This window comes from Lineus longissimus, chromosome 8 (genome assembly GCF_910592395.1).
Source record: "Lineus longissimus chromosome 8, tnLinLong1.2, whole genome shotgun sequence".
Lineage (NCBI taxonomy): Eukaryota > Metazoa > Nemertea > Pilidiophora > Heteronemertea > Lineidae > Lineus > Lineus longissimus.
Window position 1 is genome coordinate 1048670 of NC_088315.1, and position 60948 is coordinate 1109617.

The following is a 60948-nucleotide window of genomic DNA, read 5'->3' on the forward strand; positions in this document are numbered from 1 at the left end:
GCCCAGAACCTCTGATGTCGAGACAAAATAGTTTGAAACTTACAATGTAATTTAACAAATTATTTCATACACCTATTGTAAGTAAATACTCAATGTATGAAAAAAACAAGTTCAGAATTAGTTGAACTGTGAAATATTAACAGGGTTTCTGCTCGAGTGAACCTTCATGATTGTGCAATAGCCCCCCCCCCCCCCCCCCCAAATAAAAGAAATTTCACCTTAAAGCTGCCCTCAACCAACAAAGCACCAAAATTGTAGAATGATTTGCAGCAATTTATAATGAGCATGTGATCTCTTTGAATTAAAATCCAGCCTCTCCTGATTTTCACTGAGGTCAGTGAACATTTTCAAAAGCAGCGACAGCATTTTCAAACTAAGTAAAATGGCTGAAGGTCGATACATGATTCGAGGGCGAGCAAGGCATTTTTACATACGATTCCTACATGTATCAGTACATGTATCCATCAGCAAACAGATAGCAAAATGAAAATATCTCACACAAGGACAACTACAATGTACAATGTAAGAACGGCATATTGGATTGAATAGATGGCATTGAAACACACCTTGAATGAAAAATTGTTTAAAAAACAGCATCGGAGAAAATTTTATTTTTGACATTTCCTTTTTTGAAGCAGCAAGTTTCCCAACTATGCATAACGGTAATTGGTCTAGGGCTGAGAATGATAAACAGGATATAAGTTAAGTAGGCAGCCTTATATCGGTTTTACTTACATGTACATGTACTTTAGGTCACATCAAGCAGAAAATAGCTGAGAAATATAATGAACCACTGCCACCCAATATAAGATTAGAGCAGGAAGAAAATAAATATGAGAAGTACATGAAAACTGATCTACGCAAGGGTTTTTAGTATCTAGAGACAATAATGAACTGCTAAAAGAAATATCATTCAAGAATGACAGAGGGAGTCGCCAGTATCAACATCTAGTAGATTCAACGTCAAAATAATGAGAGGAAATGTGAAAAGTTTGGCATTCATTACAAATGCTCAAGTTCTGGTCTTCCAAAAAGCCCTCCATATCCCAAAATAGGCAAGAAAGATTCGCTCTAGATGCTGAAACCACAAAATCCGGATAGCATTTTTATAAGATATTTTGATAAAAAAATACAGCTGGAGTCTGTTCAAGTTTATCATATACAGAACAGAGTATACAGATAAGCGAGCTAGAGGATATATCACAAAATATGATAATGATCAGTTACATCCGCATGACAGAACAGATAATCCTTCCATCTGTCAAGCCCCACGCATATGATGTTACTGCCGAACACAAACGCTGGTTCTGTTCTTTACCAGATAAACAGTTCACAGTCGCAGTCATATTCTCCTGATAAGAATGTTATTTCTCATGGCCCAGTACATCTGTTGAAAAGTCGCCGATAATAAACATGCATTATGACAACATTTGCATATGAACACCCGAGATATTGAATACTTTACGTCACTGTAAACAAAGCAGTAGTGGGATTAAAATTCAAGTAGCAATATAATGTTGATATTATGGCTCTTAAGCAGCAAGCAAATGAGGGATTTCAATTGATGGACCTGCAACAAGAATTGGTGATCACAGCCCCCTGGGATCAATATCAAAGCCAGTGAATAGCAGACAAGAGATATTTTGTCACACATTGAGGCAACTATAATCACAAGTTACATCATTTTAAATCGCTCATTTGAATGGCACTTTATTGCGTTGGGTTTTATACTTTGCAAGCATGTCATCATACTTGTGAGGTAGGGAGTGGCCGAGAAGACTGGAGAAAACACAACTGTAATGTCTGTCACTTTTAATACAGTGCTTTTTATTGACCGAGTTGTGTCCAAAAGCACTTCACAACAACAACACTAGTCTAGGTCTCAACAGAGACACGCTACAGTTTCCAGTAGCTGTTCATACAGCCGTTACGCCGGAGCCTAACTTGTATGGACTGGGCATATTTGCCACCAGCTGGGGTTTGAGTCCCACAATTCAACCACTATGAAGTTTACATGTAAAGCAATTTTGGTCAGAAAATTTCTATGTCAAATCCACAGCATTCAGTAAAAACAGTCATTTCCAAACCAATGTGTTTTAAAAGTTTTGAAAACAAGTGCAGCCTGATCCTTCCCCATCTTTACACATTTTTCTTGTCTCTGAAAGTTTGGCACAGTCTCTCCTCAAACCATCGTGTCCGGATTATACATGAAATGCCGCCAGAATACAACCCTCACAGCAGTGCTGCCCTCTATAAGTGACTGGAGTAACTGGGGAGCATGTACAACACGGCGGGAAAAAGCATTTACGATATCACGGCCACGCCATGATTACTCTTGAATAGCATTACAGAATACATTACAGTAGTCCTGCATTGACTTGTTGTTTGTTTCCTTTCTACAGCAAATATCACCAGCGGTCGCAATCCAAGGTCAACAGATGTTCTTGGTCATCTCCTTCTGCAAAGGGAAAGAATAGTTTTCAGGAGGACCAATACTTGTCGGCCTACAATGTTTATCCTCTTGACATTTAAGACATTTAAGCTAAAAGTGGCCTTCCTTGATACATGTATAAAACGTTTATTCAAGAATTTTGTTGTGGCCCCTCAGGATCTCTGCCTTTGATATTGTTTAGTAATAAATAGTACAGTTACTACAAGTAACTTACCAGTGGTTCAAGTTCCTTCTTGTCGACTAAATCATGCTCCGTCACAAAGTAATAGAAATGTTTGTAGCAAGTGTTAATGTGGGCTTCCTGAAGGAAAGAAGACATATTTCAGTTGTCTCCCGACAGGATTTTTTCAGCAGGATATCATCTTGAATACAAAACAATGGAGGATGTCATGCCTTGTGGACAACACGTTTCAAGCAATCACATTCATACATCTCATATCATGCTCCAAGGTGTACATGCTAACTGCATCTCACCAGGGGGACCAGCTTTACTATAGACAGGACAAATTACGACAAATGACAGCAAACGTCACCCGAACAGGACTATCTATCGAAAATAGAAACTGTAGAAGAGGATCACTTGAAGTACAATGTAAACTTACCGCCCCTATGGCCCTTAATCTTTCAAAATGATGGATATATACATGAACAAAAACTCGAAACAATCGGGTCAGGATTTTTTTACACGTGGCTATATAGTTCCTTGGAAATGGCACTCCTGAAAACAAACAAAAGTTTTTAAACCACGAGGGTCAAAGTTAGCCAAAAGATAGAAAACAGACAGATTATAGGACAGTTTGGTGGTGATGCTGCTGCAACTTGCATTCCCAGGGAAGTGCTGCATTCGCAGACATTGTTTCAGTGGTGTAAGTGCAGAAGAGTTACGTCTAAAATATAGAATCATGTAACATCACCGCGAATTTATTAGCAGCAAACATCATACAATGTCTTTATTCATCGATCTGGTTGCAAGCCATGCTGGACTTGTCCTCAAACACCGAAATTACAATCCTCCGCATTTTGACCAACTTACCGACTCTGCACGGGAATATTTCTTCATTATTGATTTGAGCTTCGGCCCAGTCCATTAATAAGCTGATGTACTTATTGGCCGGTAGTGCCGTGGGTCGCTTATACCTGTCACCATCACACCAATGGTATTCATATCTAGATAGAGAAAATGGAACCTCATGGTCAATGATTAACGCGCTTACCAAGTTGCATAACATCGACATAGAAACTAAAACATCTCAAAACTTGCCCTGCTGCTAATTTCAAAACAGTCTCCATTATGTCAAACTCCCTGGGCATCAACATGACAGTGTTCTTGGGAATGGTTCCTGAACCTCCTATTCTAACCCACCAGAATATATGACCAAGTTCAGAGTCTTTGAGTTGACATAAAAAGGTAATAGTAAGGATTGATTTATACTTGGTATTACCCAGAGTACTTGCTCCATCATGACAGTTAAGGACAAAGTCACTTTCTTAGTAAATGGCTATCAATACCAGATTGGTATGGTAGTTAGGATTCCAAGGCAAGCTTTTACTTACTTAGGCCCACCAGTCATTTTTGGACACGACTCATCCGTGCAGTAATCACAAACAGTGCCATAGATTAAGTTGATTCGGTTGAAGAAGTCTACCACTGTAACAGAATAGATAGAAACATTCAAACTTTGTCAAATAAATGTAAATGTGTGAATCCCACTATGACTTAACCATTTGAACCCCGGCCAAGCCTGAAAACTTTCCGAAGAACTCAGACAACGAACTACAAAACAAATTCAGTACTGAGGATTCCCGGTACCCACCCATTTATTAACATAAGTGGAGTGAGGAAAGTTACTTAGTATGATTTAGCAGTTTGTAGGCAAAGAAACCAGGTTAAAGTCTCGCGTTGCATTTGAGCTAGATGCTGAAGCAATTAACAAAGGCTACATTAACCCTGTGGCTTTCTTACCATGTACAGCTATCCAGTCATTTATACTTTCATCAGGAGGCAGTTTGACCACACTTTTTAAATCAATCCCCGACTGTAATGACGCATTGGCGTGTTTATGGAGGTCATACTTTATGGTGCCAGGCTCAAAAGCCTTCTTCTTTACTGGTTTGAATGTCTGGAAATGATAAAAGTATGGCCTAAATAGTATCTAAATCATCATATCGGCAGTCCCAATTCAGTCTCATTAGCGACAGTCACAGTCACAGTGCAGTGATGTAATGTACAGAGCATGTGTCTTAATGCATGAGAATGACATCATCGCCGCACCATATACATCAGTGTACACTGGTTGTACAAAATGCACAGTCGCAGATTTTCGAAGCACAGATTTTGACTATGATTTACGAGCAATTTTCAAAGACAAATACAGTAACGATTGAAAAGACAACGACGTGGCAACAATATTTAGATTTAATGCTAGTAACCCATCACTTGGATTAGTTATCGTGATGAATGAATCGAGAGATATTCACCTTATCTTTGGCGAAGAAACTAGTAAACCCAGTGAATGCCATCTTTTCTTTTGATTGTTTCCGCACACGCGCAATTTGCATGTGGATTTTACTTCCGGGTTCTGGCAGAGTGCGTGCACAGGCATCTGGAGGAATACGAAAATACTGGGACGTTTATTGGTTTTAAGTAGGATTGAATAACTGTAGTACTAGTAACATTGACAGTGTGAAATAATTCTGCTGTTCGTCGATCAATCCCGAAAAATTGCTGACCAAATGCCGATAGTACTGGGAAATTGGCATCCAATGGCTCCACTCCAATTGCCTGTGATTAAAACTGGCCGGTCGGTCAGGAGTGACGTCAGAACCCAGAAAAGCCCGGATAACAGCAAAGTGAGAAAATGAGAAATTATTTGCTCTGAAACTGACAGATTGTACGTGAATCTGACCACTAATCCAAATTATTTCTTCTCTGGTGATTTGGATTTAGATGTATCTAGACTTCAAGCTCTGAAACGTGGGTGAGTAATACACGGTTTTGCTGAAAATACCTATTTTATCGAAACCGAAGAGGTGGTGGAGTCGTCCTCGTCGGCGAGTGGGCCGGGTGATGGGACAGCTGTCTAGTATTAAGTGCACTGCGCATCCATTCCAAGGCATGCCCTCACACTGTATGTTGACATCGATTGACTGAACGAATAATCTCTATGTCAACTTTGTAGTTTAACTTTCTTTAAGTGGATACCCCATTTCATACTATAGGCCTACTAGTACTTACTCCTCCTAGCTGTTAATGAACAAATTCTTCTCCCCCAGGCCCAGGGGCAGGACCAGGTAACAACATACAATTAAAGGGACAAGTGCTTGACTCGATGTCTCGCATGGCCTGGATAGCCTTTTGTCCAGGTAGGAAGTGAAGTTCAATCATGTCACGCGATGTACATGTCATTGTTAATTGTTATTAAGCTGACCTTTGATTTGCAGGAAAATGGCTGAGCCAATCAGCATACCACCACCAGAATCAGAAGTCATTGAAAAATTCCACGATGCGGTATTGTGTGAACCTGCTTCCAGAGAAACAGTAAAGCCATACAAGGATGATGAGGACTTTGATCCAAGGGAGGAAGGTTACGGTGATGATAGTTTTGATGAATACAACAGGCCGGCAGAACGGTGGGCCCCTCTTGGCGCTGCTGCTGCAGTGTCTCTGGCCGATACCAATGAAGATGCACTGAGGTAATCATCAAACATCATCTTTTGCTTCTTTTTTGATAGTTTTTTCATTGCTGTATGGATAAGTTTCTGCTTGTTTTCATGGAGAGAGTATACTCACACTGGTCTTACTGTTGGTACCCTTTTATCTCTGAAAACATGTTATTCATGCAGATAGGTACCTTTAACCCTTAAACAAGAGAGTCATGATTAATATTGTCATGATTGACATTGTTAGTCATATTATACCAGTAGGGTAGTCAGTATCAAAATTGTAGGAATTTCTCATGTCATTACTGTAAAAAAATTATAATAAAGGACAATTATCTGCTGATTTATTCAGTCTGCTCATTCTGGGTTGTTGTGTTCACTAACAACGTGTCTAATGTTGGTCTGAGGACAAAAAGTTCATGATGATTTGGCTGCGTGGTTAGTGTCTACATAAACCAGTGCAAACATTAGAAAACAACAACCAGCAATTTTGGCATTGACCTGAAAAATCGATATGTTAGAAAACAGTACGACCACTGGTTGCATACCATCTCTACTCTTTAGCTTAAATATTTCTGAATCTTTTGACATTTTCAGTTGTTTCTCCGAAGATGCACAGCTGAAGAAGCTGGAAGAAGAACAAGAACAGTTGAACTCCTCACTGCTTGCCCTGACCACGCATTTTGCCCAGGTTCAGTTCAGACTCAAACAGATCGTTGCTGCGCCAAATGACACAAAAGAGGTGTGTTGTACTTTTGTAATTATGTCTTCTGTTGTAGTTACGTTATCTGCTTCTAGAGTTGTTCTGGTGAAAATTTCTGGAATGTATTGATTTGGGTGTTGCTGGCTTGATCGGCTTGTTGACCCAAAAATCACATTGAATTACCTCGGCATTTAGGGTGTTTGTTATATATGCCATACTTTTCAAAACAAGATTGATATGGTCTGAGATGACCAGCATACATTCTACTGCGCTTGAAAACATTTCTGAGAAACTATGAAAAAGGGAATCACTGGATTTATGTTCTCTATGCATTTGCATGCAATGTATTGTATGTATTTCTGTACACTTGGACGGTGAAATCTGCTGTGCGGGGACTTTGGTAAGCTACCAAACCATTGGTGTTGCTTTTTTGAAAACAAACGAGTTGAACACACGAGACTCAGTGATGGTGTATAGTATGTTCATTGATTTTGGTAGAATTTGTGTCAGTTGTTCAAAGTTTGACCTGTCAGAAGTGGTATCAAGCGGCATGTCAACATCTAGATCAACATAAGATATTGATTGGTTAGTAATTGAAGATTATTCCAACAATCTTACTCTGCAATGTGCAACTGCAATCTTCAAATAAAAGTACATCCATTGATGTCATCTTTGCCTGTACTCAGCTGTACTTGTGAAGGTTTGGGATCCCGAGAATACAGGCTTTAAAATGAATACGCCTCGTGTAACAAATTCGTTATCAAATATAGGCAAAAAAACATTTAGACTATGTTTTATTTTTGATGACCACCACATCTTGGCTTTGGTCTTATCAAGTACATTTTTGCCAACCAGAAACCAATGGCAATGAACAATGATCTTAGCTGATCAATGGTTGTTTTTCTCCAAGGTGACATGGTACACATTGTAATGCCAGTAGACTTTCTCTTGCGCTGGATGGTCCACCTCTTGTCTATGTCGTCATGTGTGTCACCACAACAGCAGGCATCTTTGTTTATCAAACAGCTGTTCTAGAATCGAACCTATGGAGGTAGTTCATGGTTGAATATAATGAATAAGTTTTGAATGAAGAATTTGTCATTAAGCTATTATATGATTAATACTGTAAACCCTAATAAGTTTGCTGGTCCTTTAGGAATCAAGCAGTTTTGAGCAATCATAGAATTATGAGGGCTCACATTTTATATAGTGTTACAGCGAGTTAAGATAATAAGCAGAATTTTGGCAGCCTTGTTAAGTTACTGGTCATGAAATAGGGAGACTGAAAGTCGAAGTTATTAGGTATTAACAGTGTATGAAGACATATTTTCACGATTTACTAAAATAATAACAACCTTTGAATGAAATGTACATGTTTCTGTTCTATTTGCAGGATTTGCTAAAAGAATTAGAAGAGTTTGCCTTCCGTGGCATCCCTGATGTGAGAGGGTGCCATATAGAGGACGCGCTGGAGTTAGAAACTATGGTTAGTACAATGATAATACTAGGGCCTATTCACAATGATAATACTAGGGCCTATTCACAATGATAATACTAGGGCCTATTCGCCATTGAACAATCAGTCTTCTTTTGGTCGACATCGTAAAGCTTGACATTTTACCTGCTCAACACCATTTGATTTTTTTCAATGTAAAAGTTCATTGTCCAGCGAACATGTAAGTTCAAACCTTGTAGACTAGGGTGTATTTTTGCTTGGAAGATTGGCAACTACTATGAGAATTTGATGAAGTAGAAATTCAGAAAATGGCAGGATCTTGAAAGTCTTCTCCATTCTATCATCCTCAGAGTGACAAAGAACACACAGCCAAAATCAACGAACAGAGACAAAAACAGACAGAGTTGATAGAGCAGTTGAAGAACCAGCTGGAAGATCTAGAGATGTATGCCTATGAGGTACATGTTAGAGGTTTATTTGTAGATGAGGCAGATCCACAGGATTGGCCATTGCTCGGTATTAACTTATTGAGAAAGTAATCTGTAGTATCCCGTGGTATTGAAAGCTCCTTGTGGACACCTTGATATAGTTATGCTCATTTTAGCTGCCTGCCAGTGAGAACATGTCTCAATTGGTAATCTTTCTATCCTTGGCATTTTGAGTTGGTTAGCAGCAATGTCGAGACTTCCTGAAGAGATCAAGAGTGAGGTGATTTTCATTACACTGTCACTGGCACTTGCCTTCTAGATTGTAAGTAATCAAGATTGGCATTGCAGCCCAGCAACCAGCTCACGCCATACCCATGATGATTTATTCTATTTCCCCCCATAGACTGGAGGAGAGCAGCTGCCAACAAGCAAAGTGTTGGAGAAACAGAAAGTTGTGATAGACCGCCTGAGACACAAGCTCCACGTGGATCTTGAAGACATGGATCGTCTGACCACAGATGAACTCAAGTCTATTGTTGACAATGCAATAGGACAGGTAGGTTGTTCTAATCTGGAAACTTCTAAAAAGTACACATGTAGCTCTCTTTTCAACCCCCAAACTAGAACCTGATGTAAAATTTGTTGTGCCCTAAAACCAGAGCATGTTGTTTCATGCACTTACTATGACTGATAAAGATCTACGGTAGTACGGTTGTATGCATGATTGATAATGCGTGTAAATATATTTCTGAAATAGAAGATGATCTGCCATTTGTTTGTCTGTAAGTGTTTGTTTCTGCCTCAGGGCCATTTCTGTGAGCATACTGAAGGTAAGCTTGTCTCTCTTGTAGATAGTTAATCCTGCTCGGGTGAAGGAGAAGCTTGTTGATCAGCTGAAAACACAGATCACAGATCTTGAGAGATTTATAGAGTTCTTACAGGGTAAGCTACGAATACTCTCAACAGTATAACTTTGGCATGTCTTTACAGAGATAGTTAAACATATGGTGCTTGCTTTGAGCTTTGGTAGTCGAGTAAGCGGCTTTTCATCGCAATGTTGTTGGTTTTATTCATGTTTTCATATCATGTTTTTCAATGGACGCCTGACCAAAGTACGGACAGACAGACGTCAGTATCCCAGAGTCTTCCTAGAAAATGGCAGACTTGATTGGCAGCAAACTACATCAATTGATCTACAGTACTCTAAGGTTAAGGAACCAAATGGCTAAAGAAGTGATTTGAACCCATGACCTTTTGGTTCGGATTCTGGGTCTCTTTCTACATGTACACCACCTCATCTACACCTGGTTCTCAGTTTTATTGAAGTATTATAAAGAAGGCATGCAGCTTTGTCCATCTTTCTTAGGAATACTCAACATCTGTCTTTATTTGTAGTAGTTGTATAAATGATATCTATTCAGCTTAATTTTACCTTAACATTTTCAGGTGAGGCAACGTCTCCTGGTCCTTTGGGTGCCACTATGAAGGCATGTACATGTAGTTGTCCTATGCATGGCCAACAGGTGAGTGCTGAAGATCATATTTGATATGATGTCTTGTCCTGGGGGCAGGGATATACCTTTCGACTACTAAGAAATCATATAAGCAGCCTCCATTCTCTTCTTTGAGGGTTAGTTAAGCCTTTCTGTTTTGTATCATGCATGAAAGAGAGGGAGTGTAAAGATCTCAAAATTGAGATCCATTGAGCAGGTGATAATATCTGTTGGTATCTTTGTATTTCAACGCCATGGTGATATTATTCATTACAGCCAAGCATTGACATCACTAAGTTCAAAAAACCAATTGAAAAGCGTAACGTAGCTAATGTAAGTTGTTCAGTTTGTACATATGGTAACAAAATATAATACTTTACCAGTAATAATCTCATTTGCTTGCTCGTTGTGCATGCTCTTGCTTACACATTGATGATAACCCACTAACCCTGTAAATACATTGCACCTTAGGGGAAAGCATCTGGTAAAGACTGCACTGCTTGTGATTCTCCACAGAACAGGAAATCAAAGTTAAAAAATGTTCGAGAAACTAACAAGGTAAACTGTTTTAAATCATAAACCATCCATTGAGTTGTGGTTGATGTTTGTGTTGATTTGAAAATATATTGAAGAAAACAGGTGTTTAAGTCATCAGGTGCCAGTCTTGACTTAATGATTGTTTGTCAATATGAACTGAGGACTGCACTTCTACAACAGCTACATGTATAGTGCATGTTTTCTACACCGGGTCAATATGCTGACAATGGGTAAGACATGGGTGAAAACTTTCAACAAGGGACTTAGTTCACTAGAATGTGGGAAGTGGAACTCTGCATTGTCTATTACTCCTTAGTCTTTCCATTTGCTTATGTTTCAGTCACTTTTGATAATCACTGTTCTCTTCATTTCCCCACAGAAAGTACGTGATCAAACACTGACGATTATGAAGCGAGCTCTGACAATTCTCCAGATCTTTGCTATCAGTCAGTTTGGCTGCGGAGGACAGGAGTTCCAGAGAAATCTCATGAAGAGAACGACAAAGGGAAACCATTATGGGTAGGTATCATTCATCACTCTCCTGTCGTGTTTCGTAGGCGGGTGGACTGCTCTATTGATGCTGTGGCACCAAGCTGATATTGTTGTCAAATGCCTTCAATTAATGGTTTTGTTGCTATTTCAGTGATCTTCTGGCGCGGTTAGAGATTGCCATCGTACGTGTGAGAGAACTTGCCAAAAAAGAGAGTGAACATTCAGGCCATGATAGCGATTATACAAGTGATTCAGAAGAAGTGGTAAGGAATACATCACTTTCCTGCATTCTGGCACTTGGTTGCTACATATATTTTGTCACTGTGTTATCGAGGTTGAGTCTTTAAACTGGTCCCTGAATCCCTGAATCCTTGAATCATTTAAGGAACTTAAGTGTTACCAATGCAAAGACTAAGTCTGGACTGGCCATCATAGTTTGAAACTCGACTTTGATGTTATCAAGTGTACACTTTCAGTTTGTTGCAAATCCGTTCACTCAAGAGTTGATGTCGGTGGTGAGGAAGGAGCTGGCTCCTGCACTGAGAGATCTCATTCATCACGGTCTCATGGAGGTAACATACCATTATATCAGTTCAAATGGAAAAGTCTTTTACTATTTTGAAATAGAAACCTTTGGAAATGAGCTTGGTGTGAAATAGCTCCAGCCAGGAGAATATGACAAAACCTGTGAGATAATTTTTGCTTTAGAAACAACTAACTCTTCATTTGGCTCGTGGGGAATGTATTGTGAGAAGCACAAGTTTGTGAAGTATAGTGACTCATGTTGTTTGCTTTCAGATGGGTCAGAGCACGGGCCTGGTGCCATGGGGATGCCTCCCTAAACGATCAGCAAAGGCCCAAAAGATGATGCATGCTTGGGATCTGTTCATGAAATATTATGAACTCAAGGTAACTTTCCTCAGAGGTCTATTTTAAAGACTGAGCTGGCAACAAGCTGTTCAAAGTTGGAAGAGGATTATCAGACTAATATTAGCTCAATAAATAGATGGTAAATAGTTTGCTCTACATGTAACTGACATTCATTACAAGCCTGCCGCTGTGTGGACTTGATGTAGGAGAGTGCCATCAAGTTCACATCATTTGTTGCAAGTACTGCGAGTTTCAAATCACGGAAGATCAGTCCAAGTGTTACCATGGTCAAGACTGATGTTCCATATTCACTTCCACTTCTGTCCCATTTCTACCCGTTGAAAGAGCTTCCTTGTGACAGCACAGGTTCCTGTGTGGCTCAAGTTTCCACCTCAGTACATGTACATTAGGCTACAAAGCTCCTTTTGTTCTCTGAAGTGCTAGAATAATGTCCTACTTGACGTTTGACTTGCAGTGTTGTTAAATCCTCTGTGGTCATTTTTCAGAATGGTCGTGAATACAATGAATCTCCAGCACGGAAGCTGTCGCAATCGTTTGACCTTGACATTGTTGGTGGGAAAGCAATAACAGCCAAACAGACGTTACTCGGTGCTATAGACTCAGTGATAGCAACACATAATCCTCTGAAGAGGTCGGAAGATTCCAAACTCAAGGCGTTTATTTGTCTCGGACTCAAGTATGTGCAAGCTACATCGAGCTCTCCTTACCCTCTTTCCTGTCAACCCCAGACTATCTTAAAACCTGTCAGTTCTCTTGTTTAGAAGTTGGGATTTCAAATCAAAGTAAAAGTTCATGGTTTTTGCGAAATTATTATCAAGGTATCTCTGTTTGTAAAAAAACTGAGTTGACTGATACTAGAGTTGAAATGGAGGACATATCACATACCGTATGCAACTGTCACAAGAGATACTTGTGAAATTCTATGACTATATACCAGTTCTATGAAGTAAACATCTGTTGTTAATTTTGCTAATATTCAAATGTGTCATACATGTGGAGCAATTAGTATGGCATGTACGAAATATGCCATGTGTTAATGTTTTTAGCACTTCTAGACTGCATTCAATGCAGGGCATTTGGCATTCATCATGAGCTTCTTATGATGCTAGTGGTCCCTCCTACTGGTCGCAACTCTCCTGAGATGTGTCAACTCTTAAGTGTTGGATGAAAAATCCCACGAGACCAATTTGATTTGTAACAATACTCAGTCAGTAGCAAACCTCTTACATGAATCCACAAACTCTTACTTGAATGTTTCCTTTCAGTGAAAAGAAATTAAGCACGTGGTTACGGCTCGTGTTGAAGAACACCACCATAGTAGATTACTTCTATCAGCCTTGGAGTTATACTGCCAAAACAGGTGAGTCTGCCTGTCAGTGTGGTTGATATCATTCATTAGCCAATACATGTACAAATCTAGCTCGCTCTGGACTTGGTTGACGGGACTTTGTACCTCCTGATGATGCAACTTCCTCTTCTTCTACATTTGTAATACTGGCCAATACTGGCGGGACGTGGAATTATTCGTGTAGTGATCAATCTGTCTTCAGCCTGGGAGGAGTGCTACATGTTGGCTGCCATATACTCTGAGAATTCAGCCACATACTAGTAAGCTTATGTCTTGCACTTGATGCGACATGTACATATAGGACACCATACTTCACCAATCATAATTCCTCAAATTCACTTTTACTTGTGTTTTCAGGGTTTGAAGATGCCTTGAAGTCTCTCAGCTTATTGAATCACGTCAACTTCAATCTTCCCATGGATATATCAGTGCGAAAGATGCAGAACATAAAGGATGCCTTCTAAGACAGTGCCATCTAGTGAAGCTACGTAGGACTAACTCAAGGTGCCACTGGCAATGTGTAGCAGTTTGAGTCATGGTTGAAATTCAGTGGTTTCGCTTGATCTGTTTATTTTGGCATATGGTTCAGCCTTGGGTAAGAGTGGCCTTTTTGCCTTAATTACTTGTGCTTTAGTTCTTATTTTGCATGTCGAAAAGAGGGTCACTGGAGTAGAGGGATGCCAGTCCTGTAAGGGTTCATCCTGAGTGTTAGTTAAAAAGTATAGAGTTGCTGTTTGTTTCACCAGCATGTTTTTGCAGGAAAGGTTTTGAACAATCAGATTTTCACCTCAGTCATGCTGGTCTATTGTGTTCTATATGTTCAGTACCATTACTTTGATAACCTATATGTACATGCAGCAACACATATTCAGAAATTCATGATTGCTTCATATGATCAGTTGTAAGTGGTTTGTCTCAATGCTGCATGTATGAACCACTGCCAGTGAATGGCTTATGAGTTGCTGAGGGCATCATATCCAAGTATATGTATGTCATCATGAATGGGGAGGCAGGCCAACAACCTTTGTTGAAGGCTGTTTGTGCCTTTCTCTATTCTACACTTTTCCTGTACAAACTAATTTTTGGACATGTCTTAGGGGTTACTTTTGATTTCCTGGTCTACGAATGTAATTGTTGTGTATATATGAATGGCCCGATTAAGTGATGACTAAGTAATGTATTTTGGTCCTGCCTTTAGCCTGTGTTAACATTTTTCACTCTTTGCGAGTGAACGAATTACAAATTGACTTTTGTTTGTAAATGAGAATATATATGTACAGTTGTACAGCATCCAGGCCTGGTATGAAGGCCAGCATCCGGGGAAATGTTTGCAATTTTTGTTTAAGTTTTGTAGTGTGTAGTTGTTTTGTTATATTAAATCCAGAATACTAGCTTCAAGGGGAAGGAAACCTGTTTAAAGTTTGTTAAAAGCCTAGTATCTAATTGGTAGATGCCAGTTTAATTATGGTGTGACAGCCAATCAAGTATCTTGTAACTAATCCACTTAACTTTTCCACTATTTCCATGACCCTTTCATTTAATGCTAAGCTAGGCGATCGCATTTAGTTTGAGTTTTGTGATGTTATTTTTTTGAGGAGGCAATGAACAGAGCATTGCTTGTTTGAAGTTTAAGGTGCAACATTGGTATCAAGTTCAAATTGAAGGTCCACTGAAGACTATCTTAAGAATTTGCTGCCTCTGCACTTCGACACGGTCATGTTTTGTCAGTCATCTTTTCAATATTGTAAGTCATAGCCACATGTATGTCTTTATCTATAGTAAATTGTATCTCCATCTTTACTGTAAAACTGTCGATACTGCTCCCTACTTAGTACCAGAGCTCTTCATACTGTACTGTTGACATACATTTCAATCATTTTCAATCTATTATCTAGGATTTGTAGTAGCACTACATAATTGTACTGGTAGTCTGTTTTCCATATACTGCCCTAGTTTCAAGGTGACCATGTGTCAGTTTATGATATCACACTATGTATGCTTTTCTACCTCGTATCTAATGGAACATGCCATTTATCTTATGAAAGATAGGGCATCAGCCAAGATAATAAGGGTTATTGTGGCAATTGCATTATCACGTTGCCCTGTGGCGAAGTTCCTCCAATATACTGTTAGTTATGTTTTGAAAGAGTGGCAAGTTTTATACAGGTAGTTTGGCAATTGAGCAGAAATTGTTTCTCTTTGAACATTGTCTTCTTGGAGCATGTATGCCTTCCTTTATACATGTAGTGGTTGTTCAACTTCGTTTTTGTTTTGAACTACCCCAAGATCCTGTCAGTATTCCGTATGATGTGCTTTTCTCCCTCTGGCAATCGGTCAGTGTGTTCATTCCAAAAAGACCAAAATGTTCATTGCATGTATTGTGAACAGAACATGTATAGTTAATCTCAAGCCAAGATTTTAGTTGGACTTGTGTACATTTCAAGGTGATTTGCCATGGGAGCTCAGCCAAATCGGAGTTTTTGACATTGCTATTTGAGTACATGGAATTAAATGTAATCTTGTACATGTTGTGACATGTGAGAAAATAACAGTTTTTGCTGCTCTGACATGTGTCTAGATGTCTAAATAATACAACAAAAAGCATCAGGATAATGTTAATTACTGTAACCTACTTCACTCTTTACAACTATAAATCTGTATTTATCATAAATCATATATTCTATCAAGTATAATCTATACTTGGTCCCACTAACATTCCCTGCTCTAGTCACGTCACAGGGTGTCCCAAAAATGTGAAGGTGAATTGTCATTCAGCAGTACTTACCAGGTCAGTTCAGCACAGTCTCACTTCAGTTCCTTTATTCTCATTCCATTTTGTTGCGAGCACTGTGATTGACTGCAAGATTCTTGTTGAAATGAGAAATACTGCCGATCATACTCTTTATCCATATTTTATTCCAGAAAGGCTTTGCATTTTTGGGTCACCCTGTATTACAAGCCAAAGAAGTAAATATTATAAAATGCTAACTTATTTGTTGTTGTTGTTGTTGGGAATACCAAGAAAAAAACATGGAAATGTATATAAGATGTGGGTTATGATAACAAAGGTGTGTGGGTTTGTTCATGAATCTGAATGATTATTAAGGGTTGACCATAGTCATAGGCACCACCATTTTGGCAAGAACTTGCAATCCTACACGTTAAGAATTGGAACTCGTTCTAAACAAAGTCAATGCCAATTTCAAGGGTGGTAGTCAGTTCTTACCGCATATGTGTATGTTAAGTCCTTCACACTTGGGCTGTGTTGATGTCACGATTTCCCAAAATGTGAAGTGATTTCAATCTAGTCCTGTTGATGGTGGAATTGCGTAATAAAGTGACTTTATTTAGTATAAACAATTATGTTTTATTATTTTATCTTGTGACATGTCCACACTATAACATAGGGGCCTACTGGTATTCTAACAACAGGAATGATAGAAAAGTCGGAGATAAGGCCAGAGTACTGGATTGGTGATTGGTGAGAGTGAAGTTAATTTAGTTATACTGAGGAGACTACAGACTTTACCTTAGTACCCCCCCCCCCCCGCATGCTTCTGTGCGCCGGTCATAACAATCACGTGACCATCTGACACTAGCCACGTGCTTTTCTAAATTTAGCATATGCCGCCATGACCCCTCCTTTAAACACTCTTGATCTAGCCTCACCCTTAAACCACTTCAGCGCCACCCGTGGGGCCTAATGGTATCAGGCTAAGTTTTAGCGCGTTCGATTTCTAGCGCCGCGCTTCGGTTAGCAGCCGATCTCGGGCCTTGAAGCGCATGCGCAGTATGAATTGAGCCCGAACGCTCTGCGACAGGCCCCATTCTCCAAGCGTCGTCAATGGTGATCATCGTGGTCAAGCTCGCTTCATTTACTTGCCCGACTGTCCGGAATAATATAATCTAAATTTCAGATTCACAACCGAGCGCATTATTTGATGCGTCGCGGTCAAACATTGACAATTGTGGTCTTGCCTCCTACCCACTGCATCCTGAGCTTCAGGTTTTTGATACTCGTACGTCCCATACAAATAATTGTAATAGCGAGAGCTGGAGCATATGGAAAACCACTGGGTGCCGAGGATGACCCGCTGAGAACAGTGCGTGGTCTCACTATCCAGCTGAATGGTAATTTCCATTCAAAAACATATTTTTCTTGAATTGAGAATTAAGTGTGTTTAAAATGAAGAAATGATGAAGTTTCAGTCCAATTCGCTTACTTATGTGGTTTTAGGCCTCAAATTAACCCGTTGTGGTCAAAAAATTGATTTGCGGTATAAATATCCGTAAAAAATCACCCCCCTAACTTCAGACCCCCCAAACCCTGAAATTATTATACATAACGTACAACGAAAATTTCATTGTTTGACAGGCTTGGATGGATCTATTTGGCTCTGAAAGCGTTCCTCGCTGTTTAACTCTGGGGAAAAGTTATGAGCGAATGGATTGTGCCAATTTAACTGAAAAATGGCTTAGCCATTTATTACATGTGACCTGACGTCAGCTCATCAATCTTGGCACTAGAGGCGCTGATTTCGTTCCTTACATTGCCTCTAGAACTAGGTGGTTGCCACCATCTTGAAAAGCAGTACCGCGGATGTAGATCAGGAAAAATCTTTCTTACTGCTGTGAGGCTATCGCATCACCACAAAGCCCGCAATGACCTACGCTGTATTTGTAGTTCTTCGTACAATCATACTAAAATCCATTAGTATGTGTCAAATTTTATCTGTATAGATCATATTTTGTTACTTATTAATAAAATAACACGTTTTATGAGAGACAGTAGCAATAATTCGACCTGAATAAGATTTACAGTATGAACTGGCGACACAGTTTATGACGTAGGATTGTCAAACCCTGAATCTCAGGATGCTGATATCCAAGATGGCGGCAATCGATCAATTCCAGTGTCTGAAATTATTTAATTGCGGCGCTGGGGCGAGTTTGGTCAGCTCATGAACATAAATCAATAGTGTAAATCAATTTTCTCGATTCATGAAAATGGGGGTAGGTATGCGGTCTTAGGACCCAATGTTTACCTGTCAGATAGCATAATTTTGATATTAGATGTTAGGTTAGTCTCATGCGGGTCGTTATACTTCTGTGTCGCCGGTCCCAAAATTGACCACCTGCCGAAATCTTGTGTAAAATTAAAATAGGCCTAGGGTAGGGCCTTAATGTCAATATGCATTGGATATGTACTGTTTTGAGTGTATGTGTATATACTCCATGTACTCATAGTAATATACTGGTACTTCCATACTGATGCCTGACGTATCGGCCCATATTGTTGGAAGGCCCTGGTTGCAACAAAAGAGGATAGGGCTATTAAAGTCACTGACTTACTGGGCCCCCATTCGTCTTCGAGCTTTATGAATTATGTCACAATTCGATTTTGAGTGCCGAAGTTTTTTTTTCCGGTCGAGTAGGCTAAGTGTGGAACGATTGGGGAAGGTTCTTGATTAATATACAGGGAATATGACTCTCATTCATTGGCCATGATTCCTCGCTTGTTGTCTGTTGCGCTAGTATTTATCAATTGTACCTGTATTTACGTATCGCCCAGCATTATGATGATCATGATGACATAATCATAAGATTAAATTTTGTTTTTCATTGAACTTGATTGAAGTGAGATTAACTGTTAACAGCTACCAGTATCATGGAGCCTTCATTACATAGTAATGTTAATATTGATAATAGTCATTGCCATTCATATTGGGAAAAGGGAAGTGACCAATACATTGTAATTGGTTAAGGTCAAGAACTGAAGGAGACTGTAATTTAATAATTGATGCCATGCTTTTTTGCACTTGCAGACTACACAACCACCCTATCTCAACCAGACCTGTAACATCATGGGTTGAATTGACACGAAGGGCAATTCAAAATCTTTCCAGACTGTATATAATTCCTACTAAACAGTTTTGGGAGTATAGAACATGACAAGATGGATCAAAAGAAATATTTCTGTCCAAGACTTTTGGATTACGTCATCATCGTCGGGTCACGACATCCAAACCGTAATAATTCTGTCGCACAGACACCCGAGTTATTGCGTCGTTATCCTATAGAGGATCATAAAGACTTTCCGTTACCGGCAGATGTGGTGTTTTTCTGTCAACCCGAAGGATGCATCAGTGTGGGACCAAAACGTATGAGTCTACGGGAATCGACGTCATTCGTCTTCTCCTTAACAGAAAAGGACAGCGCACGAGTGCGATATGGAATATGCATGAATTTCTATCGACCATTTGAACGTAAAGCTCACACACGCAGTGGGGATGGCGAATCTTTAGATAATCAGAAATCACGATCGCCGCGGACTCGACACCACAAGGCGACTAGCCGTGTACGCAATAACACATTGACATCATTATGTATCATAAGTCATCATCCTTTCTTTTCTACCATTCGTGAGTGTTTGTTTACACTTCGGAAGCTGATCGATGCATGCAATGAGCGCTCGTGCAGCAAGAGAATTGGTGGCTCAAGAGCATTATCCAGGTGAGTGAGATTGTCGTTCAAATTATTATGTGTGAAAGACATGTATGACATGAATGATGGGGGTATGATTTCTGAGAAGGCACAACAATAATAATGAATGTCGTCGCTAAACATGTACGATCATATCACACCAGTCCTCCGCCAACTACTTTGGGGACAGAAGGGTTTTGGTGAGTAGTCCCTTTCTTTGGAACTAGCTGCCGGCCAAAATCACCCTGGTAGACAATATCCTTTCGTTCATGTGGTCGCTAAAGATGGCTGTTTAAGAGACTCTTTGAGGGGTAGGCGCTTTGATCACGCTTATACAGTGGAAAGGCTCCCTATAAAAATCGGTATACTGTATATGTCATGTATGTATGTGTGTAGACCTTCACAATTGCTGTTTTTAAATGTTGGTACATGAAACAGTTTAAATTTCTGTTTTCAGGGATACTGTATGGGGAGCCATGACATGTCACGGAACGTCAGAAAACACACCTAGTTTAGTGTTACACGAAGTGCGTGAGATTGAGACGTGGATACTGAGACTGCTGAGTGCCCCTGTCCCAGTGCCAGGCAAGACACGTGTCGAGGTGAGTTGGCCTGTCATATCAATACACCAATACACCATACTGTACACTGTGGGACGTGCAGGTGCTCTGATTGAAAAAGGACTGTTTTTAGAGTGTGCACAGTTTGGAAACTAAGGAAAAGCAGGATGACAGTTGGTACTTTTATGAATGATGTCACATTTGATTTCTGTTTCAGTTGAATGTGTTGCCTTCGGAGATCCAGCCAACGCTAGTGTTTGCCCTTCCGGACCACACGCGCTTATCCCTGGTCGACTTCCCACTTCATCTGCCCTTAGAACTTCTCGGTGTTGACACGTGTCTGAAGGTGTTGACATGCATTATCCTCGAACATAAGGTAAGAACGCTTCGTTGCTTGTTTGACTCTGAGTAGTCCCTTTTAATAAATCAAAGATTGCTGATTTTAGACCCAACTGTGCACATAATCCAACCTTTTTTACATCTTGACTCAATTTGTGCAACGAAGATGCAAACATACTTGAAATGATCTCCAAAGCTGTTGACACTGGTACTCATCGCTGGCAACTATAGTCATGAAGCATAAAAATAGGACTGCAGTGCTCAGTATGACTTGTGATGATAGTCTATAATACATTCATACCTAATAATGATTATGAATTGTCTGTGTCATCTTCCATCAGATAGTTCATTATATTGACAACAGCTGTTTGACCAGGAGTGTCCTACTGTATCCAGTACACAAGTACTGCAGATGTGACAGTACTTTCAGTAGACATAGCTCATGTCTGTTTAAAAAGATATTATGAGTACCAACTCCGAGAATCTTGGCATACCCAATCAACTTCTGTACTTGTACAGCCTGTCATGCTTGTAGTATTTATGTCCATATGCCTGTTCTCTATGCGAGTCCTAGGCAGTCTGACATAGCTGATATTTCTCTATAATGATAATCTCAGTATTCACATGATTCACAGCCTGGGGCTAGGATCTTCTAAACCTACAGCTGTCACTTGTAAATAGAACATATAATCCGGAACAAGAAATGCGTTGTGCATGTTTTATCTTGTTTACATTAACATTGGAATCATTCCAATGAACCTGAGGTTTTATGTTGAAATAAAGCGTGTGTGGAAAGGAGGAGGAAGAGGAGAAGAGAAGATATAAAATGTAGATGGTGGTCAAGTCGTGGATCTAATTTCCTGGAAAGCATTGTCATCAGATAAAAATCCCTCAGTGGGTGATTGGGCCTACTGGTGTCATCCCTTGTGATTGTTCAAAGTTTATTGAAAAAAATCACCCTAATTTGAGTCTGATGTCAGTGATGAATCAATTCTTTTTTCCCATCGCTGGCCTCTGACGTACAAAGCCTCTCTCTCCAGAATCTCTCAGGACACGCTCGAGCACTGTCGTATCCATCACCATCACCATGGCAACTTAAATTCAATTTTCGCCCATCTTTGCCAATCTCCGTCAAGCAGAATTAACTCATTATTAACACCGAATGGAGCCTTAGGATGGAAGGACTTGTTGCTTGACTGGTTTCTGACATTGGTTATGATTTCAATTCATTTCCATGGTAACTGGTTGCTGGTCATGGTTACCCTGGCTCCCTTCCACTGTGTTGGCCATTACTTTCCTGGTGCAAGATTTGAACCATCTTGCGGAATTACTGGAAAGTCATTCGTGGCCAGATACAGTATACAACTTAAACTACAATGTAGTTACCACGACTGCTGATAAAAGAGTTTCATCATTACACAAAAAACAACCTAATGGGAGAACGAGCAGGCTATTTCTAGTGCCATTTCATGAAATGTCAAGGATTCCTTGAATCTCACCTCGACTCGATGCATTCCCATTCAGCTTTACTCCTCCACTTTCCCCGTCAATGCCTGTCATGGTTTCACTTTCCTGCCAATCAATACCAAATCGTTATTGTCAGTCAATAGGTGTGTGGGCTCAACTGGATTCATTGACAAAGGCAATGTAGACGTGTACATATCCTATACCCTATACATGGTCACTTTTTTGGTGTAACTGACGGTATGATCGCCTAGAACTGTTTGAGTCTAGAATAGGAAATCTAGAGGGATGGGCTGAATCTATACTATGATGATCATTGTTGGCGCTATTTTTGTTGTTGTTGTATGATAAATGATTGACAGTAGACAGCACCTTGATTATGAAAAGCTAGAAACAGAAAATGGTGGGGTGGGAAGAAGCTTGACACTGTGGGCAATTTGGTGACATTCTCTAGTGCAATGCTTTAACAACAAGGCTAATCAGGCCAAATTCTAACCGATCAAGGCTGGTGTGGTTCACTGATCAAGAATAATCCATCACGCCTCACTCCCAACCTAATCAAAGTCAAATCAGGTCGTTCAGTACGCCATATCGTTGCGCAGAATCTTGCCACTAACGGTTACTCCCGCTAACCAGTTACCATGGCAACACATGCATAATGCGTAGTTAGAACGTTGTCTGTTCACAGCTGTTGGGAGGTATTGATCTTCTGCTCAGAATGTCGCTGTGTACATGTATTGGTGTGATGGAGTGAGGCAATTTCATTAGAATAGGCATTGGGCATAAATGTACATTTAGAACTTTATCCCCAACACGTGAAGCATCAGATATATGGAGACTGTTGTCATGGAAAAGGCCTTTGACAATTCCGAGGCATTGTTACGTTTCTTTCCTCGACTTCTAATTAAACGTCACAAGTCTATGTATTGTAAGGTGTGTTCTCACCTTTCCTTTGTAGGTGTAGCATAAAAGAAACTGGACACTTTTGACATTCAGATGTCACCTTAGCTAGTGTTGTTGACTTTATACTTGCGAGCAGCACTATTGTTGTGTCCAGAATAGAATATCTTTGTCTTCAGATGGTACGCCTGATATTGAAAAGGCTGTACCAATGTTCTTCTTTCCTTTATAAAACATGTAATAATTCTTCCATCCCAATGTGTTGTTGGTCTAAACTGTATTATCTCCAAAATAACTGAATAATTCTAGCGTGTATTTTGTTCAATACAAAATTGTTGTGCAATGAGAAGGGTGACAGTAATGTATGGATTGACATACACAGCAACTGAGCAGGCGAAGCTGTCAGACAGATATCTCTAGCATGTCAATTTAGGTCCATTTCATGATTGGCTTATCTTCTTTTACATACGTGCTCTGTGAGAGAGGGATAACGTTAGCACGCAGAAAACAACTATAAATCATATCACTTGTTACGCGACTGGATATGAGGACAACAATGACATGACCTTCATGAGCTTGTCCAGCCAATTTCTCCTCTTGTTTTCATTCTTGCATTATCTTCCCTGAATTACATGACAACACGATAACAATACAATAAATTTGTCCTGAACCGTGGCAGAACAATGGTTGTCCTAGAGACAGGGAAATTAACAGAAATACACATAATGATCATTGGAGGAATTGATAGCAGTTATGCTGTATTGAATAAGTCAGACAAACTCATGGCCAATTGTGGTCAATTACCACATTGTTGTTAACCCTCATGCTCAATCATCACTGACACTACACACTACATGAACAAATGTACACACAAGTATGTTGATGACACATGTATTAGGCTGGAGAAACACATTGTGCATCAATAATCAACAGGACACGCTCCTTTGACCAGAGTCAGAGTTCCTTGGATGGAATCATAGCCTTATGCAAGAAACTTCTAGAAAAGATCCATGTTAATATCTTGACACTGACAGGTTATAAAATAAGCCGTTTTCTCCTGTCTGGATAAATCGATCAATCTCTCATTTCATCGATTATGCATAAAGTGAATGTGAGAGCATCAAATATTGATGCCGCAGTGAAAATATTATAAATGGTCAGAGTTGTCTTGTTTGTGGTATGAAAGAGGGTCATTTATCATTCATCAAGACTTACATCAGCTTATACCTACTAACAATGAATTATGTATCAAGAGAACAATAGCCTTTGGCAGTTTTCATCATGCTCATGATGGTGCCCCTATGTTTTACATGTAACTCCAGGTGTGACATCTTCATATGTCATGCAAGAATAGCGAGTGTTTGAAGTTCCGTGATTTCATAAAACCTTGAAGGTCATGATGGGGTACCCCTCTCCTAAGGTCCCTTTTCCACAAACACGACTTGGCCTGTGTCACATCTGATTGCCTCCTAAGGTCCCTTTTCCACAGCCACGACTTGGCCTGTGTCACATCTGATTGCCTGTCAAATCAGTTCTACCTCATGGCCCAAAATCTAGAATAGGCATTTTCTCCCTGTTTTCTTTGGACGAGTCTGTCTCATTCCTCCTACTCCCTGACGTCATGAGTATTGACTGTGTGGGATACGGAGCTTTGACCTTTACACAATTATATTAAGAATTGTAGTAAATAACAGATCAATGATGGAGTGTTAATGGAAGTCACCCTCCTCTAAAGTTCAGAGGTCACCTTATGAGTAAAGGGTTATGAGGGTGGAGGCTCCTATACTGAAATTGAAAGATGACAGACTGTAATCTGTTGGGAAGAATAAGTAAGATTGGCTACTATACAGGAGACGATCAATTTGCAGCTTTTGTATTTCAAATCGCTTGATTTTTTACCTTCAGTCGAGTCTAGCAGCACAAAACATGTCCAAAGATCATTCGCTTTCATTGCAGATTGTTCTCCAGTCTCGAGATTACAACGCCCTGACGATGAGTGTGATGGCGTTTGTGTCGATGCTTTACCCCCTTGAATACATGTTTCCAGTCATCCCTCTCTTACCCACATGCATGAGCTCAGCAGAACAGGTAAGTCCTACTCTACCCTGGAAGGGGGGGAGGCGTTGCAAGAGATGAAACAGTTCTCATTATTGTGCCGTGTCACACGTACCAATTTGATAGCTGTTTGTTCGGGTGTGAAACCAAAGAAAGAGTCGATAGACCAATATTCAATTGGTGCCCAACAAAAGTTGCATGCCAAAGCCAGAGAAGTGGTGATGTCATACAACAAATTGAGTGATTTCCCAAGGCAAAGCAAATGCAGTATATAGTGTGCTTTGAAGAAGAAGTGTGTAAAGGTGATCCTTGTTGTTTTTCAGCTGCTGCTCGCACCGACACCCTATATCATTGGGGTGCCTGCATCCTTCCTCATGTACAAAAATCAATTCCGTCTCCCAAATGATGTGTGTCTAGTTGACCTTGATGCCAATAAGGTATGTGGGATGACATGTTACACGACTTCACCATACTAGACGCCAAAGAAGGGAGATGACATTGATAACATTTAAAATCACAACCAGACATGTTTGGAAAAGACATTTTACAAGAAATCTTTCACAAAAAGACATAAAACATCAAAAACCTTTTGAGTCATGGTTCTCAGTCCGAAACTCATCTCATCTCTCTTGTTTGGATGAACTGTTTGACTATTCTTTACACACACAGTTCACTTCAGTTACTATCTGCACTAACACCTGTGATGTCATTCTAGTACTTTGTAAAAGTCTTTTTTTGTCTTGTAGATATATTTGGTTGATGGTCAACTTTAAAATTCATTGTAATTCTAGCATGAATTACCGTGCTATTTGTTGTGCTTGTGTTAGTTGAATACAGTTGTCTCAATGAATAAAGTATTCACAAAGAAAAGAGTAGGAACAGTGGATGGAGTTAGTCACAATGGATGTACCTATTCTACAGATGCTTTCTGGTACAGTTGGTATAACATGTGCCTCACTAATTTCTTGCAGAACAACTGTGTTGATGATGAAAACATGGTTGAAGCGGTAATGATTATAATCCTTTTGAAAATAACTTCTTCCGTGCAGTTTTGGTGGATTGTTAATGTAGATTTAGAATACTGAATACGCTAAGATGGATGCAGTGCAATTTTGATGCGTGTTTTTGGTGTAAGGGGCGCTGACATTTGGATTGGTGATTAATTTGCCTTGATTGCACTTGAGATTTCATGTCTGTCCTGTAACCCAAAACATGTTTTTGGCCTTGCAGACATGACTGTCACTTTCTTGGTTTGAATGGGCTTCAAAATGCATGGGGTTCTCAATAACCTCTCTAATTCCACTTTTGCTTCATGTGTGGGGAGTTACACAATGCTGAATCTAATAATTTCATAAATTTCTGTGTGCTCCATTAGGAAGTAGAAACCTGTGTGCCCCTTTTCTTTGTACTATCCAGAAAATAGTTATCCACCACAAATCTTCTGTTTATGTTGCTGAATGATGTTTGGAAAATAAGCTTGTGAAATTGCCTTCAAATTCTTTCTAAACTTAAGTCTGATTTGATCAATTTTCTGGATGGCCATGTCTGTTCCCTTCCTGCAGTTTTTGCCCTTGAATGATTTGTCATGTTTGCAACAAAATCACCCAAAACGTATAAACTGGCTTTAGAAGCTCTGTTGCATGTCTGGACCTCGATTTCTTTGTTTCTTTTGATTTTCTTTCATTTGCATTGGGTTGTGATTATAAAGGGTTGATGCTGAGTACCTGACTATGTTTTAGGTCTAGTTCTGCCTCTGCTCATTGCTCCTGACCCCCTTCGAACATACACGGTTTAGTTGTTCCCCTATCTCCCAATCACCTGCAACCAAAACCACCTCGAGTGATATATTCCTTTAGCATCAGTCCTTCAGGGACATCAGTCCTTCAAGGACATCAGTCCTTCAGGGACATCAGTCCTTCAGGGACAAGGAAGTGGCCTTGCTGTGCCACCTGGGGTTGGTTTGATGATGACCAAATCTTCTATCCTTGAGTGCATAGAGCACTTCCATACAGGTCTTAGTAATCATGAATGGACCTGTTGGGAGTTGGAATTGCTAGTATTCTGGAATGCATGATGCAGATTATAGGTATGTTGCTGATCATTTTCTATGTTAGGCTTTGATAACAGACGGTATCAAAATGCTAAATTAAAGGTGTGCCACAGTTGCTATTTCGTGACATAATGGAATAAGACCACCACAAGCATTTCCAGGTTTCCTGTATTTGTTCTCCTTGTTCTCCAGATAACAGTGCCTTCAGGAGCTGATGAGCTGCCTCCCCTACCAGAACCAGAGGGCACAGTCCTCAAGAACCATCTCAGACAGGTAGGTTGGTGTGGAATTGCTTGGGCTGGGCACTGCCAAGTAATAAAATGGGGGGTCAACTGGTAAGTCATAGCCATCGCAGTTCTTGGGGATTATAGCTTTAACCTCCCCAGTCAGTCTCTATTGTCATGTGCATTACATTGATGTGCAGCCCCTCGAATTCACCAAAGTCCACTGATCAATAGTCCCTTATTGGTATTTCTGATATGTTTTCAGGCCTTAGCCAGCATGAGCATGAGTCCTCAGCCAATCAAGAACTTGGATGCAGTCGCCCAGAACCCAGACATGTGGAAGCGGCGTGACAGTTTCTCCTCCCATACGGGGTTCAACCCTCTCATCTATGGTAATGATGTGGATTCAGTTGACGTGGCAACCAGGGTTGCTATGGTGAGTGCTATTTCTTGCTCTCAGTGTTGGTTTTGTTGTAACAATAGTTTTACTGCACAACCTGAACAGAATATCCTCCCAAGGACACAGAGAAACTCTACTTACACTCAAACCCACTCCCAGCCGGCATCTTATCACCGCTAATACCCAATAGAGGTAATCTTAAAACGCCTCTGCTGTAATGAGCAATCGATATGTCCCTCCTCAAGACTCCAATATCCATGATAGCACCCCAGGTGTTTGCCATGTTACCACTATCGGATTTCACCGCTGAAGAAAGGGATAATTCCCAATTGTCGATAGCTACATGTAAGTTCATTCGACAAAACAGGTCTGTCTCCCAATATAGATCTCCATTTCTCATCCTGGCCGAGTGGATGCTAGATTTGATTGGTCTGTGGCCTAAATACTGTAGATGCCTATTTCGTGACTAGTCCAATGTCATTTGACCACTAGACCAGCTATTGCCTTGGCATTTAAACACTCGGCTAGTAGACTCAACTGGAGTAATCCTGTACCCCTTCTAAGTGAGGTTGTCAGAGAGCCCTTCAGAATGTCAGGATGAGGGCATATTAATAAGATGATGTTTAATCTCCGGCCATCATATCAATCGACCCAGGAGCAAATCTAAGGCCTCCAGACCAGCCGTTTACTCCACTCAGATAGTGGACTTGAGTCGTATCTCGTACCCTTTGAGGAAGTTGATCTAAATTACCACAGCCAGGCCATGACATGTTGACAAAAGACTACAGCTAGAATGTGGAATAATCATTCTCGCTAAGCTTAGTAAACAACGCAGTGCTAATGAAATATGGATTCCGGTTACTCCTCCAGTTTGGATTCGTCGAGTAAATGGTTTTTGCCATGTGATGGACGAGAGGTTTTCTTCTTGTGCATGTTGTGGTTGAATAGGTTTGAGGCATTCTTGAGAAATCAATGTGTGTTTGGTGAATGATGTTTTGTCCAGCAAGAACACCTTTGGCCGTGGCTTGCTTTTGGCTAAGATGGTTTGTAAACCAGATGGAGAAGTCCAATCTTGATGAGATGTGGCCTCAGTCTCACAAGGTCTAAATGCTGTTGGCTTGTCTGGATCCTTTACACACAATCTTAATAATAGAATAACGGCGTCACTATATTGACCATTCCTAGATACCAGTTCCCAACGACCTGATATATTCATGACTTTGCCATATAGTGTACGGTGGATATGAACCGAGTGTTGGCGTAACTGTCAGTAACCACCATCGTTCTCAATGATCAATGACTGTTTTCATGATAAGAGGTGCTACTCCGAGCTCATTAATATTCGAGTAGTGCTATCAGACTCTGAGATACAACAGAACAGGAAGGGTGGCTCTTGGATCAACAGAGTTCGTGGAACTCATTATTGTGAACATCTTCTTCAGACTCCAAAGGCTGGATGGAGGTCATATCTTCAAACTGCATATTTAAATGTGGCCTTCAGTTCACTATAAATGCAGGAGGTAGGAAGTCAGACATGGCGCTGTTTATTTCTACCAGCACAAGTACCTTGGGGAAAATGAATGACTTCAACTCTTGTGAACTGAACATGCTGTACAAGCTCCATATGGACATTGGTGGAAGCAGTCAGCAAATGTTACAATTTGGTATTGACTCTCGGGAATCAGTATTCAGTCTACGCAATCGTGATGATTGCTTGAACACTCCCCTGTTAATAGCATCAGTCATGTCAGTAGTAGCCACAGAGATAATAGCCCACTTACCAACGTCACAGTCACAATGTCTGCAGCTAAACTATCAGAACATATCCATTTGGAGCCAGTCTTCTCACTTCATATTCTAGTAACTAAGAGCTCTTCAAAAGAGATGATGTACGACCCAGTTACAGCGTCATACATTACTCTGGCTTCTGACTCAGCTGCGATCTGGAGATAGCACTTGAATGGTCTACCCAGTAAATAGAATACGGTACAAATCTTTGAAAATGTCAGGTCCATTGATACCAGAAAAGTCTTGTAAACAGCATGCTGATCTTAAAGGTAATAGATCAAAGACCTGTCAGTTAAACCACGGCCCATCCTGAGGTAGTGACACCTACCGGAAATTGATATTTCGTGAACGTCTTGTTGTCAGAGACTTTGTTGTTCGTGTGACTGTGAGCTGTCTGTTGAGCCCTTGATGTGATAGAGAATCATTGGAAGGGCTTGTGGGGCATTGGTTCACAATCATGCCAGGCACTTATGCGGGTCAGAATGAATGGTTGGCCTGGTTTGTATCCCTGGATGAAATGTTTTAGTCTTTTTTCTGCAAGATGATCTATGAATCTTGCCAGTACATCAAAGGCTTCCTCTGTTGAACAAATACAAGTAAATGCTTGCCTCGGCGGGACATGTATTGTTCATCAGTGAGACACTTGTATCCCATTTCTTGAGTTGCAAGTATCATAAATCATATTGGTTTGACTTCAGAAAACGACCTCTGCCGATATGACATGAACATGTTACCATGGCAACCTCCATTTCCTTGTGAAGGATAAGGGCAATGTTCTCAATGGTGTTTTCCTCTGGAAACGTGAGATAGGAAATATGCGATTTTCGGTTACTTGAAATGAATGAAACTTCACATGTAGGAGGTTAACCACTGAAACTCGAACGACTGTCCACTTTTTCAAGGAGAAACCTCTGAATTCCAACATTTTTGATGTGGTCTCATTCTTTCAGGTGCGATTTTTCAACTCGCCGAATATCCTTGGTAACTTCTGTGAGCATACGCGGACGTTGCGGCTGTATCCCAGACCTGTTGTAGCATTCCAGTTCTTTAGCTTCATGAAGTCTCGGCCAGTCAAAACACTGTTCACGGCGAGGTTAGCAAGAACTCAGGTAAGACAATCAGCAAGTATAACTGCTCTTGTGAGTGATGGAGGCTGCTCCAAGACTAGTGCATTGGACCATGTGCTGAAGCCAACAATGCAATTCACAGCCATCAGATCTTTGGTTGTCATGTGACAAAGATGATTCTTATGTGTTTTTTCATCATTTCAGGCCGTAGAATACTTTGCAGAGTATGTTCTCTGCCCCTACAACGTGGTGTTCCTGCGGGTTCACACCGGGGTGTTTGACCCGGCGCTCATCGGAGACAAGCCGAGATGGTATAGCAATGGCTTACAGAAGATCGAGTTCAACGTGTATGATGCTGAGAACTCATCGCTGGGAGCCGCACTGACCAGCAGCATGCAGGCACCTAACAGTGATGAGTACCCTACGGGTAAGTTAGTCACACTCAGATGCTACTGGGCTTCCTGGTGTCCATCATCTTCCTGATTTCCCTTTACTCATATACCTCAGGTACTATTATACACAGAGCAGATTGTTTCCTCTGTATGATTCTTTTTCTTGCTGCAATATTTCGTACTTCCTCCATTGCAGATGAGAGCGGTAGTGATAGTGATGGTGCTGAAAGTACGAGTTCTTCCTATTCTAGTCTGAGTGACTTCGTGACGGACATCATGAACAGTGATATCAACGGAGATACACCAGGTACGGGCTATCAACATTTTATATCGCACTCAGGACAATTCTGAGAACATTCTGTATGTTTTATGATGTACCCAATGATTTAATACCATGATAGAATGATAGACTTATCTTTCAGCAATTTACCCAGAGGACCAGGTGCTCTCCGTGGACCAGACGACATTGTTTACACCTCCCAGCAAGCTCCAGGTGCCAGATACCCCCGTCACAAACAGTGACTCAGCATTCTCACTGCCAGAGAGTGACCTGAGCTCTGATGAGTCATCTAGTCCTTCATATACCAAGGGGGATGCTGATCCTGATCCTGACATGGATGATAAGGTGGGTGACAAAGTTATGAAGAATGAAGGGAAGATTTCTATATCTCGGTTGGACCCATGTCATGAGAAACAAGCAGTTTTATGATTCCTCTGTCATCAACGTAAACGTTTCTCTTTCAGGATGCTCTGCACTTCCGGTACGATTCTGGTAGTGAGGTGATGCCACTGGATGCTGAGGGCAACCCATTGAGAGAGCCTGGGGAACCAATCTCACGCCCCACTGGACCATCCACTGCACCAGTACCAGTTAACAAGTAAGGGTTAAGTCTTGTTAGTTTGTGAATGCACACAAACCACCATTTGAAGCCTAAATACAACTTTATAAACACTTTGTACAAAGGTTCTACTCCTTGATGCAGAGGGTAACTCAATGAGAGAACATGTGTCACTGACCCATCGCAAATCAACAAGTGAGAATTGAATTTGTTACAAGTATAACGTGACTCAGTAGAACATGAATGGTGACATTTTCTTCCTCGCAGGCCTCCGAACCCAGCTGTGCAGCAACAGATGCCACCTCGGCAGTCAAGCACTGGCAAGGCCCCCAGGTCACCGGTGCCTCCCCCTAGGCCCCCTCTACCATCACAACAATCACTACAGAAGTACCAGTCTATGGACCGCGACAGCCCACCACTGGAGGGGGGTGGCATCAAACGAGCAGGGCAGCCAGCACCTCTTCAAGGAGTCCCGGCCAGGCCGAGCCAGTCTACGCCTAATACACCAATGCCTGGTCGACACCCCGGAGTTGTAGATACAAAGAGTGCCTCCCATCTGCAAGTGAACCATACACCATCTGCGGCATCACAACCGACCACCCCTACCAGGAAGACAGGCAACTTTAGGGTAGGTTTTCAGTCGTCTGTGTCAGTTTTGTGACTTGGTTTGTCTCGCGGGTGTTGTTCCTGTGTCGTGGAAACCCCTGTTATACATCCTAGATTCTATTGATCAGATCAAAAACTGGACCCCTCCGCATTTTGCCTCTGTCTTGATTTTAGTTGTACTGATTTGTGCAGTCATAAGTGTATTTGATTGTTTTCTCAGTAGTGGGTCTCCTTAGAAATCCATCTCTTCCCCTTAGCCTAAGCATGGATGCCAAAAAATGTCTGTGCAGGAACCAGGTCTTTGCCCTCCCAACCCAGCTGTTCCATATCTACCAACTCCTTGCCATAGCAGGCACCTCCACACTGCCCCAGATGCATGCTAAAACCTTAAACCAAGTTCATAATGTCTTGAGTTTGCAGCACCTCCTAAACAAGTTACTTCATGGTCACTTTCAAATGATCTTGGCTGAAAGTCTATCCTCTCTTTGGACTTTTATAGATTTTTTCTCAAATTTTCAGCGTTATTTCAAGTCATCCCTAAGGGTAGGAATACATTTAGTTCTGTTATATGAAATCTTTACTCTCAGGATATAAGGGGCTCTGTATTGTGTAGTTTTTAAAAGACTTTGAAAAGATTGTGAAAACAAATGGTTATAAACATGAAATCTGCTTCTTGGCTTGTTAAACCTTCTTCTTATATGTTTGTAGCCTTCCGAATGTACTTATTTGTACCACAGGCAGGTACACAATACAAATGCAAAATGCCCAGTGGCCAAATATTGCTTTAAGTTATAAACCTGTAATAACACCATAAACCATTTATTACCAGGTTGGGAGGTTTCGGATGAAACCTGATCTAAAAAGATTCAAAGTCAATAGGAAGAAGTATGCAGTGTCTCATGTAAGTTCTTTCTTTGCGAGGGCGCATTCTAGCTTGAATTTGCCTGGCGCAAGGAAAGCCATCGAGATCGAGTCATGGACATAATATGAAAGATATTTGTATTGATTTCTCTAAAGTCAAGAATTCACTGCAAATGTCCAATATGACCAGTGGGAGGAATGGCTTCTGATCAGTCCTTTTCAAGGTCAGTCAAGAGCTGCATCATCTGCAGGCTGGTACGAACTAAGTACATTTGGTTTGACCAGAGATACTGGAAATAGGACAGCTGACATGACTGAAAGCTTGCAAAGCTGCCGCAGGCTCTAATACTGCAGATGGCATCCCCACCTTGTCTTCCAGTTACATGTACTCCATAATGAAAGGACATGTATTGGAGTCATCCATTCCCAACATCACTTCTTTTCCTAATTTCTTAACTCGATTCTGATTTTCACTTTTGAAGTCGCTCCCGAGAACAGGACTTATGATTTTGGAGGCTTTGTTATTAGTGAGCTTAAAAGATTTTTACTAAGCATTTGGGTTGGTGTCCACATGTTTCCTTTGTTCTTTGTGTTTTCTAACTGAATCCCCGCTAACTGCCTTCTTTGAATTGATTGCACTGCAGCTGCTCCTTTCAGATCTTCCTCTATTTATTATATATCATTGTATTTCGTTTGTTTGCTTTAAGGGAGTGTCCTTTCACCATATTTTGATACCCAGACAGTTCTAAGAATTAACTACTTCTCTGTCAATTGCAGGTGGAAAGGTTTTTTCTGTCCCATGCCACAGTTTTCTCTTGTTTTTCTTAGCGTTTTCAGTGTTGCATCATATCAGCTGCTTCTAAGATTGTCACTAGGCTTTATACTGAGTTTTCTCTCAACGGAAAACACACTTTACTAAGGTCTTCCTGCAGGTATGGCAGTTTCTTACTGGATGACAGCTTCTCCAATTTTAATTCAGATTCTACTATTTCTGCCCGATCTAGCTCTGTGTATTCATCTCCTGTGTTTACCACACCATTCAAAAACTATGAAATGTCTGCTATGCACTTTCAGTGCAGGGAATGTTTTTGGTATATATTCTCATCGTGGCTGCTTTGAAACTGTTTACACTGACTGTTCCATGTATATGTGTCTCCTTCTCTGCTTCTGGTTAGAGATTTTCTGTTGGTTGTTACATGTACATGTAGCTCAATTTAAAAAATACTTTGAATAAAAGGTCCATATGGGTATTGGAACGTGAACAGAAATAACGTAGGGATAATGAGGTTTGACAATATCCCTGGGTACCTACTGTTGTGCAGCTGGATTAGGGATTCAGTTTCGGCTGACCACATCAACAACATGCCATCACCTGTCGTTAAATTGAATGCTGTTTGTCTTTGCAGATCCCGCAAGAGTCCGACTCTGACCGGGGCACCACGCCATCTTCCATCATGTCGTCCATCAGCAATGGCATGGACGGCATCGCCCAGCAGGCCAGTAACACGATATCAGAGTTATTTGGGGGTGAGTATCAAATAATGGCAGCCAGTCTTTGTGTATGCACTCAGGGGTCTCACCTGGATCAAGTATTTCAAATAAAGGCACTGGGTATGAGAAGTCTTGTCGACCTGACAACTGGCTTACGCCCTTGGTGAATGGATCACTTCTATTCCAGGCTCATCCACATCTACAAAACCAGCCCCTCCACCCCCTCAGCCACCAGTCGCACAGCCTGCCCCCAAGCCAGCTAAGCCCTTTGCTCCCCTCGGTAATAGAAAGGCGCTGGTGGAGAAGTCGGGCCTTGTCAAGCATGCCACAAGCAAGAAAGGTGTGCAGAGACAGTCATCAACGGACTCAAGGACAAGTACACATAGGTAAGATGTCATGGTTGGTCAGATGGTCAGGACTTCAGTATCAAAGTGATTGAAGACATCGGACAATGATATCAAGTGTACCTATATAAAGTTATATGTTAACTCCATTTAACTGTTTTTCAGTGAGAACCAGCAATTCTTGAAAGACATCGTGTCGAGCGTTCTCGATGGGTCCGGAGTCGGCTGGCTGAAGCTGAACAAACTCAAGAAACTCATGGAGGATGAAAACTATCGTAACTTTGTCGTCAGCCGCCTGAATACATCGCTCGATAGAAAGCTGACAGATGAAGACGTTCATGTGGAGGATGTGGTATGAATTGACCTTGATCTTTCACCATTCTGTTTCTTGTGTCCTTGAGACCTTGGGATTTTCCCATGACCTTGTACCGTGCATATCAATGAAAGTCATCTACTCCTACTTCAGATATGAGACAGCTTTGAGCTGACTAACTTTGGGTTCTAGAACCTCTTAAGAACTTTCCCGACCAACCTTCGATCATTATACATTCGTTTGTAATCCTGGCCATATCTCTTGCAGTGTGTCTCTAAACAAGTGTTCAAGGGCATGTTGACGGTGCTGAGAGCCCTCGTAGCTGGCCTCTACCACACGTACAGAAACCATGGCATTGGTGGTATGGCGAGCACATTCATGATCATGGAGATAGCACACACACATTACTGGGCAAGGGAACTCAGTAGTAATAAGAGTGATAGTAGTAGCTTGTCACAGGTAGGTTTATTTTGTTCTTATTTTGACCATGTGTGAGTCACTTTATGATAGCAAAGAGAAGGCAGATGAATGAATGTATATGTACTGACCAGTTCCCTCCTCATTCCAGGGTAGTTCACCGTTCGGCAGTCAGGAGAGCTTGGCATCCAAGGCTCGAGACCACAGTCTCCCAGAAGAAGCCATGATCACTCTCGGTAAGTTTACTTACCCTAAGACCCCTGAGATACCATTTTAAGTCCTTCTTAGCAGTTTATGTAGCTCCTGTGCCTATCTGTTCCCTTCAAGTGACAGTTTTACCTCATACATGTACATCTATACAAAGCTAAGGAGTTCAAATAAGGATAAAAGATATGACTTCTTGGACTGTGGTTAACGACAGCCACTTTGCTTTAGGTGCTATAAACTGCAGTGAGCTACATTGCACCTTCATCTGGAGTAAACGCTAAAGAAGTCATTTTTATGCCTCCTCTCTTCAGTCAGATGGCCAAAGGCCAATCATTGGGCAAAGATATCATCAATGATGAGATTGTGGCTTTTCCCATGCGATGTGTTTGTATTTCTTCACTACAATATCCTGAACCTCATTCAGCGTAGGTTGTGTGTCAGCGGTGCTTATTGGAAATACCGAGTGTGTTGCATGAAGTGATATTTGAAGAAAGGTCAGGTGTCACTTGGGGGAATATTTGGCACAAAGCATGCCCTAGGGTCTGGCAAGGTGTGAGAAATTTTACCTTTTTTTCTCAAACTTTTCACATTTCCCGCATGGTTCATGCCTCCTTATGTTGTTGACGTGCAAATGTTTCCCACAGAACCCTGAATTGCACTCAACATTTTGAACATGGTCATGTAGCTTTCTGTTAAGATGCACAGTTTTCAACTGTGAAAATGACCACCTAGATTCATTTTAAAGGAGATGACTTCGATTACAGACGAGTGTACCTCAGTAGTGGTTTGGCCCTTGGACTCATTGTCATAACTTACGTTAGAGTCAAAGTAATATTTTGTGTCTCTCTCCTGGTTCTAGGATGGCTAGGTATGCCACCAGTTACAGTTAACATGTTTATCTTTTTGGATTGTTTTACGACTAACATCTACTTTCATATCGACTTGTTAGATGCAGTGTTATTCAACGCTTTTATGCTAATTTTCATTTACAGGATTTTATCATATTTTGCTTGCTGCTGACAAAATCTTGAGAAGACAAATAATTTTCAGTGAGGCATGCGAAAAGCCGTAGTATCAGTGTATCTTTGGGGACACTGCCTTCCTTCCACACAAAAAACAGACTTGTCCTTCTAAAAGATTTCGTCATTTCAATTATGATTTGCCTGCGTTCTCTCCAGTCAGTTCTGATGCCATTCTTTTGTTTTGAACTGCAGGTCCTACAGGTATTACTTTAGAAAACTAACTAGTTAGCACTATAACTTGATTGTAGCTAATTCGCTCATCAAAAATAGCAAAAATTAGTGAGCTGGCTGGCTTATTGATTTTTTGGTGCGCGCTTCAGTCTGCTTCAGCTCTAGTGCAGTTGATACATGAATATGCACAGCAGAACTGAGTGTATTTTCTTTGTGGATGGAACAGACTTCTTTTATCTATAAACCAATGAGGCTCAAACTGCCCCAACTTGGTCTGAGAGGTGGTAGTAAACTAACTAACCAAGGGGTGGGCATGTTTGAGGATGAGGCTTTGATTGTCTAGCTGCACTGGTCTCTCATGTGGGATATAGGGCACCTGCCTCTCACACAGGAGGTTTCCTCTGGGGCATCGGGTGGCTGTACTAATCACAAAATGCTGTCTTGGGGGGGATCTGCGCTGAGCTCTCAACTGAAAACTTTCAGGAACAGTTTCTTCCAGTGGAGCCGATCTAGATCTAAAGAAGTGTGTTCTTTGCCTGGCAGCTTTTCAACAATAACCAATGTGTTGATTTCTATCTGTTGCTTTGCTACTTCAATACATGTCTTTGTGGTTGTCAGGTCGTTTTGTTCCCGGGTGGCGGTCCAATTCCCTCTTTTCCACCACCTCATTATTTGATCAGCCCCCCTCACCGAATGCCCAAGAACCAGAACCAGGCAAGTTAGAGAGTTCACGTAGTACACACAACAAGGCTCAAAGTAGGAGTGATCAAAGCTTGGTTGAAGGGTCAGGCTACGTAAAGAAATTTCACCACGAAATCACTCATATTTTGAGCCTTGCACACCCAGTCACCATGTGTCTTGCACCGTTTCTAACATTTGTGACTCGCTCTACCAAAACTAGGCGCTTGTCGCATCTGAACTCGACAGGTTGATACGGACTTGTTGTTCATTTCCCTATTGTTGACCTTTTGTGAAATCTATTACAAACTGATTTGGTCACATTTCACAAAAGGTCTACAATAGGGAAATGAACAACAAGTCCGTATCAACCTGTCAAGTTCAGATGCGACAAGCGCCTAGTTTTGGTAGAGCGGGTCACATTTGATGCATGCTCTTTGCTGCCACTGATTTCTTTGTTAACGTTAGCCTAAAATTTGCATTGGTTGCACTCTAGCTTAGTCTTCATGCATTCCTAAAAAGTTGACAGTTTTACTTTGAGTCAGTTTTACTTTGAGTCGTCAACTCTCAGCAGACTCTTCTCAAGCTGATACTCTCAGATCATACAAATAGCTTTGGGGTCATGTACAGTGAATGTTATTGGGCCAGTGTAGTTGTGCAAGATTGTGATGTTACATGTAGGTCCAACAAAGTGTAAATATGGAAACAGACGTCTTGGAGCTGGCATGAATGTTCCATGTATACATAAAGGACATGTGTCTATTACCCAAACACAAAAGATGTTAGAATAGTTGATTGTTGTGAACCCAATACTAGACAAACACTTGATCATTAGTCATGTTTCAGCAGAGTGCGTAATACCTCTGTGTTGACTTTGTTTGTGACCTAAATGTAATATATTCTTTGGCAACATCTCTCCTGAATGTCAAGGTCCATTTCATGAAAAAACAAATGAAAACTTTGGGGTTGTTAATTGGTGTTGTAGAACAGGTCAGTGGTGAGACAGAATTCTATATGAGCTCGGTGAGATGTTTTGTAGGGTTTTGGTGTGTACACAAATCAGTATTCAGTTCATGCTTATATCATGTCAACTTGTAAGCCTCCGAAATCATCCATGTCGTCTTAACCTCGAGTCTGACGTTGTTCTTCCATTGTAGGGTCTCCCGTGGTGTTCAATGGCGATGAATTTGAGAATATCGAGTTAAAGCCAAAGGGAAAAGTGAGTCTCGGTGATATCAGGGATGTGGACAATAACCGACAGGACTTGTCAGAAACGCAACGCAATCTCGACAACTTGAACATTAATAAAGCAGAGGTGTCGGAAGGTGGCGACATTTTACGGGACTTAGTGAAAAATAAAGACTTGATGAAAGGGCGACATGGTGGTTTGCCAAAGTTCAGTAGCATGGACTCGGAGATGTCTGAAGCGAGTACTTTGATGAGTACTGGGTCCGAGGTTGATGGAACAGAACGGAAGAAGACACGGATCAATCATCACACGATAAAGCAAAGTGACGCGTCAGATGCTGAAACTGAGACACCTGGGGTGAGTAGAAAATGAGGATTGGTTCAAATCATCAGCAATGGCCACTTGTAAATGCTAATTGTTATGCCTTTGAACTTGGGGGCGGAGATGTGTCGTGCCATTATCTATGGTGCTACCACCTGTTGGTAGCTAAGTAAACAAGGGTGATGAATGCAGTCTCATACCAGGCCTTTCTATTGTGGCACATGAGCTCCCTCTGCGATGGCTGGTGTCAGGGTCACATGATGTTCCTCTTGGGGCCTGCTCTCAATGGTACCACTCCTTTGAAAAGGTGATACCATCAGGCAGCAGATAACTGGTATCTCTTTGAGTATAAGATCCAGAAAGAAATGGCGATGTTCTGTGATTTTCAGGGTCATAGAGGTTCATTAGGAGAGAGTATGGTAGGTAGCTGTCCATGTGTAGTAATCTTGTTCTCAACTATGTCCATTCTTTACTTGCTCCAATATGGGTCAACCTTAGGCATGGCCTAGTTAGTCACTCCCAGTGTAGTTCATGGTCAGCGCTCTGCGTGGCCTGCCAAATGATGCAGTTTAGGGAAAATTGATTGTAGGTGGTGGAATTGAATGGAGTGAGATCACTGCCTTGATTTGAAATGCCAGATGCATAAGTCTGACTCAGTGAAGTTGAACTGTTAATTTGCCAGGAATATGTCTTCCAAGCCAGGTTACTCTTTGTATAGGCCCCAAGTCCTTGCAAGTAAAGGATTGACATGAGCGCCCTGCTACACATTATTTTGAGTTCCTCTTGTTTTCTATTGATTCCATGAGAAACTTCATTTAGGTCACTGTTCGAGTATGAACGGAAAACTGAGTTGAAATCAAAAAATATGAGAAAAATCTCACTTTTGAAAACAGATTGTCATTTTACTTTTGTCATCCTGGTCGAGACTTACTCCGACTTTGACTTGGAATATAGTATAGTTCCTTTCTGTTATTAGGTTTCCTTTTAGAGAGTTGGTCTTTCTTGTGCTCTCATAGTTTGTGTTGTGTTTGCTTCAATGCTTAAACAAGTACATTATTTATAGTCAAATGTGTCGGTTGATTGGTTGAGATCGCCAGGAATTCAATGATCTCATTTTCGGCTGTGAAGAGCACAAAATGTTTCTATCCATGTTTGAAGACAGCCTGTGTACATTGTATGTGTTGTCAGTGTAAAAATATCCAAATCAAATAATTGATTTCTGCCCGGCACCTGCATCATAGATGTACACGCACAGTGCATGATTGATTCGTTGAGCTACCATTCATTTGTGCTTCGTGTATGTAACCAGACTATCTAGTTGACATTGATCCAATAACCATTATTGTCTGAAGTATAGATGAGTCCTTTATATTGTAATTCACTCAAGTGTTCAAGATCCTAACATTGATATAAATCAAACCATCCTACTTTGAATTCTGACATTACGATCTCTGTCTCAAAAGGATTATTCTAAGAAACGTGTCACAGAGATCTTATGAGTGCTCTCGTGTTCAAACTATCTGTATTGTCCATTTCAGCTTTTTAACCTGAAAGGTCGCCGGAGGTCGAACAGTGTTTGGAGCAGTAAAAGCAGCTTCAGTACCGGTTTCCGCTATCATGAGGGCAAGCTAATTAACATAGGCTCACTGCCGAGTCCAGATAACGTTGGGCGGACGTACCTCTTCGAGGGATTGTTGGGCAAGGAGCGATGCCCGCTTTGGGACCATGTGCAATTTTGGGAGGATGCGTTCTTGGATGCTGTGGCCCAGGAGCGTGACATCATCGGACTGGACCAGGGGCCGGCGGAAATGATGGAAAGGTAGGCGTTTTCTCCTTCTCTTCAGAAGTAAAGGTAACGTGTTGGTAAATACAGTAGAACCTCTCTTAGCGGACACCTCTCTAATAAGGACAACCTCTCTATTAAGGACACTAGTTTTGGTCCGAAATTGGTTATTTCCATTCAATTTGACCCCTCTAATCAGGACACCTCTCGATTAAGGACAGCTCTTGTCAGTCCTGAGGGTGTCCTTAATAGAGAGGTTGGACTATATTTTCAATGATTAACTTTGATAAGAAGCAAACTGTCTCAGGGTCGAAGGGTTCTGGGGGCCTACTATTTACTCAGTAAGGGAAGAACAGGCTGTAAGGGAAGGAAAGATGCTATCAGTTTTGAAAGTTGTTGTATTTCCACCTTCCTGTGTAGGTACGTCTCCCTCGGAGATGGGGAGAAGAAACGTCTTGAACATGATGAAGACCGTCTGCTCTCCATCATCCTGTACAACATGGTCGGCTTCATGACCATGATGCAAGTGGAAAAGAACGAGGTGAAGAAGAAGATACGTCGTATGCTGGGCAAGTCGCACATCGGTTTGATCTACAGCCAGGATGTCAATGATCTCTTGGATCACGTTGCCAATCTGGTGAGTGCACACATAGATGGCAATGGTTTCAAAGTTTGCTGCTCTCTCCGATGTTTTATGACACTGGGAACTCCAAGAGCATGAAAGTGAGTTCAGTTCTGGTGGATCGTCCAATCAAAGTGCTGATGTTAGAGATGAGCCCAAGGAAAGGTTCTATGCCCTGGAAATCGGTGAGGTAAATCCCGAAATGCTGACTAACTTTGTAATGTCTCCTTTCAGTATGGTAACGACATCGACCTGAAGCCAATGGGTAGTCGCATGATGCAGAAACAGTCATTTACGGTGCACTGGGGCACTGATAATACAGGAGATATGCTATTTATGGAGGTGAGGTATACATGGCAATGAAATCTCTTATTGACTTGCTTTTGAAGAGAATAGACTTGCTTAAAATCGCACAATGTTTGGTCCGGTCACCCCTCTTATCCTTTAACTCGCTACAAAGATTAATATAACCTATCTGTTGCAGGTCTGTGATGATTGTATAATATTACGTAGTGTTACCGGCGCCATCTGTGATCGGTGGTGGTATGAGAAGCTTGTCAACATGACGTACTGTCCCAAGACGAAGGTGTTGTGTTTGTGGAGGAGGCATAGCGGGCAAACACAGCTCAATAAGTTCTATACAAAGAAGGTTAGTGGTAGATCGGCTGCAGGCCTTGTTTCTGGGAATCTCGCTCTCAAATACAGACAGAAGTTGTCAGTCCCAAGGGGGTCTTTGTTGGAGAGTTTCTACAGTACGTATATGAGTACATGTGAGATGTTAGGTATTGAGGAGCTCTCATTCTTATTCCTCCTACACCTGTGAGATGACAATGAGCTTTAAGATCTGATGTGTTTTCACTGACTGTTGATTTGATTGCTTCCAGTGCCGTGAGCTGTACTACTGTGTGAAGGAAGCTATGGAGAAAGCAGCAACAAGAAATAATGGAAAAATACCAGGTGGAGTATTGAAGGTTTTGGGTCAAGGTCATGAAGATTGAGATTATTGTATATTAGAAGATGATGATGTGTAGCAAATGTTAGAATGCAAGGCCTATTGATTGCTTAGATAATGCTGGGGTATATCAAAGAGTTTTGAAATCAGAAAAAAGGCATATGAATGTTATTTGCTGTTGGGCAATGTGCGGATGAAAACTCATTATAGTGCCCTTTTCTCTTGCATTTAAGCGTGGTAGACCAGAAATTCTGACAAGTGAGAATAAGTCTAATCTGATGGTTTGATTCCGTACATGTAAGAGGCCTTGTCAACTGAACTCTGCCATTCTGTTGCAGGTCCCGAGTTAGGTGGCGAGTTCCCCGTACAGGACCTCAAATCAGGCCAGGGGGGCCTGTTGCAGGTGTGCATGGAAGGCATTGGACTTCTCTTTGCGAATAGCAAGGTAAGCGTAGGTGTCAAGGCGTTGAACACCATCTCTGTAGTCAGCTCAGTAATGCTATACACTCACACAGGAAAAAGGAGATATGAGTAAATGAAATGAGCTTGAGATGTCAGTTCAAAACAGCCCAAGTTTGCCTCAAGATGGCATCTAATCCAGCAATTGATATCAATCAAACAAAATAGCAGTAGAATGCACAAACTCATTCCAGGAGATTATAAAATATTCCAATTTACGTGTCGTGGGGTCCCATGTGCATCGCGAGCTAGTATATGACAACCTTGTATGCTCCTTCCTGTGGTGGTGTGTACTTCTTGTTCAGTGTATAATTGACTTGAGTGCATGTAGTAACAGCGGCTTTGGCAAATTGGAAATCCAACTTCATAATGTAGAAACAATACAATCATAGTTGACACTTTGATATGAATTGATCAATTGTAAACATAAATTGGATAGAAAATTTGTGACCTCTTTACATCTTTGAGCCAAATATGATGTTTTGGTAGCCAATCTCCTGCTTATCATTTCTTGAAACGGAAGTGGTTTTGAAAAGTCTCCTCCAATCTTGAAGGAGCAAAATTTGCTCCCCTCATCGTGTCATCAAATTTTCTAGCCAACATTCTACTCAATCCCTGAGACACATACCTCTTGGTGAGGCACGGTCCTGAATAAGGATAGACTTGACCACGCGTTGGTCGGTTGTTTGAATACAGTGAGTTTGTAGATGACTGCATATTTCATAACATCCCATTAAGAGTTTTTGGCCCAGATTGTTGACTTATTATCTCGATAAACATTCATACATAGTTTGTTTCACTGCTTCAATGCAATGTTAGTAGCACTAGCTCATTGCACCTGCTGTATCTTGCACTGGAATAAAGATGCTACCAAAACTCTCACCTTCTTTTGAAAAGCTTGGATCTGTAACAAATGCCATGGATGTTGAACTTGACCGAGACTATCTTAGTAATCTTCTAAGGCTTCTATTGCACTGGAGTTGTAGCTCGATGAGACTGCCATATCTCAGGTGCTCAGTTGACCCGTCTCTGTTGTGGCTCTCACATGCACCCCTCGATCACTGTAGTCAATACCACATGTTTTCCCTCGGATGGCTGTCGAAAAGTCACGAATAAGCACTTGCTCTCTGCGGCCCGATATATGAAGACTTGGCTCTCTGCCCTGTGGTCATGAAAAGGCACAAGCTGCTGTTGATGTCGTTGATGGTGTTTGAGGGGTTGAGTAGCATTAGATGTCTAGAACGTATAGAGAAAGGCGCATGATATTGGTGATTGCAGTCTCAACATGAACATTTCCAATAATGACATTTGCCAGTGGTCAGGAAGCTTTTTTTGTTACACTGAACTTGTCTATCAGAAACTATTTGGGTGTCGTTTCTGACACCTTCACAGTTGGAAATATCATAAGTTGGAGATGCACAGTGTTGGGGTAGTCTTTTGGTAGGACTCGCAATGCATGTGGTTTAAGATTCTGGTGATTTTGTAAACTATATCTCAGCTCAACAATTGAGTAGGTTATCTGCACATGTCCCACTCATTATGACAGAACTAAAGATCAGTTGGAGAAATCAACATTGGACTGTGTAGTCAAATTCCTGTTGTCTAAAAGACTGATGTACAGCAGATCACCCTTAATCAAAGTTGAGATATGGTATAGTGATAGTCTTATTGTGATCCTGAACAGTCAATCTACCCCAAGCCACCACATACTCTGATAACCTTTGATGGATTAGGCCTGAGCCATGCTCATCCCCACAATGCAATCACTGCAGATGGGTCTAATAGAACATTTTCTGCAGAAACTGGATTTGAAATGGCCACAGAAGGCAAATGATGAGGTTGGGGTAGATCGGATGTCAGACTTAGACTTGTCCTAGTGACCATGAGCCAGTGCTTGCCCTGTCCTGTCTTAGACCAGACACCAGTGCTGTAGTTCTAGACACTGCTTATAGATGGCACTCAATGCCTAGGGTAGCCTTGACCAACAACATTGACCAATGACCTTGACCTCTATACTAAGTAGATGAAAGTGAAACAAGAATATTACAGAAAAGTCTTGTAGCCTTGACAGGGAGTTGAAACACAGATGATTGGATTACCATTCTATTTCTCTACCAATAGTGTTGTCGAGGTTCCACAATTTTGCCCGACCTTTGGAGAACAAAGTGACAACCTGATTAGGGTTTCAAACCCATGAATCTTAGACTGAGATTCAGACAGACCAGTACGCCACCACACTCCACCTGCTGGTTATTAAATGATCTTGACCTTTGTCCTGACCTTGTGACCTACAAGACACCCCCTGCCCCTGACCAGTTCCATAATCTTTCATTGTTAATGGTCAAATACTTTGGCATTGTTAATTCAATGAAGTACATCTATAAAAATGAAACTTGTATACACACCGCTTGTGATTTCTGTCATGTGAAGCACTCCACAATCATCACAGTTCAAAACCTGACCGTCTTAAATCTAGATTTGTCTGTTTCGACTGGGTAAAATTGAGATGTAACAAAGCTGTACCACTTTGGAAGTTGGGAAGGCACCTGGGGGAGTTAACAGTATCCTTAACTGCAGATAGTTTTCGTGGTTTTACTGTGTGGAGATGACAGAAGTCTTCGGCAGTCTGTTGAGGTTTAACTAAACGTTCTTTTCAGTCCCCACGCCAACCACACCACCATCCCACCCCACCTCCCCTCTTAACATTTCAGCTGACCTTGACCCCATGACGCTATGCATGTCGCTATCGTTACTATGCGCATTAATCACTTCTGTCATTTTATCTCTAATGCCTGCGCGATGCCCCCTGGTGGTGATTGTGATAACTGGTAACCCCACCTCCTCCACGTGGCGCATGTCCATCCCTGCATGTGGTCGTATGGGACTTAGCTTAGTCGGCTAGTGTAGGCACAGATAGTAAACTAACAGGTTATAAAAACAGATCCATCTCAAAGTTCTAATAAATATGAGAAAAAATATGTCGATTTGACAAATTTCCATTTAATGAACATTCTAAATCCTGATACCATTGTTTTATTTCATTTTTTCCTTAATTTGTTTTTTGCTCAATTTTGGCCTGAAATCCCTCTGTCTACATGTACATGCATGCCCTTTCAGAGTGTGGTATGGTTTTTTAAAGAATTACATGTAAGCAGAAGAAATTTCAAATAACATTACTGCTGATGATAAAACCATATCATTAGTGTTCATTTTGAAGCTGCATGTATTGGAAATTCTAATCAGTGACACCACATGATTTGTATCTTATTGACCTGAAAGATAAATATCAATAAGATATCAGTCTAGATCGTATAGTGGAGGGGATTCAGCCAAGTTGAGCCAAAACCTGTCTTCTCTCATTCATCTCTAATCATATTCAACCCATAGATGTACGTCTGCTACTTTCGTGGCAAACAAGCATGTCTCTTCAGTTCTGTTTTATTTAGTTAACAATTAATGCTAAAAGTTGTCATAAATTACGTTAATATCTCTTTCCATCGTCAATCTATCAAGTGACTCACACCCTGGACACAAGTCCAATCATCGCTCATCAAACTGTGCTTTTAACTCGGGAACTTTTGAGATGGGCCGTTGACCTTTTGACCTTTTGACCTAACCTTGACCTTCTCCATTTTCTCTTTGCCTGCCACGTTGGTCACTGTGGTTTCAGGAGTTTGAGGTATGGATGTTTTCAATGTGCCTACTCCTCGTGGTATAGGCCGTCTCTCAAGAGTTCTATCTTGGTGTTATAGACCAATCTGTGATTAGTGTACTTCATACATTACATAGTTTGGTTTCCATATTTGCTTTTGTTGTTTTTCATTTATTTTCTGCACATTGTCTTTCTGTCCTTAAAAACGACCACAACCACTTGTGTGTGACCCGTATACCCCTTTTTGGTGTCGGTCAATACCGTAGCATCTTCACAACATAATTTATTAGATTTGTTTGGGATGCGTTAGATCGTTTGTCGAAAATTTGAGTGCTGAAAGTCGTCTCATCACTGTTAGCAAGACTTGCACTATTTGTGCTAAGATAGACTCGCATATCACACTAGCAGACTACAACCATTGTCTACCTTTCCTTGTCTGTGTGTCTTCCACCATCACTGTCTGTTCGTCTTCACTCAACGCACCGTCTAGAAATCGTCCATGTCCGTGCTGAAAGTGTCCATGCATGTTCTGTTTGGTGTTCTTCAAACGCTTCTTTGTGTCCTTTTCAAACACGTTTCTACAATTGCCATGATTGTGTGCCGTTCTCAAATTTGCAACAGCCTTCATACCATTCTCCTATGTCGTCCTTGTGCGGAGATCCCCCTCAATATATGTGAGTTCTCAGTTAGTTCTCAAGTGCCTTTCACACAAGCTAACTGGGTTCCTCCCATTGATGGAGGCTGTTTAATGCGATACCTGACCTTATGGAAACAATCTTGTGAAGATTGTGAATATTCTGAAACATTCTGAAACACTGCTTCAGATAGAAGATCTTTCTTTCCTACGTGACCTTCTCCGTACATTCTCTACAGAGAATTTTCTTCAATCTTGTCTCTAAACTTCCACCCTCTATTAAGTCTTTCCAACTTACTATCTTTCCAGTTAATATTTCGTAAATCATACATGTAGAAGCGGTCTACATCATAAAAAGACAACTTCTCTCTCTCTATCAGCCATGTATCTTCATTTCCTAAAACTGTATTGCCACGAACTGGAAATCATTGTGAGAAATTTGTAAGATATTTATAGCAAGTCTACTTCTGGATCATTTGGTTTCGTGGAAGTTGTGGCATTTTGGGGTTGCTGGTATATTTCAGAAAACCTTTATTTAGCTGGAATCTTTGATTCTGAAAAATCAAATTCGATCAAAGATAGTGGGTTTATATTTTGAAGTTTTATAGCTGCTGCATGCTTGCTATATGTATATGAGGCCTGTTCTTGGTCATTCAACTAACGGTGGTTGTTTCTTTGTTGACTTGAGAAAAATCTGAAGACTTTGATCTTTGTACTTCTTATAGGAAATGAAGATCATGCCCAAGTTGGACGGCAAACAAACATGCATGACACTTTCTGATATGTGCTTCTGGTGTCGGCTCATTGGCTTGTCAGGCTTTCTACCCTCTGAGCCATGTTCATATTCAGAGCCCAAATCATGGCAAAAATGTACCATTTGTATCGCATGATCATCAACATCCAGATTATGATCTGGAAATATATGAAAAGTATGGTGAAGTTTTCAAGAAAACAAACTTAGAAAAGCAGATACCCAGAAATGAAAAATGAGATGCAGGTGCACTTTTCCTCTTGGAAGCATGGCATAAGGTCGCTCTGGGCAGTATGTTGAGGTGCTGGAACACTTCCTACTCCATCATATCTCAGGTTTTGGGTCTTTTATCTTAATATTCAAAAGTTACTCTACCTTGAACCTTCTCTTTCATAATACCCGGTACTAATGTACTTCCTTTTAAACTTTAAAGTTAATTTTAATGACTGTCTCTCTATTTCTCACTGGTACATAATACATACATGATTTATGTGTAAACTTGGGTTTGATTTTAGTGTTTTTCATTAACAGCCAGTAACTTAAAAATAATAAGCACAAGGAAGTCCATGAGTTTATATAAAGTCGACACCATTAGTTTTGATTGCGTTTTCAAAATTGCTAATCTTATACAAAACAAAATCAGCATTGTTCTCCTCTGAGGGCCGTGTACCTGCCAGACACATCCACACTTCCATTGTTGTGCCCTTGATTGCTGTGTGACACTCTATAGCATGTATAGCACCTTGTTCCCTGTGACACCCTAGGCGGCTTCTACTGCACCAATCAAACGATCAAACGACACATGTCCATCATATCAACTAAATTACCCTATCACCTGAGATAAAGTCACCCGAGAATTGGTTTCAAACTTACTTAAATTACCTGGAAATTGGCAAATTTTTTCATTTCTAACTCATTCTGGTAGCAATGATATTATTTTTGGACAAAGGTCAGTTGTCATCTGTTATGTTCGCTCCTTCTCAAAACCTGGACCCAGGTTGAGAACCAATAACAAACCTCATGCATGGTGCCGTCTATTTGGATACTGGAGGTCATCTCGCAGAGTCCCACAAATCAGATCCCAACTGGTTGCTAAAACAAAAGCCAGTTCTGAGAGAGCCCAATTTGCCCTCAGGAACCAATTCATGCGGGGGTCAGTCCTCAGGTGATAGTGCCAACTCTTCGACTCACACCACAAGTGGTTCTCACACCATGTATGTATCAGTACTTAAGTCCTGTGTGTGCTTGGTTTTATTTGCTGAAAATCCCCCATGATTTTATTTTCAGTTCTTTGTTGACCTAAGTCGTATCAAGAAATGTTACACCCAGAAAGGGGCAGTGTTTGTCCTAGAGGAATTTGGTAAGAACGCTCTCCGTAACTAACCTAGCCTCTCCTTTTGGTTCAAACTTTTCTTTCTTCTTTATCTTTTCTTCAATTCATTGTAAGTTCATACATTATTCAAGCATTCTGCCATCATTGCCTACTAACCAAAACCTATGCCCAGGACGCTCGAATGACCTGCTGTGGTGTTGGGCTTGTGGTATTAGCTTGGCAAACATAGTGGTGACTGAATTTGGTTTGCATGGGTGGTGATGGTAAAAAGGTTATCTAGAAAGTTATCATCATCATCATCGTCGTCACTGCCAACAACCCTATTGGATTGGTATGGGTGTAGGCCTACTGCTGGTGGCACATGAGATATGAACTAGTGTAGGATCAGCCTTGGTGTTTGGTGTAATATTAACATAGAGTATGGTACAATGTATATCATGGTAGTGGAATTCTGATGGTTATCAGGTCAGCTGGATCCAGTATCTAATTGTCTTTTGCCGAGGGTACAAATGTGTTTGCATGTGTGAGTTTAGCATAAACCTCCCTGTGGTGTTCAGTTTTGGCCATGCATGTTGGACAATGCATTGAGTCGTTCACCCATGCACTAGTGGCAGGGCCAGTCCTGTACATGTATTGTTAACTGAGCTGCAATGTGTGCATTTAGCATGACAAGGGGTGCCTTGTCATCATGACACCCAATTGTGTCACTCCAATTGGGATTATAACCATGTGGATGGCAACTGAATACTCATGTTGTGCCTCAGCTGATTTGGTGATTGAAACAGACATGAGTGTATGCATGTAGCTTTAGTTTGAAATGTGATTGTGTGCAATCTACTGAGCCTTGGGTATGATTTGAGGGAATTGAAGTAGACTGACTTTGTGGTGTGGATCATCAATATTGTCTTCTGACAGTGTCTGATTGGACCCGTTCTAAACCATGTATTTCTTAGCCCTGGCTGGGTCATGATTGAATGATTGAGAGAGTGTGTGTATAGCTTACACTCAGTGTGATTGATGTCTCTGTTGACCAACACCACACCAGCAAGTGCGGGTCATTCCAGCGTTGTCATATCCTACTGCATTATGCTTCTTGTCCAAGGTGTTTCAGTTCTGCGAGTTTCGGAGACTGATGGCTCAACACTGGCATATGTGCAGAGATGACCAACCTGGATGGTCTGATAGGTGAAAAATGAACCAAATGTATGACCATCGTGTGACGGGACGTGAGGATACTTCTCTCAGGACTAGATAAGTTTATAAGTTTACTTAGAGAGAAGACGGCTACGTTCCCTTGACAGTCTCACACTTGTAGAAGTTGGTCATCTTTGAACTTGTGAAGTTTTGCCATCTATAGGTAAGCTTACAACACTGCTAATACACCTCATTGTGAGCCAGGCTTGTCAGGTTGGCCATTGTAACTTAACAAGTGCTTTTGTAATGTGAGCAGATGCAACATTGCAAATGACACGAGGTGGAAATACTGAATGCAGGATGCACGTTTCTTGAACCCATACACTCACTAAACTATTTGATGACTCAATTCAGTCGAATTTGTAATCCAACTGGTGACCATTGGGGTCTGACGTGCTATCAAACCGGGACACCGTGTCCAGATTTTGATCCAGCGTTGGACGCCGATGATCATGCATTGGAGTATGACTTGTGCATGATACTGTTCATCTTCCTTGATCTAATCCTTCTCAGTCGTATGACATGCCTGGCTCGTTACCATAATCCATTTGTGTCTCATCCTTCGTATTTCAGCAGTCAAGGTAAGCTTGGAGACGGTCTCTCTGTTATGTTGTCCTTGTCCGTCTGCACACATTCAATGTAAACAAACTATGGAATGCTGGGAGATTCCCTGATCACCTTTCATCCAAAATGGATGTCATTGAAGTAGCCTTTGATGTGATTTTCAAGCTAGTTCTGTCACATTGAGTCTTTTTCCAGATGAGTGCCTTTTGCAGTTAGTTTCTGACCTTTTTAGCCAAGTTATGGTCAGGCTCTGGTGATTTCAATGTTGTGGCTGACATCAGAAACATCAAGCCTGTTGATTGTTCTTCCTATAAGATGATCAACTTTCCAGCATTCCGTACAATCATTTCATCGTGCTATAATAACATGAATAGTTTCATCAAACCAGTGTTCTTTTTCAAAGCTATCTCAACTGCTTTGAGATTTTGATCATATTATGCAAATGTGATTAACCAGATCTGATCATAATGGTCTCTCCATGCAATAGTTGAGGAATACAAGAGCCTTTGGTGTGCTCGCTGGCAGACATCAACATATTGCACCTCAGTCGACAGAATCTCTATTCTCTCGATTGTGTTGGTATGACCCTTCTGACCAGGTGGTTTTGGACATTGTTTCAACATGCTTTTAGAGTTTGGGATGGAAGTCTTGATAGCTAAGTGTAGCTTGTTGTTTGCCTTCTTTGCCGAGGCTCTGGATCTGGACAACGTGGAGATTCCAACTGGGTGGCTCAAAAACTAGATGTCCAGGGTGGTAGCCTGCATCAGGGTTCATTCTGATAAGGAGGGCTGGGGGTTCATCTACGGGGGAAACTGGATGCCAAAAACGTTTTCTCCACTGATAGGAGAGGGATATTTGAAGTGAGGGAAGAGGTGTAGGTAGCTTCTGCAATAACTGGGGGGGGGGGGGGCTGTTTGTTTATAAATGTTCTACAATGTGTGGCTTTCCTTTCCAGGCTTAATAATCAATATTTCTCTACCCAAACATTTTAGATTCTTCCTCCCCACATTACTCCTGCCCTCTATTGAGCTAAAACCAAATCCCAAATCTTATGAAGCCATTAATCGCTACAAAAACCTTGTGAAACAACTGGAATCTATCAATTGCTGAAGCACAACCCAGAACTGAATATCTCTTGGAAGTTCATGAAATTGACAGCTGTTCTTTATGGCACCCAAGGTTATCTGAAGGTTATCTGATGTTATCAGAATCTTTAGCCCCTATCTAATAGGCAACATTTGAGTTTCTCAAGTTTAGGAAACTAACTCAGTACAACATGTGAAAAGACAAACACATTCTCACATTTGGTCGTTCCAGCCCCTTCAGTAATGCCCCATTTACGACCTCCCTAAGCCCTGATTGCCGTCACGTTGAACCATGTCTCTTTATTTTGAATGCTTTGTTTCTTCAGATCCCAAAACTAGGAAAGTAATCCTCAGAAAGTACAAGTCAAACATGGTGAGTACATGTAGGAGTGTGGTCTGAAATTGATTTGAAACGATCCTTCTTTTCTGAAAAGAATCAGACAAATTCCTGGCCTTTGGAGAGCAGTTTCTTGTTGCAGACTGTGTCTGGTGTTCAGACTGTGTGTGGGTTGTGTCTGAAACCTGTCCATTCCCTGGTGCTCCGCATAGCTTGTTGCATGATCTTTGGTGGTCATGTCGGGGCACAGTTCCTGTGTGTTCTTCTGTGATGTTGATGTACAGGAGATACTAGACAACACTGCCGTGAGATGAGGCAGTCCTCTATTACCCCCGCCCGGCATGAAAATAGATCGTTGTGACCCCTTAGGAGACTTAAGTTCTTAAGTTTTGATGCTGTTGCATGAGATACCTGTTCTATGCCTGTAGTTCTTAGCTTGACAGTTTCCTGTGTTGTGGTGTTGTGTTCTGTGTGTCATCACTGTGGACAAGCTTAAAACATAGTTTACAGAACTCGACCATTCTACTTCTTTTGTCCTAATGAAAACATGACTTGACACGCTTGACTAAAGAATCTGAGGTAGAATGGTTCCGTTCTGCTGTAGGTTCATACGCTGATCCACAGTGGTCATGTTGAAATGGTTTAGGGCTTTGGTGTCCAAATAGAAGGGGTGCTCTCCAAGTGAGCCCTGTGTGCATCTGGGCAGCTTACCTGTTGAAGTATCAGTGGGAGCAGTTGAAAACTTTGGCATGTTGAACTGTTACAGTCAGGGAGATGTCACTTGCGAGCACTTACTGGGAAAGGCCTGGCTGATATGTTGTTTGCATGGCAAGTCAACAACTAAATTGTTTCAACATGTATTCTTACTAATTTAAGAACTACATCTACCACCACCATATATTTTGATTACGTCCCGGTGCGTCAGTTGTGTTTATAGTCCACCATTGATTTCATGTCTGTGTTCTCTTTTCTGTATCTAGGCCAAACTGATTGTCTTCCAATTTCACCGAGTCGTCTCCATCCAAACCGCCAAACTTTACCCAGAATTGGCTACACACAAGATTCTTACTATTGAGGAGCCATCATGAGCTTAGGTCTTTTTAGTTTCCTTCTTATACCCACTCAGTGGTCTCCACAAAGGTATTGCAAGCAGGATGGTGGAAGAAATGTGAGTCAACTCCTTTCAAGAGTGCAGAAGCCAAGTGCTTAGTCGTCATTTCTTGGAAAAATCACTCAATTTCTCTGAAAAACTTTTAACAAAATGAAAAAAGTTAATTTCTCTGAAAAATCGTCATTTCTCTGAGAAGTTACAAGGACTTTATGTGGGCATGTTATCCCATTCCTGGACAGTGTGATTGCTCCAGCTCCAAAAAGTGTTTTTGACCACTTTGTGATGTTTCTAATCCTGATTCCTGCTTGAATTCCTTGTACATACATTGTGGAGATCATTACGTCTTTATGATTGCTACTGCCTAACTTTCTAAATGAGCCTATACCAGGTTGAGGAAGCACCTTGATCCCAGCGATGTTACCTGCTCTAAGGATTACCTTTGATCAATGGACTGCATGGTTACTCATGTGTATAACGTCATCAACCAAAGTGTACATCGTTCATTGATCAAAGAATGATCTTAAGCTTGAGAAATGCTTGGATAGGGGTCCTAACATCAGCCATCAGCATGCCCAATGACTGCTACAGCAAGCATGCAGACCGTATCTGCTTGAACACTTACTCTGCCCGAAACATTGGCGAGACCATTTTTCAGGACGTTTCAAGACACTGAAACCTGATATTTTCAGTGAATAGGCCTCGCCAAATTCTCAACACGAATCCAAATTTTCCCATCTAACTGTTCATTTTCATTCAGATGTGTACATATGAGGAGCGAAGAGATAAAACAACACTCCCAGCATGATTGTGGCATGCTCACCTCTCCTTGTCCTGCTTACGGGCGACCTGATTAAGAACGACAGTCTCAGTGATAAAAGCTCGGTATTGCTCATTGGTCAAAGTGTTACCCATTTCACTATTAACCGCAGACTAGTCTTGTGGTCCCGAGCATCGATGGTTCAAAGTACTGGTCCCATGCTGCAGGCATGCTATGTCTCATAACAAAATATGTGACACAACGTCACTTCCGTGAATAACACTGTCACTGTGACTGTTCATCTTGATTTAGTCATCCGTGTGCCCCACCTCCACATCCCACTGACACCCCTACAACCTGAGTGATATAGCAACACCCATGGCCTGAGTTATAACCCTCCTCTCACTCCTAACAGGATCATAGTCAAAACAGTTGCGATCTTTCTTTACTCTGGTTCTAGTTTGTTTTTGATTGTGAAATATTTCCTCTTCATGGCCCTTATTTCATGTATTTAAGTTGCTCTGTCTGACGATGGAACAAACCATAACCTTATAACAATAATCACACGATTAACTTTTGCCAATTCTTAATATTCTGTGTAGACGCTATTTAGCCGGTTTCTGTGTACAGTCACCAATTATCTTTAAAGAGATAGCTCAAGACACTGGATGAGTGGCGTGTCATGCATATCGTGCTTGTCGTTCTTATTCAATTCACAACTCTGCATGTATATATAGTTTAGCTGCTTGGCTTAATTGGTGGAGGTTTTCCTCAGCTGGGTGTATTTTGCTTCATGATCATTGTAAAATTTGCAATAGTGTATGGGCATCCCAAAAGGGGACACTCATTTTCATTATGTTATGCATCAAATACGACAAAATTGACGTGTCACCTCTGTCACAGCACTGCTAATTAGAAATGACAACTGCAAGCATTATACAGGTGTACATGTGTTCAGTTGGTTACTCTGAGGCCAACAGAATGCATTACACAAACCTAAAAGGAGTTATCAGGATTCTGTGGTCCCTTCTTGAGCCCAAACTGAAGCCCACAACCAAATGCATAATCCAAACTAATCGGTTCCACGGTTCCTTTCAGGCCAACCAAATCTGTTATGCAGTGTTGTGCGTCTTCTCTTACGTTGCCGCCGGAATTGATAACCAGAAACAGGGTGAGGCTCAGCACGGTGGAATCGACAACCTCAAACACCAACTTGGCGTAATGGACAACCAAAAGCAACAGTTGGTCATTGATAATAATAATCGCGACACCTCCTAGCATTGGCTATCAATTAGACTCTTTATTAATTGGCATGGTTGTGAGTCTCGCTGCGAATATGGAGACATCTGGCCGAGATTTGACCTGACAAGGAGAAGGGTGCCTCAGGCAATGTCCGTGGGTTAACCGTACAAGATACCAGTGGTGTAGTACTCACCTTGTTATGTCATGGGTTGGAATCCTGTCCAAGCCACATTGTAAGATTGGATGACTGCTCAACCACAAGGCACCCTTCATCTTTCAAGGCCGACACCCGACAGACCTTTATCAATTGAATCTTCTTGGAATCCTTTATGTATCTGCCGGCAGATAATGCTTGAATCAATCACAAGGTGGTAGCACCTGTTGCCAGAATATCTCCACTTGGTCTTTCCACTTATGATGACCTGTCCACTTGACCATAGTATTATGAACTGATTGACTCTAACTAGACCTCTGTGTGCCATACACAAAATGCTTCCAGTTGACACTCCAGTGTATATCATTACCTAGAAGTTGAGGGTTCATTTGAATATCTTAACAGCACCTTTTGAAAGCTTCGTGAGTTGGGAAAGTGCCGACTTGGATTCAAACATTGAGTATGGCAGGCTCATCTTCATTTTCACTTCATGCCAATCAATCACGTTCCATTTTCTGAAAGCCATTTCTTAATCATACGAGAAAAAAATATAATTATTTTATTGGTCTTTATCTTTTATAAGTATAAATATTACTTGTGAGTCTTTCTGAACATTTTAAAACTCTAAGTGTTATTGATGATTGTTAAAATTACAGGGTCTGGTTATTCAAGAGGTATTAGGTGATGTTACGATGCTCTGCGGGATCTAACCAGTTCCTGCAAGATCCACACCAGTGGGTGTCTACAGCAAGTCTACAGCAAGTCTACAGCAAAGTCAGTGTTCTACTGAGAATGTAGGTTTCACAGGTGATACCTCTTGAATAGCTTTGCCATGAGGAGTGTGTTGTGTTGTATTTCTCAAACATATAACGCAGGGTATATGTCATTTATAGCCAATGTCTAGGAGTGGTTGTTGCCGATATGACCAGTCCAGCTCGGTTGTGTACCATTTACTGCTGTTTATTTTACCAGGAACAGTGCCATCTAAAAGGTTGTGCCGTCATTGATGGTTGTCAGTATTTCTGCCCATTGGCGGATTTGTTTCATTGTCTCTTGTACATGTAGATGTTACAGTTTGTGTTTCACCAAAATCATGTAAGATACATTGTCATTAGCCTTGAAACAGAAGGAATGAGTAGGTTACCCATCGTAGAACTATTGGGCTACCAAGACTGCTTTACGCTCATTCCCATTTTCATGATCTTTATCCTTTCACGATAAAATTAATTTCATTGCAAGTTGACATGAATCTATTTAATCTTTCAGAATTTCTGTGCTACATGTATGTTCTGTACTAGTCTCTGATTACACACGTGTTCTCCAGGTGTATTAGAGCAGATTGGTGGCTCCACTGCATTGGTAGGATCACCATGATTACTGGAAGCCCTGCTCAAAACATAATGGAGAACACCTGACATGTGTACTGCCTCACAGCTCAGTGTTCAAGTGTGGGTCATGTTGACATTATGTATGTTAACTCATGCATGAATGATCTGCACTTGGATTGAGTTGAAGCGGCCTTCTGTAAACTAGTCATGTCCGACTCACCTTTGTCTCTTCTTATATCAATGATACAGTATTTCTTGTTGAACTGCTGCAGTTTGGTCGGCCATGTTTTACGAATTATCACTTGCTGCACAGCAGCTCTTGACCCAATTATCTTCAACGTTGACCACGATATTTCAAATATCACGGTGGTCTGCCTTAAATAACGGGTCAATTGATATTGTAAATGATGTGTCGCTGGCCATCAGTTTGGTGCAGATATTGGGATAACATAGTCATTCAAAGTGTTTAGCTATATTATATAGTCCACCATTGTCCATTTTGACACCTCTGTATAGATAGCTGTAAACTCACTGTATGCATAGGGTTTTTTCTTTGCATTAGGCAAACAGCAAGCCTTTCCTAAAAGCCAAAAGCCCCGAAGATCAACCCTTGGGCTGGTTGAACACCAAATAACACTTCAGAACAATGCTAGATGTGGAATTAGTCAAGGTAGCTCAAGAAGCATGCAGCTTTCTAATAATAAGCAACAAGATCATTTTATGATTTCCTTGAATTTTGACAACAGTGTCAACGTCATGTGTCAGTTGTGAAATATTCGAGGAGACCTTCATAAATGTGATGAATGGGAAGAGAGATATCTATAGATCTAAAGTGGAGTAGAAGATACCAAAATAATAAAAGTCGTTTCCATGTCAGTTGATAAGATTACCATGGGCTTTTACCTTAAAGTTGTTGTGCAATAAAACACTGGTCAAAACTTTCAACAAGCTTGAAAGTTTAAATATTTCTGTACGTTTTGTAAATAATTGGATTGATTTGCTTCTGTTGGCTCAGAGTCATCTGTACATACGGCAGTATGATGATTGACTATTGTTATGTAGTCGTTAGTTAGGTTTGAGGTTTTGATAATACTCAGTCAAGATAGGATATACATCTACAATAAACTGAACATTCCCTCATTGTTTTGATTCCTGGTTTCCAAAGTTTTGTGTGATTATAGTGTTGGCTACATTTATTCATTTGTAACTATAGTGACCACCTTGTACAACCATTGGATGGTTACTTGTTTCTATAGCGACCACCTTGTACAACCATTGGATGGTTACTTGTTTCTATAGCGACCACCTTGTACAACCATTGGATGGTTACTTGTTTAAGGACATTCCAATTTCCCAGTGTTTTTGTTGATGGTTGAAATATCCCTTTGATTCTTCCGAAGAAGAAGTTTAGAAAATATTGAAAGAAATTGAAAAGCTATTGAAAAACATCTTCTGGATTTAGAGTGTGTAATTCTTGTCATTGACAAGAGTTCACTGTTAGAATATTCATTCCAATGTAATCAGAAGAACTGCAGAGTTAATTAGAAAATCTAATATAAACAATTTGTTAATTAGTTGATTAGTTATGGATAGATTCGTGAATAATTAAACTATGCAGGAAACTTTAGGTCAGCATGTTGATAACTATGTACAATGTAGATGGTAATGTGTAGAAGTTGTTGTTGAACTTGAAGTACGATTGATCATTATATTGGATGTGTAAAAACCTTTTGTTATGTTGGCAATCTGTGTAAACCTCGTCATAACAAAGACAAGAAAAATGTAAGAATTGGCTGAAAGGAGTAGTGCCTTGAGATAATGTAGGGCCTACTGGCACTAACGTGATCCAGTTGACAGTGTTCCTGTGTAAGAAAAGTTCTTGGGTAGATCAGAGGATGTTGACAAACGTTTTGCAAACTGTTTGTGGAAACCTGCCAGACAACACCTAAATCTGTCCCTGATAGAGAGAAATGATCAGAAGCCGACTGGACCAGAAGTTGCCTCGGCATAGATGAATATTCAGGGACAATGAGAATTGAGATGTAGTCTTGGGTTAAGTCGTTGTTTATATTATTTGTTCTTGTACATATTCGGCCACCCTGTGATGCCAGCAGTAGGAAAGTTGTGATCTAACGATAGATTGTATACCTATTGTAGTGTCTTGTAAAATAAGCGGAGAGGTTCCCGGGCCCCCCACTACCTAAGGTAATGGCCTCGCTGTACCACTCTTGTCGGGTCTTTTTCAGGAGGGCACCTGGGGAAATAATCTTCCAACAGAGAAAACTTGAAAAGGGTGTGATTTTAGCAGTCCTGCAACATTGAAAATTCCGTGTAATGGGGGGGGGGGGGGGTCCGAAGATGGGGGTGACTTCTAAAATCCAGGTAAGAGCACATGGGCCTGTACCCTTTTAACTGAGTGAGGGGCTCAGGAGACAGGAGAGGTTATATGGTTTGATAATAAAACAACAAGAAATCCATTAGGTTTGTTTGTGTTATTTCATCTTGAAGATTTTGATGTCGTGGAATCAACAGGACTGTTTGATGATAAGAAATCAACAACGAATTTATTGTGATGATGCAAAAAACATGGAGGAAATGTGCTTGTCATGACTTTATTAAGGTCTACATGTACTTTAGTTTTGCCAGTCCATGATTTTCTCTTCATGGCAGTTTGGCCAGTAAGTTATTCTTTCCGGCCCTTGCCTTATTGGCTGGGTCAAGTTGCTTTCCTTAGTCGGGGCAGGTTGTATCTGTGGCAACAAGGCTGTGAACTGTCTTCTCTGTGGTCACGTCGAGGTGTCTGATCCTCAGGAAGGCCAGGTGACCATATTGCCTCTGTGGGAGCAAGGCTGTGAACTGTCTTCTCTGTGGTCACGTCGAGGTGTCTGATCCTCAGGAAGGCCAGGTGACCATATTGCCTCTGTGGGAGCAAGGCTGTGAACTGTCTTCTCTGTGGTCACGTCGAGGTGTCTGATCCTCAGGAAGGCCAGGTGACCATATTGCCTCTGTGGGAGCAAGGCTGTGAACTGTCTTCTCTGTGGTCACGTCGAGGTGTCTCAACCTCAGGTAGGCCAGGAGTCAACATTGTCTCTGTGGGAGCAAGGCTGTGAACTGTCTTCTCTGTGGTCACGTGGAGGTGTCTGATCCTCAGGAAGGCCAGGTGACCATATTGCCTCTGTGGGAGCAAGGCTGTGAACTGTCTTCTCTGTGGTCACGTCGAGGTGTCTGATCCTCAGGTAGGCCAGGTGACCACATTGTCTCTGTGGGAGCAAGGCTGTGAACTGTCTTCTCTGTGGTCACGTCGAGGTGTCTCAACCTCAGGAAGGCCAGGTGACCATATTGCCTCTGT

At 41.2% G+C, this 60948-nt stretch overlaps 3 protein-coding genes across 15 annotated transcripts; 2 read left to right on the forward strand and 1 right to left on the reverse strand.

The window, feature by feature from the left end:
- Positions 1–1731: 1731 nt before the first annotated feature.
- Positions 1732–5031, reverse strand: LOC135491952 (MOB kinase activator 3B-like). The gene is made up of 7 exons (XM_064777937.1): positions 4931–5031; positions 4416–4572; positions 4007–4100; positions 3486–3619; positions 3055–3170; positions 2667–2753; positions 1732–2458 (listed from the first exon to the last, which is right to left on the reverse strand). Exons 1-7 carry the CDS (start codon positions 5009–5011, stop codon positions 2432–2434), a joined length of 696 nt encoding a protein of 231 aa, XP_064634007.1. The 5' UTR covers positions 5012–5031; the 3' UTR covers positions 1732–2431.
- Positions 5032–5292: 261 nt separating this feature from the next.
- LOC135491951 (RUN domain-containing protein 1-like) lies at positions 5293–16814 on the forward strand. 4 transcript variants are annotated; one of them, XM_064777936.1, is made up of 16 exons: positions 5293–5430; positions 5894–6145; positions 6710–6854; positions 8209–8301; positions 8622–8729; positions 9103–9255; positions 9505–9529; positions 10146–10222; positions 10469–10525; positions 11109–11248; positions 11373–11484; positions 11698–11793; positions 12020–12130; positions 12598–12788; positions 13378–13472; positions 13818–16814. In XM_064777936.1, the coding sequence occupies exons 2-16, from the start codon at positions 5898–5900 to the stop codon at positions 13922–13924; spliced, it is 1758 nt and encodes a 585-aa protein (XP_064634006.1). In that variant the 5' UTR covers positions 5293–5430; positions 5894–5897; the 3' UTR covers positions 13925–16814. The 4 variants fall into 4 exon arrangements, with proteins under 4 accessions (XP_064634006.1, XP_064634005.1, XP_064634004.1 ...); XM_064777935.1 differs by lacking the exon at positions 10469–10525 and adding an exon at positions 10664–10750; XM_064777934.1 differs by lacking the exon at positions 9505–9529 and adding an exon at positions 9551–9641.
- Positions 16815–18438: 1624 nt separating this feature from the next.
- On the forward strand, positions 18439–60076 carry LOC135491950 (MAP kinase-activating death domain protein-like). 10 transcript variants are annotated; one of them, XM_064777926.1, is made up of 33 exons: positions 18439–18473; positions 19286–19973; positions 20401–20545; positions 20721–20879; positions 25163–25294; positions 25585–25698; positions 26233–26268; positions 27504–27584; positions 27801–27971; positions 30674–30832; positions 30995–31217; positions 31379–31489; positions 31605–31807; positions 31927–32060; positions 32289–32649; positions 34895–35015; positions 35167–35365; positions 35489–35675; positions 35904–36095; positions 36205–36289; positions 38072–38167; positions 39289–39677; positions 40031–40060; positions 41180–41460; positions 41845–42061; positions 42281–42388; positions 42531–42695; positions 42931–43003; positions 43337–43443; positions 49782–49854; positions 52997–53043; positions 53988–54101; positions 55974–56108. In XM_064777926.1, exons 2-32 carry the CDS (start codon positions 19417–19419, stop codon positions 54093–54095), a joined length of 5064 nt encoding a protein of 1687 aa, XP_064633996.1. In that variant the 5' UTR covers positions 18439–18473; positions 19286–19416; the 3' UTR covers positions 54096–54101; positions 55974–56108. The 10 variants fall into 10 exon arrangements, with proteins under 10 accessions (XP_064633996.1, XP_064633992.1, XP_064633993.1 ...); XM_064777922.1 differs by lacking the exon at positions 53988–54101 and having other exon boundaries at positions 55974–60076; XM_064777923.1 differs by lacking the exon at positions 53988–54101 and having other exon boundaries at positions 35191–35365; positions 55974–60076.
- The last annotated feature ends 872 nt before the right edge of the window (positions 60077–60948 follow it).

Coding starts and splice junctions, on each gene's coding strand:
- LOC135491951 (XM_064777933.1), top strand. CDS start 5,898: ATGGCTGAGCCAATCAGCATACCACCACCAGAATCAGAAGTCATTGAA. Junction 9,256..9,550: donor TTGACAATGCAATAGGACAG/GTAGGTTGTTCT, acceptor TCTCTCTTGTAG/ATAGTTAATCCTGCTCGGGT. Junction 9,642..10,145: donor ATTTATAGAGTTCTTACAGG/GTAAGCTACGAA, acceptor TAACATTTTCAG/GTGAGGCAACGTCTCCTGGT.
- LOC135491950 (XM_064777922.1), top strand. CDS start 19,417: ATGGATCAAAAGAAATATTTCTGTCCAAGACTTTTGGATTACGTCATC. Junction 35,016..35,166: donor GATATCAGAGTTATTTGGGG/GTGAGTATCAAA, acceptor CTTCTATTCCAG/GCTCATCCACATCTACAAAA. Junction 35,676..35,903: donor ACGTTCATGTGGAGGATGTG/GTATGAATTGAC, acceptor TATCTCTTGCAG/TGTGTCTCTAAACAAGTGTT.
- LOC135491952 (XM_064777937.1), bottom strand. CDS start 5,011: ATGCAAATTGCGCGTGTGCGGAAACAATCAAAAGAAAAGATGGCATTC. Junction 4,101..4,415: donor TGACTGGATAGCTGTACATG/GTAAGAAAGCCA, acceptor ATTCTGTTACAG/TGGTAGACTTCTTCAACCGA. Junction 3,620..4,006: donor AAAATGACTGGTGGGCCTAA/GTAAGTAAAAGC, acceptor TTCTCTATCTAG/ATATGAATACCATTGGTGTG.